Source organism: Medicago sativa, chromosome 4 (genome assembly GCF_051527215.1).
Source record: "Medicago sativa cultivar Bolivia chromosome 4, Bolivia_mono, whole genome shotgun sequence".
NCBI classification, from domain to species: Eukaryota; Viridiplantae; Streptophyta; class Magnoliopsida; order Fabales; family Fabaceae; genus Medicago; species Medicago sativa.
In genome coordinates this window covers 96028930-96091628 of record NC_140752.1, presented here as the reverse complement: position 1 = coordinate 96091628, position 62699 = coordinate 96028930, and the positions used below count along the sequence as shown (strand labels likewise).

Sequence of the window (62699 nt, the reverse complement as noted above, 5' to 3'; positions counted from 1 at the left end):
TTAATCCACATGTTATTTTATAATTGGCTATTTGTATTTAAAATTAAGGGTATTTTTGGAAAGAAAATTTCAACCCAAAAGTGTGCTGAAAGGGATAGTTTTCTTTATATATAGTATAGATATTCCTAACATAGAAAACGTGTTCACAAACTCATGAATAATTCACAACAAAAACATTTCAGAGTTAAACTAGTATTTTTTACAACACAATAGGGCAATAATTCAACCCAATACAAAGTATGCACATATCACACACACATAAATCAACCATAAATCACACAGAAATGTAATAACATTTTTATTTCTCTTTTAAAAAAAAAAATTCTCTCATTTTACGATCAGTTTATTAATAACATATTTAATTCATTTAAATCACTCATTAGGGCTCCACAATTGGCCAGCCCCGTATATGGTGAGAAATGACACACATTTGTCAGATGCTAGAACACACATGATAGAGTTTTACTAACAAGTGAGTTTTGATCAATGAACCTAAATTCTAAAGAAACAAATTGTATAACTTTGTCAAAGGACAAGAGTTACATTCCTAATGAATAGTTATGACATCAATTGACAAGAATCGAGATTAAAGTACTTATCCCATGAAAAGGGACTCAGTAGAGAACCCGGTTGGTTCGAAAAGATCCTTGACATCTAAGGACAACTTCACCGTTAAGGTGTTAACAAATTGGTAACATCGTGTTGAAATATCAAGTGTAAGTAATATGTCTCACATCGGAGAGGACACATAAACCTAATGCCTTAAATATTTGGGTTAAAGTATGGTGTCCCTCTCACTTGTATAATTGTACAAGGTTTGATGTGATGATCCTTAGACCCTCTCATGACGAACCAACAATATCCCTATGGCACAGGGTAATAACACTTTAATATTGGAGAAACTTGAACCAAACTCAAAATATAGGTTCAAACCTTAGCTAAGGTAGTAGCAATAATGATCCCAAAGGGTCTTGGCAAAAAGCTTGAGTTTCTTCTTCTTGGGCATGCTCTAAATCCCATACATGGTGAGATCCTCAACATAGATAACAAGGATTCAAACATAAGTGAGATTACTGCTCAAGAATTGACATTCAAAGGAACAAGTCTTACCAAGAAAAACAAAAATGATGGAATAGAGGTGACTAGTGAGGAATTTGACCTTCAAGGAGCTTTCCATCATCAAAGGTTCACAAGAGGCAGGGATCACCTCAAAAAGCTTCAATGTTGTAAAGATGAGAATGGAGGCAAGTGCTCAAAACATGATACTTTCACACACACAAACACTCCATGTCGTGCATGCGAAGTACAAATAACACAAGTTTGAAAACACACTAACTTCGCGTTCACAGTCCTCAACTTCGAATACACGAAGGGAACATAATGTGCTTTTTCTCACACATTAAGGTACTTTAACTTTGTTATAAATAGTTAATAGTAAGGCAGATGAATCTATACACTTAAGCACTTCCTTCACTAAAATCCTAAGGATACTCGGATAAATTTTGGAGTGTTACACTCTCAACCTAAGCAACTTACTGCTAGTCCCTCAAATTACCAAGATTTAATCCATGTAAGTAATTTTGTTCGAGATAACCACGTGTTTTTTGCATATCACCCTACCTTTTGCCTTGTTAAATGGTAGGCTTGTCTTGTAAATCAGAGGAGTTGTTGGAGATGATGGCCTCCACATCTGTGAAAATCCTTACTCCTTATCATCAAATTTGCTGTTGAATGAACTGTATCAAATCTAGCCTATTGTAATTCCGTTTCTGTGTAAACCTGCTCCTGCTCTAAATATTTCTACCACTTCAATAAATTGTGTGTCCCAAAATTCTAGTCACTAAATCTATTTCTTATACTAATTTATTGTTTACGTTTCGACCACCCACACCACGATGAACTCTTGAAGCTGTGTCAGATATCTGTGCCAGCTAAACTAAAGCCTCTGCTGAATTTTTTATTACACTCGACATAAATGAGTAACAAAAAAATTTAGATCCAAAAATAATGACGCTTGTATTTTAAAAGGTAATCGTGAAATAATAAAATACCTAAAAGTCTAAAACACAATTTGCACCATCATAACAATCTTTCTCTTGTACTGTATATTCGTGGTGCTACATGAAACTAAAATGTCTTATATCTTTGATATTACCAATAGAACTTGACTAAATATGAAAAAACAAAAAGAAATCAAACATCAACCCTGTGTGGTGAGGTCACCAGGATATATTTGAGTATAAGACTGATACAATCCATAAGTTAATGTAATTATGTAACTTATGTTGAGGTTGTGTAAGATTTTAATTTCAGTCCTGCATTCTTGATTATTGTCATACAGATACAGTGTATTATACAGACGCCACCGCATGGTTCCTTTTTAATCACACGAGGGTTTATGTTGAGCCAAATCGTTTTCTAAATAAGTGGTGTCTCTTTGCTGGATCTTTCGGCTTGCTCTTGATCTGTTGGCCTTTGTTACGCCCAGTACTGCATAGGGGAAGAAACCAATTAGCATCAAAGAATTTAATAGTTTGTATAGTTAACACATCAAGTTCTTCATTAAGAATTCAAAAAGGAAACCCAGCAACTTGAGATGTACCAGCACAAGGCAGGCGTGATCATATCAGGCAATAAAGAAGATATCACACCTGTACTCCACATAAACCATCCCTTTTGCACCTGACATTGCACTCATCGATCCTTGAGAACGACGAGCACTTTTAAGAGCTATTTCATCTGCATCATCTTCTAGTTGCTCTAATCCAACTGCATCATCACCAGCATTCAATACCTGATAGGTAAACGCCAGTTAGTTCTCAATCAACAACTCAATTCCAATTCAACAGGGATACAGATGGAAACCTTTCCGAGTAGTGCCAGTTGATCATCGAGATGATGATAGTGCAAGCGGGATCCTTCATCAGATGGAGGCAAGCTTGTAATTACCTGTTACATATAAAAAAACTATAAGCATGTATAGATTGAGACCTTGGCAAGATAGTTTTGGTGGCCAACAAAAATTTCAAATTCTCAAGCATGGCATCGGGACCACATTGAGCATAAAAAATAAGTTGTCTTCATGCAATATTTGGCACGGGATTGACACAGTAGCAATTAAAAGACAGAAGGATGAAGATTGAATGGCAAATTGTCCAGAGCTGAGCTCCTACAGAGAACAATGTTCTCTGCCCATAACCAACACCAAAATGATATTTCCAAGATACCCCCTCCCACTCTCCCTCAGTCTCAAATTCTCAATATAACAGAATTCAGTACACAGATAATCTGCCCCTTTCTCTCTCTGCCGCATCAGCATTCTTTCCATTCCTCTTCTTATTTTTTCCTAACATAAATTCCTCACAACATGGTCTTGGACAGAAGATATTATCTACCTATCCCTTTAAGCCTACAATCTCATTTGGCGAACATAAAATACATTCGCTAGCTTTCGTTCTTCCATTTCCTTCAACAAACCTAATGTCTTCCTAGAGTACTTCATTCGAACAAACAAGTAACTTGGTTATAGTAAACATCCACACCAAATAAAAGCTTTTACTCATTCACAGGTGCTTACAAGTTACAACTTGCTTTGTATATTTCAAGAAGGGAACTTCTTTTAAGTAGGTTATGGCATCACAGCAGAGCAATAACTAATTGAAATTGTTTCACTAGGATTAGTCCAACTTACTTTAAATTAGACAAAGGGTGCGTTTGTTTTAGCGTAAAAAAATAGATTTTGTGTTAGAAAAATCAAGAGATTTTTTTTAGCAATTTTTTTAAAAAAAAAAACCGAAGCTATTTGTGTTTGTTTACTACCCGAAAAAAGTATTTTTTTTTAAAATGACTTTAAACTAGTTCATGTGTATCCGAAGCTATTTTGTTTGTTTACTACCCAAAAAGTGTTATTTTTTTAAATGATTTTTAACTAGTTCATATGTTACCTCCTTGTAATTCAAAAAAATAGATTTTGGGAAAAGCTAATCCTAATAGTTTTCATTTGAGTCAAAATAGATTTTTTTTAATAAAATGATTTTTCTAAAAATCCTAAACAAACACTAAAAAAAAAATGACAAAAGTGCTTTTTTTCCCCTAAAAAAATTAAAACAAACGCACCCAAATAATCATTCTTGCCCCAAGATAACACATTGACAACTTCAGGTCCACAGTAAAGTAAATGTACAAATTCATGTGAATCTTGAGGCAAATTACCACAAGTGCAATAGGGAGTGAGCCGAAAATTGAAAGAAAATACCTTAAAGCTGTAACCCTGATCAATTAAAAATTGCTGCCTCTTAGTTGAGTAATACATCTCCTGTAAACGAAAGCAGCACAATAAATTACACCATAAACTCCTTGAATGATAGTTTAAGTATTATTTTCAAGTGACAACATGATCCAATAATCAATAATATATGGCCTGACATGAAATAAATGTGTACCTGGGTATCGGTCGACACAAGGGAATAAAAAAATGCATTGTACTCCTCTTTGCCACCAGCCATCCTATCCTGAAGCTTTCCCTGCCATTTAATTCATGAATTTGAATCAGCAAGAGAGCCCACTGGCAAAAGGCATTATTGACAGACAAGTAGACTACATAAATATCATGCAGCAGAACTTCCCACTTTCCACAGCAAACAAATGAAATTTAGTATTCAATATGTAGGATGGGTATGGTGAACACCAATAAATTCAGAATTAATAAAATAAAAACAAGTTACCATAACATACAACAGGGAAATAATAACAACACAGAGAAGACTTTAGAAACTGACCTTTGCCCTAAGAATACGACCCAGACGCTGTGCTTCTTGACGCCTTGAACCAGCATGTGAAGAGATCTGAATTATCACATTTGCTTCAGGAATATCGATTGAGTTGTCACCAACCTGAGAATAAAAGAAACGATGCAAAGAATCAGATATCAATTGTTACATTCTTTCATAAAAAAAAAAAGATGTTAACATGGAATAGCCCACAATATCAATAGTATTAACAAGAAGTACTAAGGCAAACAGCTATAAAAAATACTACACATTACAAAATATTAGCTAACCTAATGAAACTCGTAAGGATATACCCATTCTAACTTAAATAATCTATCCTCAACAAAATGCTAGACCAGTATGTGCTTTAACATATTCATGAAAAATTGACAAGTAAAGCAAATAAGCCTCAAAATAAAACTAAAGAAAACAGGAACAGATACCTTGGAAAGAAAAACAGTATTTACGTCTTTGCTGGTTTTGAATGCCTGTAGAATTTTTGTCCTCTCAACATGGCTGCAAATAAGGCATATCAGAACTTAACATGCAAACAGAAAACCCCAAAACACAGCTTCAAAAGACGTCAATTTATGTCCACAGCACCTTGTAGCACCATATATCATTGGTTTGCGGAGTTTCATGGCATACTCGGTGAGAGCAAAAAGATTATCAGCAAACACTATAATTTTATCACCACGTGCCCTTTCGTGGTAATTTATGAGAAACTCACATGCTCGGAATTTATTTGGATTCATCACATAAAGGGCCTGCACATGTAATGATCAACAATTAAGATGAGTGAAATCAAGCAAGTAAAGATCATCTCATCACATAAAGAGCCTTGCGCATGTGTGAAGATCATCAACGAAGATGAGTGAATTCAAGCAAGTGAACTAGGAATTTTTTTCAAGCAATTAATAATTTTCATAATGATATTTCAGTTCTTTTAATAATCAAGACAACCTAAACAGAAACTGCAATGTATCATATGGAAAATAATGACAAAATTCCACAATTGCTCCTTATAATTTTAACTAAAGATTTACATAGTTCCCAGAGGCTTCACCTGTCTCTTCTTGGAGTTCTCTTTCTTTAGATACTCAGCGAAAAATTCTTTTGTCATTGGACACCATACTTCAGCACACTGTACATTTGCAATAAATCCACCTTTTACAAGATCCAACCAATTTGCCTCATACAGTTTGGGACCAATTAGGAAGTTCAGATCTGTAATACGTTCATCCTCTCTCACAAGTGTAGCTGCAAATTTAACAATTATTTCACTCAGCAGAAGAGGCTTTGGTCATTGTCAAGATGTTATTAAACCAGTGCATAACAGCATACCTGTGAGCCCAAGTTTGCAGTGAGATTTAGTGATGCTAATGACTTTTCGAAACATATGGGCAGGAACCACGTGCACCTGTTTATCATGCCATGTACGATGGATAAGAACAGAAAGAAGATTTCAGGCAAGAAGGATATAAATATTACCGTAAATCTTAACAATTACCTCGTCCATAAGCAGCAATCCCCATTCTCTGTTTCTTATTTCTTCAATGATCTTCTCAGATTCTTCAGACCGTTTACCCCCAAAAGCAACCATATTATATGTTGTCACAACAACTCCAGCGTTACCACGGAATCTCTCTTTGCTGTCAGATGTGAAACGACATATTTGTTCATCTCGGATAGTTGACCATAGTTTAAACTGAAAAGCCCACTGATCTACAGAGACGGCATTTGTTGCCAAACAAAGACAGCTCTTTTTTATCCGGGAAGCTGCTGAAACACCAACTAGGGACTTTCCGGCACCACAAGGTAGAACTATGATACCGGATCTTGCTCTACCTGAAGGGGCAGATGATAAAAGTGCACTTAGAACAAGTAATATATGTTTCAATGTGCTTTTACATACACCACTGTTGTTTAAGTAATTAAGAAATGCTTAAAGCTTCACTATACCAGCACTAAGTTATGCTAATCCAAACCCCGTTAACATAATATTTTAGACATAACTTGCCGTACTAGCACATAAAGTTCTAAAGTTATAACAACAACAAATTAAGAGGATTTTTTTTTTGTTGGAACAATACTGACATGGGAGTTGAAACACAAGAAGTAAATTCAATCAATTTAAAATAAAATTTGCCGGGTTCTCCAAATTTAACAAGGTAAGAATGCAATGCCAGTGACACATGCCCTTGCAAAAGCTGCCAGCCATACCATTTCCAAACATTTTACTAAGGCTCTTCTCTTGATATGGCCGTGGTTGTGCTTGGGGCTTTAGTTCCATCTCGAGGTCTGGGTTCACCTGTAGGAAAAAGAAAAAAAAAAAGAGCAACAGAGAAATAGTTAAAACTTCATTACCATAAATTTGCAAGATAATAACATCCTTAAAATTGAAAATAGCTCTGTTACTCTTTTTGTCCTCATATGCCTATATATAATGTTATTTGATTGGGTAAATAAGAATAAAATTGAAAATAAAATAGTTAAATGAATACAATTGAAAGAAAAAAACTACACCAAAACTTGGTATCAACTTTATATATAGGTATATGAGGAATGCTAGCAACACTCACTTTTGAACACTCTCTCTAACACTCACTCTCTTATTGGTTTAAATCATTGTATGTCCCACCATTTTGTGTGGGTTCAATTTTCAAGGTGTAGACCCACAATGATTTTTTTTTTTCAGACCCACAATGATTTAAACCAATAAAAGAGTGAGTATTAGAGAGTGTTGCTAGCATTACTCATAGGTATATTTGCTTTTTCAAAAAAAAAAAAACTATAAATAGGTATAGATATTTTAAAACAAAAAATCAGTCATTTAATTGGATAAAGAATGATAAAATTGTAAATAAAATAATTGAAATGAATGGTAAAATTGCAAGAAAAAATCTACACAAAAAGTTAATATCCCCTTTATACATAGGTATAGATAATCCTCAAAGATTTCAACACCATGAGTATATAAAGTCATTACTTACTGTATCATTTCTGAAGTCATACTCCTCCAACATGGGATAATTTAAGGCATTTGGCAAACAACGTTGCTTTACATTTTCAACCTGTACACAAATCACAAATTTTAATAGAGAAGTTTGATATAAAACAATTCCAACTACTCTAGTGTGATTTCTGATAACAATCTGGTCTACTCTTTGAAACTCTTGTAAGATTTTCCCACAGCATAAATTTAATCTTCTTAGAAGTTTTTTGTCGTGAAACTCAAGGAATATTTTGGCCCTATATTATTAAGGCAAAACTACACCAGAAATCCTTTAACTTTATTTAAAGTTTCAAAAAGGTCGTTTATCCTTTTTGTCAAGTTGGTCCTTTGTGTTAAAAAATGTCAACAATGTTGGACCAAACTTCATTTTTCATCTAGGAATGTCACCAGAAGTCTTACTTAACCATTTAAGAAGATAAATTACATCTTCAATTCATCAAGATAACATCTAAATTACATCATAATGACCATTACAGTATGCAACTCATCAATATCAACATCATCATGTTTAGTTTTATATCTCATTGTTGCCAACAAGAGTCTAATTTTGGTGCTGAGTGATGAAACATTCTTCGTCGTATATTATTCAATGATCATGTTCACAAATTGGTAGCAAAAGTGGACTAAGAATGAAAGTAGGATCAAGCATAAACATTTTTAAAGATTACAAAGGACTAATTTGACGCGAAAAAAGTAAACAAAGGTCTTGTTTGAAACATTAAATTAAGTTAAAGAACCCCCCTGATGTAGTTTTTCCTATTACTCGGTAATTCTACAATACAATCCATGCACTGCTGAATTTGTTTTCTTAAAAAAGGGAAGAGGAATTGCTATCATTTTGGTGACATATCATAGATGACAGTTGAAACAGGGATGTATCCTAGAAGTGTTCTAAATAATCAAACTTGTCGATCTGCATTTAAAAAGCACATGGAATAACAATAGATCTTCATCCCAGACAAGAATGTTACATAGTCTATTTATTCAAATCTGTTTTCTAAAATGCAATACATTGGATTCTTCCATTTTCTTTTCCTGAGACATGAACGACCCAATCAAACATCATTTTTCTCATGACAAATGATGGATTGTTGATTTAATTTTGTGGTCTATGCCTTTATAATAATAATACGACTAAATGGAAAACAAAGAGATTATCGGCATTACAGTGAAATATCCTGCAAAAAAAAAAAAAAAAGCTCAAATCTAGATTACCTGAGCAGGATCAATTTCAAATGCATGAGCTTCTTTCTCTTCTGCAGCAGCCGCTACTTCTGCTTGATTTAGCAACTCGTCATGAGTGCCTTCAATCTCACCTAGTGCTTTGCTGATTGTAAATCCATCTCCATGAGTACCCTAAACAAAAACAGCAACAGGGATTCTAAACTGCAATTGTATAGGGGATGGAATCCCAAGAGGGTGTATAAACTGCAAGACCGACTACAATATTCATGGTAGTGTAAGCAAATGCTATTCACAACCACACTAAAAAAGTTAGCAGTAAAGGAAAAAACCTATGAGAAACCAGTCGAATACAACATGGAATCTCTTGGGTTTTTGGATTGGGTCTAACCCACTCTTACAGGCTGGTTTTGTAGGATTGAGTGACATCTAACACAAATTCAAAGATAGTACGAAAACCTATCCATCAGGTCACCCAACCATATTATACACAAAACAGGCCCAATAGTGATGGGTGTGGAGAGGTGTTTTGGAAAGAAAAAAATATCACAAATTACAGAGAGGTAGCACGGCAAACCCACCAAGAATAAATAAGGATCATACACTGAAGCCACTCATCACCATGGGTATAGAGACAGACAGTCGACCTAAGCTATTCAAACATGTTAAATAATTACCCCACAAACAATGGATGTGATCACTAACCTCAGAAGTGATCCTTGCTCGCGATATAGCATCATCCCTGAGCAATGTCTTCAATACCTGCAAAATTTGTTACAAAAACCACATGAAATCTTACCAGCAATGATTGGTAAAAGTAGTAAGAAGGATAATTATTCACATCATTTACACACCTCTGGAAATGGAGATTCCACATAGTAACGATTCTTCTTAAGAACGAGTTTAACTTTCCCATAATTTGCAGTAGAATCATGGATAAACCTAATCATCTCTTTAGGAAGCTTGGTCTTAGACAACTTATTCAAAACTGCAATAATTGTTTCAGTTTCTAGACCAACCGAAACCGCAGCATACAGCGAATGCGGTGTAAGATTGTATTCGTGCATCGACTCTGGCCTATCATTCATCACCAAACATTATAATTTCACAAATCATGATATATCTTTCTGACAAAATAAAAATAATCAAATTTTTGTACCTGCAAACGGGCTCGGCGATGGCAATGAGAAAATCATAAGCTTGTTTGTACAAAGGTGAGAAAGTCTCAAGGAAAATGCGGCCATTGTCACAAGCCCAAAGAGGACGATTTGTGTGATCCGGTTTCAACTCTAATTTGCTAAAATCCTTTGTTTTACCTTCTGATTAACATAACACAAAAACAGTTAATCCCCAAATAAAAAAACCCTAATGAGATAATAAATTGAAAATTAAGATTACCGTCGTCATCGTAAGCATCATCGGCGCCATAAGTATCATCATCATCATCGGCGAATCCTTTTTTGGAATCTTCCTGTGGAAAATAATATGAGAAACGCGAAAATGAATTAAGAAGTGAATAGAAATCGATTATAGATTATGAAGAAACTAACGAATTTAGCAGCGGCTTTGAGCTTTTTGAAGGGTCTTCCTTTTTCAGCACCTGCAAATATGAAATTGAAATTTTAGATTTTGTTTGTTAATCTTGATGAATTGATTGGGAATAGAATGAAAGATGAATGAATGAATGTACCGTGTCCCATGATTTCGATGTATAAGACTAGATTAGATTAGGGTATGTATGATGTTTGTGTTTAATTTTCGTTTTTATATATCTGAAGCACGCACTGTGAGAATGGAGAATGAATGATTAGGGAAAAGAGCGAGTGAATATGCTTTATTTATACATCATCCCGGTCGGTCACTGCTTTGTAACTTGTACATGTCACTACTATGGGCTGGGCCTGGACCAAAACCTTCCTTCTTCTTTTCTAGATTATTTTTTAGATTTACTTTTCCCACCCTATGGATGGCGCTCTCACTCACCCTGTAAAATTTCCAAAAATACCTTTTGCAATTAGGACTTCATAATCCAAACGAGTTCGGATTTCATAATTCAAACTATGCTTATGTATAATCAGCAATCATAATCTCTTCCATTTCAACAATTTTGAATTTTGCTTTTAAAAACAAAAAAAAAAAAGGGTTTATCCATGTCAAATAAAATCATAAAGACACAAGGATCAGAGTTAGGAAGATTAATATTGTCCTTAAAATGACTATACATGTTACAAACATGTTCAGAATTAATGTTAATGCAGTTTGGATTACGTAATCCGAACTACATTAGCACCATGAAAAAAGGGTCTAAACGATGGAATTTTGGATTTTGGGGGGTGGAGTCCCAAAAGAAGTCCCTTCTATGGGAGTTTTGATCATAAAAACACAAATAAGAGAGTTAGGAGGATTAATATTGTCCTTAAAATGACTATCTATGTTACAAACATGTTTAGAATTGGTGCTAGTGTAGTTTGGATTACGTAATCTGAACTGCATCAGCACCATAAAAAAATGTGTTTAGAGGGTATTCGGATTCTATAATCCGAAAAAATCAAATAGAACGCCCTATTTTTTGAGATTTTTGAATTTTTTCGGATTATAAAATCCGAATTGATGAAAAACTCATTTTTTCATCCTATAACAAAGGAAAAACCAGTTCGGATTTTAAAATTTGAAAATATCAAAGACATTTTTGGAAACAAATAGGACGCGTGAGAAATGGATAGAGTGGAAAAAGTAATAGTCATTTTTTTCCCTCCCCGTACTCATTTCTCACATGCCCTCCAAAATTCTTAAATTATCTCGGTTTAGATTATATAATATAATATAATATACTTTGAGTTATATAATTTGAATCCGTTAAAAATCATAAATAGGTGACCAAATGTCTTTATTAACTATTGTATCATCCTTACAAAAATCGCGAGTAAGGATCATCTCCATTTTAGAAAGAGATACACATAAAAAATAGGTCGTGGATCCTACCATCTTTAATTAATTTTTACATTTTTCAAAATTTTATGTATGTTTATCTCTCCAAATGGAAAAATAAAAAATTAATAAATGAAAATGATCTTAACTCAAAAACTAAACATGGGTTTTGGAAATAATATGAATGGTGAATAGTGATCACGACATCATAACCGCTCCTAAAAGAAAATATAAGAAGGAAAGAAGTTGTATCTATTGTCAATACAGCTAAATAAAACGTGTAGATTATATAATTTAACCATCCAAAATTATCTGACCGTCCAAAGACATGTTGAACAAGTCATCGTCCAAAATCTCGATTGTTTTGGATTATATAATATGAAAACATGTCCCATATTTGGTTCGAAGAGTAGTACTACTGACACTCTCTTTTGAACACTCTTTATACTACTCACTCTTTTATTGATTTAAATCATTGTGAGCCAACACTTTGGAAATAGAACCCGCACAAAATGGTGGAACATGCATGAATTTAATTCAATAAAAGAGTAAGTACTAGAAATAATGTTCAAAAGTGAGCGTTATTAGCATTCATCTTGATTCGAATTATATAATATGAAAGATGTTTAGACTATGTTAAAACTTATGCTTTGGAGGATTTGACGCGTTTCGGATTACATAATCTGAAGAGTGTTTAAAACATAGAAAATAGAAAAAGTTGTCATCAAATCAAATTCTACAACAACAGCAAATATTTTTCGCATGTATTTGTAGATGTAAGCATACACAAACCCAGTTTGTGTGAACATGTGCAAGCTAACATTGTGTAAATTTTAAGTTTTCAAACGTACGTAGACTTTAATAATGTAGACACGTGAATTCAATCCATGTGATGTGAGTATGAAATTAGAACCGCAAACAACATATGTACGTGAAGTTCTTGTCAACTTAACTCAGTTGGTAAGGATAATATATAATAATATATATGAAATGTTTGAGATTCGAATCCTGGACATCAATATATAAATATATATATATATATATATATATATGTATATATATGTATGTATGTATGTACGTGAACTCAGTTCACTTTAATTTACATACAAAAATAAGCAAAAAAGCACGAAAATTAATGTCTTAAAATGCATAAATTTACTAACAATACGTGATAGGGTATTAATGAAATACCCAGTGATTCAATCTTTAATTTTTCATCAAACTAGATCACATGTATAGGAATGTTTGTGAGAGAGATGTGAAGGATTTGATAAATTTATACGAATAAGGATAAATTTGATATTATTAAATACCCAGTGATTCAATCTTTAATTTTTCATCAAACTAGATCACATGTATAGGAATGTTTGTGAGAGAGATGTGAAGGATTTGATAAATTTATACGAATAAGGATAAATTTGATATTATTAAATTTTTATTAATCAAATGCTTTTTGGTGTGATTATCATTCTTTATTAAAGAGACTAGGGAAAAGTTAACTTTTTTTAGAGATAGAAAAAAGTTAACTTGAAACCACCTATGTGTGTGTACGCTTTTATTAATCAAATATTTTTTGGTGTGATTATCATTCTTTTTTAAAGAGACTAGGGAAAAGTTAACTATTTTTTGTAGAGATAGAAAAAAGTTAACTTGAAACCACCTCTGTGTGTGTACGCATTATCAATAACATTTTTTTTGAAGAACTTAGCCCACCTAAATTGACACCGGGAGAATTGATCGAACCTGAGACCTCGAGGAGAAGCACACTCTTAGATCCCAAGCCAATATCACCAAGCCAACCCAATTGGGTTGTGCATTATCTATAACATTAATAAGAGATGATGTTAAAAGTAAAAAAAGTAAGTCTCGTCTTAAATTTTAGCCATAAAAGAAAAGGTAAAACAAGTAAGACTGTGGCAAGGGCATTTCTATGAATGGGATAGAGTGGTAAACAAGGTCATGAGTTTGACAAAATTCCAGGAATATGTGACGAAGGCGATATGGTAGTTGAGAAGTGATTGCACAACAGCGAATTATAGGATAATGTTCTTGATCAAGTGGTACCCAAATACTTGTTGTGGCAATGCTGATGTATTTATCTTTTTTTTTTTTAAGGGATGACGTACTTATCTGTTGTTAGTCAACGTTTATTGAACATTTGTTGACGTGAATGAATAAAACACTTCACTTCAGCTTACAATAATAATATTGAGAAAATACTAGTCTATTTTTATTTTTTTGAAAGAAGAAAATACTAGTCTGTTGGAAAAACAAGGGTTATGAACTAAAACTAAAAACGCACTGATATATAATAAATAAAAGGGAAATGTTAACCAGTGTCCCGCCCCCGGGGCACTAGTTAAGGCCTAGTAACTTATCATAAAAATATGTGTAATCAATGCATCGGAAATCGAAATATTTGATTTTTTAATAAAATATTTTCTTCTTTTAGAATCCTTAAAGAGTGCCCCAGGGGCACTCGTTAACAAAACCATAAATAAAACTATATTCTAACCATTTAAGAATATTCCTTTTTGAATTATTTATTAATTTTATCTTCGTCGTATGATTAAAGAACGTGCATTATAATCCATCGTATGATTAAAGAACGTGCATTATTTTTTTTGAAGAAACTAAAATGGATTATATTAATAATAACAAAGGCGCCTCTGAAGCACAAGGTGTACTAAAGAGGACGCTCAAGAAATAGGATGTCTATCAGAATTTACAAAATGAGCATCATCCAATACCCAAACAAAACAAAGGGTCGGATCGCCATTGGTCGCAACCATAAACAAAAGAGGCATTATTCGCCTTTAACCACCAATAGGAGTGAAATTTATCTTTTTCCGTAAGCTCCGTAATGGAGGAGTAAACATTATTCAAAACTCTATTATTGTGTTCCTTCCATATGAGCCACACGCACAACAGCCACAAGAGTTGAAGAAAAGATCGACAACTTCTCCTGGCACCTAAGTAGTTCGTAAGTTGTGTGAAGTGCCCTCTTATAACATTATGATCAACACCTGTAATACCAATCCATAACCTGACATGCCGCCATAACGAACCAAAAAAATCACACGTAATGAACAAATGTTGGGCAGTTTCGATAAGACCGCATCCAGCCACGCAAGAAGATTCATTTGCTTGAATGATGCCGCGGTGCAAGAGGTTGAATTTTGTAACGCCCACTTTGATATTTAATTATTTTTATTAAGTTAGAGTCTATTTATGTGATTTATTTTAAATATGTGAGGTGTTGGTATTTTATTAAGTGGCTTTATTCTATTATTTATTAGAATATGAGAATTATTAGAGTAAGTAGATTTGGGGGTTAGAATAGAAAGAAGAAAGAGTTATTGGGCCTAGACAGATTTAGGAAGAGTATTTGGTATTATAAATAAGGAAGTTTAGGTTAGAAAGAGTTTTTACGTTAAACCGCTTTTTGGAAAAGAGGAGAACAAGGAGAGAAGAGAAGAGAAGAGAAGACAAAGAGAAGAGAGAAGAGGTTGCATCCATTGTTAAGGTAAGAGTGAGACTATCTTTCACTAATATTAGGTCTGTGAATCATTAGATTGCATCTAACATGCTTTAGGATGAGTTTGTAAGGGGGGAGTCTCTATTCACCGTAAGGGTTGCATGAACGTATGGGTAGTGAAGAGTTTCTGTTTTCTATTGATTTTCATGATTTTTGATGAATTGATGTTAAATTTGTGCTCTAATTTGTTGTTGTGAATTTTATTCTAATAATTGTGGTTGTGAATTTTCTTTTAATACATGCGATATATGTATAGACTAGTCTCTGCAATCTACTATTAATGTCATGCTTATGTATGCTCTAACCAATTTTGCTATAACCTCGACCTCCTTAATCCATGTCTTTATTTTCCGTTGTTCTGGTCTTCATTTAAAATTAGTTCATGATCCTCTGTAATGGATTTTAAGGGCCACTTTTTGGTTTCGGTGTATAGTTTCCATGAAAGATTATTATTAATAATAATGGCAATTGTCCTTGTTTTTAATAGGTTCACAATTAGTACTGTGTAGTTCATGTAGTTCTGTAGACAATGCGACATAATCAGGGAAAAGGATTTTATCACATTACTATCATTCTCTTGTAGTTGTTGCAACTTTGTACCTAAAGGTCACTGTTTTATAACTAAGGATAAATTTAAAATATGCTTTGAAAATAATATAATAATGTTTTATCAAAATCATCATTGGTTTTATTCTACGGATCGGCAACTACCATGATGATTTATTTTAATTTGAATTTGATTTATCCTCTTGTTCATGAAATGGCTAATTGCATATATGATGTTTCTAAATATGACCATGAATCGTATAATTTTGTTTTTATTAAATATAATTAAATAATTTGTATTGGCTTTATTTTATTTTAATAGAAGGTTTTCATATTTACTTCTATAACTAATGATGAGTTATTCAATGATAAGTACTTTTAGTTAATTCTTACTTGTTAAGATGTGTGATTTAAAGATGTGTTATATAAAAATATGATATTTGAAGATGTGTGATTTAAATATGTATTATTTAAAAACGTTTGATTTAAACATGGGTTATATAAAGATGTGATATTGTTATTTATGCACTATATGTGTTAATTATGATGTTTATGTTGATGCGATGTTTAAGATGTTGTTGATTATCATTTGATGTTGTTGTATTATGATGCTGATATGAGATGAATTATTTATATGCTGCATATACTGCTGAGTCTTATTTAAGATGTAAGTGTCAGTCTAAGTCAAGGAGTTATAAGATGTTCATGAAGTTTCTAAGACGTAAGATGTTGAGTCCATGCATACTCATTTAAAGATGAGGGCTCATGCCCTGGAGCTTTTGCTCAACGACGACGAGGGCTCATGCCCTAGGAGCTTTTGCTCAACGACGATGAGGGCTTATGCCCTAGAATGGTACCACATGCATTTGCATTTCATGATGATTCGAGATGGTTTAAGACGTTAAGAGTTGCATAGTCGAGTCTAGATGCATTGTCAAGTCAAGTTGTTAAGTTGTGATGTTTTACAAATTACCTTGTGATGTCTTTTGGTATGATGACATGTGACGATGATTGTGACTGCTATATGATGATATATTGCTAAGATGAAATGATGATGTCTATGTATCTGATTATAATTGTTAAATTATAAGATGTTTATATTGTTAAATGTAATTTATGATTTATGAGCTTAATATTATTGTTTGAGAAATCTCACCCCTTCTGCTTGAAAATGTTGCTCTTCGTATGAGTAATTTGCAGGTAATCAAGATTAGGCGTGGTCGTGAGTGGACTCCTCACAGTGTGTCTTTAGGTGCTCTGATACGTAACGGGATGGGAATTTTGTTATTGCTTTTCTATTCCTTACGTAATATTTTCAGAAGCTTTTCAAGAATTATTGTTGAACCAAGATTTTATGAGATTTTATGTTGAGACCCTTGTGCCAAATATTATTTAAGATGTTGAAATATTTCCGCTACGAAGTTTTAAATATTACGTTGTTGGATTTTTGAAAAATAAATATTTATTTATTCCGTTTACGATTTTAAGAAAAGAAATGTAACATTCCGTTTACGTTGAGAAACTCTGATTTATTTTTGAAATTTTTATGTTGGGAAAACGGGGTGTTACAAATTTTGTTGGCAACCTGTCTCGAAGTAACCTCCAAGCTAATATAGAGACCTTTGAGGGAACCTGATTGTGCCAGATAAGGTTGTCGGATTCATCTGGCAACAGGGTAGCCTGAACTGAGAGCATCTGGTACGCTGATCGCACGGTGTAACCGGCAACAATGTCTGGGTGCCAATGACGGAGCTCTGAAGGACGTGCATTATAATCCATTGAAGTTAGGTCATGAGTCACGACGTTACAAATCAATGTTTAAATTTAGATTGAGAGGTGTGTTGACATTTAGTCTATCAAAATAAAGGTAACATATATAAAAGAAAAAAAAAACACATGAATCATACTATTTTGTCCTACAATAAGTGACTCGTTAGTCAAAAAGATTGCCCTAAAATGAACAATCCTTTTAATTTTTTATACCTTATTGATTATTATTTCTACTAATTGTAGTTTCTAATTAATAACACTTATAGTACCCACTCTTTCCCATATTATATATATCTTTAGAACAAAATTTGTTTCAAATTATATGTTGTTTTACATGTCGCAAGTTTGCAATGTGCATTCACACAACTTACTTTGACAATATTTTTTAACTAATATATAAATACAAATGTTAGCAAGTAAGATGTTGTTTGATTGGTCTCAGTAGATATTTTTAAAATATCAAATTTTTATAATTTTTTATTATATTATATATATATATATATAATATAATATAAAGATATTAATGATCAAAGTTGCATATTGACATGTGTTTAGTGGTTGACTGCGACATGTATTTTAAAACAGATGGAATATTTACTATCCTCTCTCATTTTAATTCTTACATTATCTTTCCCATATCACTTATGAAGGACAACTTTATAAAACAACTCATAATATATTTTTTCAAACAAAATTAATTACATTTATATAATTGATTGCGGACACAAGTATAAAGTGAAGTGAGAGAAAAAGGAATTGAACACTTAAAAATGATAAAAGATCTTGATGGTTCCTTAAAAAAAGTTTTGCTAACAGGTGCATTTAAGACATTGATTAAGAAATATACAAATAGAAATTTTATCTTATAAATATAAGATGTTACTTTTGATCAAATAACGATTACACAACTTTTCCTTTAAAACTTACTTATTTTGGATGCTTAAACAATGTTTTTGGAGCACCGGTTAGCATTCTACCTAAAAAAAAAAAAGATCTTGATGATTTTTTTTAAGGCCAAGCCATATTTTTTTCAACGATATCATATTTTAATCTTTTTTAAAGGATATTGTAATTATATTTTAAATCTACTTCATAAAAGAAAATATTTATAAATCATATCAGTTAAAAAAAATCATATCTGATTACCTTAAATATATTTAAAATAAAAATTTCTTCACCATCTAAATATTTTACAACAACAACAACCAAGCCTTATCCTATTAAGTGGGATCAGCTTCATGGATTAAATGACGCCATAGTGTTCTATCAAAAACGATATTTGGATCCAACTCATTGACCTCTAAATCATTTCTAATGGTCTCTTTAATGGTTTTCTTAGGTCTTCCTCTACCTCTTTTAACTTGACTCTCCTTCATTTGATCTACTCTTCTAACAACGGCATCTACGGGTCTTCTCTCTACATGTTCAAACTATCTAAGCCTATTTTCTATCAACTTTTCTACTATAGGTGCTACCTCCACTCTCTCTAATAGTGTCATTCCTAATCCTATAATGTCTAGTTTTACGACTCATCCAGCGCAGCATCCTCATCTCCGCTACACTTACTTTATTCTCGTGTTGGCTCTTAACCGCCCAGTACTCCGTACCGTACAACATTGCCGGTCTGGCTGCTATCCGATAGAACTTTCCTTTCAGCTTAAAAAATATATATTTTAACTTGTCCGATAGTACCATCTAAATATTTTATTGGGAAAAAAAATAAAAAATGAAATTCTTTAAAGATATTTAGAAATGAACACTATTTTTTTTTGAAAGAAAGAAATGAATACTACTCCCTCCGTCTCTATATCTAAGCACTCATTTGACTTTATTTTTGTCCCTAAATCTAAATCTCTTTTCAAATTACTAGATGCATTTATTATTTTTTCCTAAACATACCCCTAATTAATACTACTAACTTATCTTGAAATTTGAAAAGTCAAATTTAATACATATACAAAGAAAGGACAATTTGATAATATTAACACACAAAATAGACATATTAATTACACTGACAATTTTTCTTATGAAACGTGAGAAAAGTAAAGGGAAGTTACACGAGGGGACGGAGTGAGTATTATTTTCCAAAGATAAGTTTGTTTAAGTGCTCGTTTGGTAACGCGTTTAAAAGCCTCAAACGCAGTTTACTTTTTGTAACGTGGTTTCGCCGTATTTTTTGATGTTTGGAAAACTACAAACGCGATTCTGTTGAACGTGGTTTAGGCCTCAAACGTGGTTTCACTCAAAGCTAGATATTGGAGCTTCTGCGGCAATGGTTCCACGTTTTGGAGATTTACTTTTTGGTGACAGATTTTTATTCCAAAACTACCCATGGCATCTTTATCATTTTCCTACAAGGTTGTAAACAAGTTTGTAATCAACGGTCACAGTGAAGATTTTCATTCCTCAATATATATTTGTTTACTTGACCTTGCTTTAGCCTTGAGTTGCAGCGCTAAAACCTGCAAATGCTTCAATAATCTTTCTCTTTCTCTAGGTTAGGGAAGAAGATGGAATTGGGCTTTTTTTTTTTGGTTACAGATGAAATTGGGCTTAAAAGCCCATTAAGTTCCCATTGAATTTTGACAGGTTCTTTTAAAAAAAATAGTGTTTGGAATAATAATTTTCAATCAAAAAAAAATATAATATATTTAAATCAAATTAAACTATCTATGCAAAAACGTTTTTAATACAGTATTCATTTTTTTAATTTATTTACTAAAATACAGTTTTCATTTTGTTTTAAAAGTTTTATTAATCTACAAATAATTGACTTAATAATGCAACATAAATTTGAACCATTATATAAAATAATAATGAAGTTTATTAAAGAAAAAATGAAATCTAATTTTAAATAGCTATTTATACCCCTTTTGGTAATTTTGCATTCAAAATCAATTTTGATTCAAACTATCCAAACAACATCAACTCATAAGAATCAATTTTAGTAAATGTATCCAAACATAAATCAATTCACATCCAACTCACTTTTAACCAAAATCAATTCTCTCAAACTCAATTCTATTAAAATCAATTCTCCCCACCGCTATACCAAACACACACTAAATAAAAGATCCCCGCAATTGAGCTGGGGCTTTGGTACTGACCGACTGAAAAGCGGGCGGGCCCATGAGAGAAAATAAACGGTGGAGATATATAGATATAAATAAAAAAAGAAAGAAAGATGAAAGGAAAGGGGTTTGTGCTGTGAAGCTGAAAGTGGAACAAGAATTTTCAATATTTCCGTGCCATTACACGTAAACCCACCCGCACTTCCAACACCAACTCCGTCTCTATCGCACACACACTTCTTCTTCTTCTTCTTCTTCTTCCTCACCATCTAACTGAATTTCACTTTCAATCCTCAATCTCAAGGTATGTACAAACAATCCTCTATCGCCGCAAATTCTTTCTTATTCTTCTTCTTTTGCACCTCAATTATTCAATACTATGTCTCTCTCCTTCTTTTCTTTTCTTTTCTTTTAGTTTTCTATTTACTTTCTTGTTACTTGCTCAGACTCTGTTGTATACGATTATTCGCTTATCATAGTTTTTTCACTTTTCAATCATACCTTATTCTTCTCTCTGATTCTTTTATTCCTAGTTTCTTTTTCTCCAATTCTAATTACCTGATTTAGTTTTCCAGATTCACTTATTGTTACTCTCTTTCAGTTTCAGTGGAGTAATTTCCACGCATGCGATCTTTCTGCTATTTTTTCCTTATTTCTTTTTTTGCTCAATATTATTTTTTATTTCATCAAATAATTTGTCCAATTCTTTCCACAAATGAAAAATTAATATCATCAAATAATTTGCGTTTTAATTTGTATGAGGTTTATCAATTTGAATGAATATATATATATTTCAGTCAAAAAAAAAAAATTAGATATTTTTTATTTAATTTATTTCTCTCTCTTTCGTGTGTGTAGGGCAAAGAAATTATATATATAGATGTTGATGAAGGTGAAAAGATGCGTGCAATTCCAATAGTTATTATAGGCTGCTGGAGATAAGGCACGATGGGCGGTTGTTGCTGTTGTGCTTCCAAAGAGACTGTATTGAGCGCTGCACCTGCTTACTATTATGTAACTATCCTTTCCTTTTTATCATGCTTTTTCATTTCTTTTTTTAGCAGCAATTTATAATTTTGATGGTATGATACTGACACACCGCGAAGAACGGACACCGAAAACAAACATAGTTGAGTGTACTTATATATGCCGGTGTGGTGTCCTAGGACACGGACACGTGTCGGACACTGCCCACGTCTTCGTTTAGAAGTGTCTGTGCTACATAAGTCACACATTCATAGCTTTCAATAGATAGATAATTAGATATAGGCTCCGAAGATGGTTTAACTTTGGTTAGCTTGTCTGTGCCTTCTACTGAGGGAAGGTTTAAGAATATTCTCAATGAAATTTATTAATTTGTGTGGCGATAGAAACTGATCTTAAAAGAAAGGGTTTAGTTTTTTGTTTTTTTGTAAACCGGGTATGTCCGTGTGCAACCGGGGAAAATCGCTGAGCCCCGTGGGACTCAAATTGGCGACAAACTATCCCTAAGAGTTTGAAAGAGTTGAGTTTATTTTTCATCTGGTTGAGTTTATGGTCCACATTTGTTAGAATCGTCCAGTTGACCATCCATTGGTACTTGATAATGGAATTATTGATGATGAAGGAATGATTTCATTTGATTCAACTCAAGGTCTAATGGTTATATATACAGTAAGGAAAGAAATAACTATCAACTAAGTCTAGTTGACAAGATATATAGGATAACACATTATTAACCATCACAAACTAACTATAGTTAAGTCACCAACTAACTTCTAACATATTAGATCTTATCCTCCAATAAAAGAAATTGATGCAAGCAAACAGAGGTTGGTCCGGCCAGTAAGGATACAACTCTTCCTATATTGACGTGAGTTTGAATCTGTTTGATGTGAGAGCCTTAGTGATGAATAATTGTAAGCTTCTTTTAAGTGCTCTGTGAGCCGTGAGATCTGTCATGACATTGGTCGGCATATGAGAATCAACTTATCTAAAAGAACGAAATTTATGTCACAATGAGTCACTAGATTTTATGTTTACTTTTTGTTTATTCTCTGATAGTTGTGTAATCAGCCTGTGATAGTATAATTTCATTTGCCGCATTTTCTCAGCAGTACCCTAGAGCATCAGAGGAGCATGTTCCACTATCTTCTCAACCGGGTGCTCCCTCTGGTGGAAGGCTCTTGGTTGATACTAATCTAGATACTTCAAGTCCTGATACTTATAGACCACCTCCTGCTCCTCTCCCTTTCAATTTGACATCAGGAGTCACTCAGACTGCACCTGTGACTCAAGAAATTTCCTGTGACAAGAACAACACATCCTCGCTTTCTACAAATTCTAATTCAGTTCAAGAACCATCTGGAGACAATCACGGAACCTCACCTAAGTCGGAAGAACTGAAGGAATCAGAATGCAAAGGTCAGACTGATATAGAACAGGACACAGCAAAGGATTCTGAAATTGAACTTTCAAAGTTGGGAGAACCTATAAATTTAGTAGAAGAGGATACATGCCCGATATGTTTAGAAGGTGATGTAGCCACAACTTCTTTATTTAATTTCGAAAACTAACTATTTTTATAGTCATTTATCATCTGAATTTATCCTGTTTTTGGTTGAAATGGAGGGTTGTTGATGGATACATATCTTTATATCTAAGCAGAATATGATGCTGAAAATCCAAAACTCACCACACAATGTGGCCATGACTTTCACCTTGCTTGTATTCTGGAATGGATGGAAAGAAGTGAAACTTGCCCTGTTTGTGATCAGGTTTCTCCCACTCATTCCCTATTTCCCATTTTATCTTTAGATATTTGTAAAGATATCATCACGAATCAGATATTTATAAATCCGTCTTTCTTCGGTGCAGGTTACGGTTTTCAGCACTCCCATTGAATAGTACATATCATTGATATTAACGAGAGCTTAAATATACTGTGCGATAGTTTTTGAGGCCAGGTTACAAATTTTGTCTTTTCCAACTAGTCTGGAAAACCGAGCGTATGGCTGTTTCGATTGTTTGGTTTTCTGCATTTTACCGGGGTTTATTCCATTTTCCATGCAGATCTAGAGTCTCTTGTGTTGGTTTCAGAAAATTAAATGAGTAGAATTTTCACACTGTATAGTTTTTCGATTGCTTAAACTGATATACATAAGATACATTGCCTAGACTTAATTAGAAACGTTTTCTTGCAAAACAGAATGGTCAATATGATTTTTCGGTCTTCCCTTGTTCTGATCGACTTTATAGATATTTTTCGAAGAATGGTGACATGCTCTCACTTTTGTTGTTTGGCTTTAATCGTTTATATTGAAATGTCGTGGTTTGATTATAATCATTGGACATAATATGATCATATGAATGATAGATACAGTGTGTTTGGTCGAAAACGAATAATAACAGCTTTTTCCCAATACCGATTTTCACAAGGTGACATTTGGATTTGGATTCTGTAAATTCAGATAAACCCGCCTTCTCTACAGTTCACAGCCTTCATATGAGATATAATTTGCCACGCCAAGTTTTAATTATTCTCCCAAAAAACTGAGTCACGTATGCAATGTGATCCCTAATTATTCCAGAAATCGATAGAGAAGAGGCAAACCTCTAACGGGACGGGGGAAGCTCAGTGACCCGACGGTGATGGAGGTGTGCTGGTGTTGCGCACAGCAAGGTTAATTATGGTACTCGGTGATCCAAAGGTGCGGCTTATTATCCGACAGCAATGGAAAACATGACTCCTTGTCACGCAACAGGGCTGACAGTAGGACATCACAGGATAATCTCCATCCTTATGCTGGTGCAAGCATCAGGATTTCTTTTTCTGCTACCAATGCAGTGGAAAGCCATATAGTGATGTTGCATTGTGTTATACCCTTTACCTTCTACTCCACATGGCTCATTGTTGCTCTGTTTTTAATTGTGCATACTGATATTCATTCATAAGGTAGAGCTTATTAGAAAGCATATTGATTAACTAACTTCCAACTTATTCCTCCCCTCAAAAAAAGAAACTCCAACTTATTTCTTATTGACCAACTAGTAACAAATTCTAACTATCTTAACACGCATCTTGATAGTGAGAGTGATATTCTCATTGGTTAAGGTACATCATCTTTACATGTATCTCTATTTCAACTAGCTGAATCAGGACTTTCAACAATCCAATTTTTTTTAGCACTTTCTCTTATTTCTTTCTTCACATCCTTTAATGCTTCAGAAACCTGTGGAAAAAAGAAATGATTTTAAACTGATTGATTCCTCCTTTGACAATTCAACTGCCGCTTGTTTCATCCCACTGCCTTAAATCATCTGACACGCTCATAGCGTTCAATAACCTAAAAAAATCCTCCTCTATAAATACCCATGATTAGTGTTAGCAACACTCTCTTTTGAATACTATTTTTAACACCTAATCTCTTGTTGGTTTAAATCATTGTGGATTTTCATTTTGGAAATATAACTCACACAAAGTGATGAGTCATACATTGAACCCATCAAATAAAAGAGTGAGTGTTAAAGAGTGTTCAAAAGTAAATGTTGCTAACATTCCTCAAACACCCACATTATTCCCACCTCCACTGAGCTGGTATTTTTTCCTTCTCCCCACATAATTTGACTATAAGTATGTGTTATTATGTGTTTGATGCATACTCCATCCGTTTTAAAATGAGTGTCGTTTAAGGTTTTACACGTATATTAAGAAATGCATTAATTAAAAGAAAGAGAGACGTTATTTTATCAAATTATCCTAATCAATCATTGGTTTGTTTTTCATTAAAGAAAAAATAATAATTTGGAAGTAATGCATATAATATTAATTGAAGGGTAGAATTGAAAAGAAAAAGTTATTATTGCATTGGAAATTGAAAGTTACATTCATTTTAAAACATTTTTTTGGCTAAAACGTCACTTATTTTGAAACGGAGAGAGTACATTATATCATTATTATTTTTTTTTTTAAAAAAACATGATAACATTATTCAATCATATATGTTTTTGATACAGATTACATACCTCATGATCACATGAAAGAGCTGGATATATGTCGTATTTGAATGAAAAGATTACCATTCCAAAACAGATACACATTTTATATATTATCTTTAATAGTGATACACATTTTTTAAATTAATTTTTCATATATATGAATTCTATAAATTAACAAAAAAAATAATCGTAGTTTTTTATACAAATTACAGACCTCATGATCACATGAAAGAGTTGGATATATATATATATATATATATATATATATATATATATATATATATATATGTCATATTCAAATGAAAAGATTACCCTTCAGAAACAGGTACACATTTTTTATTTTATTTTTGACCGTGATACACATTTTTTAAATTAATTTTTCATATATTGAATTCCATAAATTAACAAAAAAAATACAAGCAGTTCTTGATACAGATTACAGGCAGTGGCGTATCCAGGACCCTGAGTCAGGGGGTGCAAAATTTTAACTCTGATATATATGTATATTGAAATAATACAATTTTGAGTGCAAACACAAATTAGTCGGTCTCAAATAGGTTCCTTGAATTATAAATGTTTTAAAATGGTCTCCAATTCAATTAAAATGTAAGTTGGTTCGTACATTTAACAACTTACTATCAATTAAGTTCCTATATCTTGACAATATACTATGATTTATTCCTTATATATAAAAAAAAATTACTATCAATTTAATTTCTAACATACCAGGAAGATTAATATAAGTGAGATTTGACCAAAAAATGAATCTTTCTAAAATACTTACAGTCTTCGAGATCTACTTAAAAATGTTCTACAAAGTCGAAGACGAGTAAAGAGATGAGTAGTTGAACTCGTTTGACTTAAAAGAAAAAGAATTAAAGGTCTTACAAAGAAGTAGATATTAATTAATCAAACTAATTAATAATATTTGTCATTTAAAAGAAGGAAAAATGTCTAGATTAGTTTTGTGGTTTTACTGAAAAAATAATATTTACGTGCCACTATATGAGTTATTAAGTTTACTTATGCCCGACTTTAGATTTATATGATTCAAGCATTAAATAAAGAGGTTGCTATATTAAATTAATAACCAAAAGACAAAAGCTATTATAAAAAGTAAACAGTAAAAGGCAAGTTGATCCGAAAGTCCTGCTGCTCCATGCCTCAAGCTCCCGTAAAAACAAGAAGTTACTTTGAAACACTGAGTTTGAAGTGCAGAAAGTGGGAGAGCCGGTTGATTGGTGCAAATTAAATAATTGAGGGTGTGCAAAGTAGTAGTAAAGCTGAATAATAGAGGGTAATATAGACAATTTCAGGGTGTGCAGGTGCACACCCTCACCAAGGGGTAGCTCCGCCCCTGATTACAGGCCTCATGATAACACGAAAGAGTTAGATATATGTCATATTTAAATGAAAAGATTACCCCTCTGAAACATATATCCATTTTTTATGTTATTTTTTACAGTGATACACATTTTTTAAATTAAATTTTCAAATATTTGAATTCTATAAATTAACAAAAAAAATGCAAGTAACTTAATGAAAAAATTGTTGAAAGGAAACCATTAAACGATTTTTTTTAAGGCAAATCAGTAAACGATTTTTAAAAATATTAAAAATACTGGTGGTTTATTGTTCTGATTATTTTTTTGCTCGTATTTCTTGCAGCGGTAAGTATTTTCTTTTTCTCTATTTGGTAGCGGATTACTGCTAGAATTTAGGTTTGGAGATTCAGTTATTTTTACTCTATTTCTGCTGAAGTGGAGTAATCTCCACGCATGCGATTTTTGTGCTATTTTTTCATTCCTTTCTTTTTGGTTGAATTTAATTTCTGATATCCTTTTTTATTTGATCAACAAAAAAAAATAATTTGTGATATTCTTTCAAGAAATAAAATATCAAATAAAAGATAGATATGATTAAATGTTTGTTATAATTCTCTAAGTTGCCGTAGGTAAAAAGATTTAAATTTAGATTTGTAACTATCCCCTCTCTCTCTCCCGTGTTTGTAGGGCAAAGAAATTACTATATATATATATATATATATATATATATATAGATGTTGATGAAGGTGAAGAGATGCGTCCAATTCTAATAGTTTTTTTTTTTTTTTTGAAGGATGTCCAATTCTAATAGTTAATTTTGGTTGCTGAGATAACCAAGGAAAATGCTATTTATCTAGAAAAATAGCATCAAAAATTTTTCAAGACACATGTTGCAAGTTTTAATTGCATGATTTATTTGTCCACTTCCTATTTTTCAGCCACACCTCCTTGAATTGTGGCAAATAGTGCATTGTGATTGGTTGCTTTTTATTCTTGAAGAATTCTTGATGTTTTTTTTCTACATATATAACATTGCTCGATAACCAATAAGATATGGGCGGTTGTTGCTGTTGTGCTTTTCGGGAGACTGAATTGAACCACCTGCTCACTACTATGTAACTATCCCCTTTCCTTTTTATAACAATTTTAATTTCATCATGCTTTTTCCTTTGTTTTTTAGAACTATTTTATACTTTTAATGATAAACTAACACACTAACAAATCATTGACAAACCAACAATGATAATACTTTTAACAAAAATTTAATAGTGGAACGTAATCGCATGAGTCGATGTCAAGCATTGCCATACATTGGACATAAGCCATATTTTTTATTGTAAGTGTTCGAGCATGCATAACTTTCAATAGATAGATAGATAATTAAATATAAGGTTTGGAAGATGTTTTAACTTTGGTTGAGTTATTGGAAAAATCTCAAGTATCATATATAGAATAAAGACGTAATTCAGTGTTAGTCCCACATTTTTACTATTTTGCGTATTTGACCTCCATAATTTTAACATAGTTTTGATCTCTTTATCATATTTTTGATCTAAAAAATTGATGATGTAATATGTTTAAGTTTATGGTCATATTTGTTTGTTTGATGAAAGAAACTGATCTTAAGAGATGAAATGTTTGAGTTTATGGCCCATATTTGTTAGAAACATCGAGTTGATCGTCCATTGGTATCTATAATGGGATTTTTGAAGTTGAAGGAAGGATTTTAATTATTCAACTTAAGGTACAATGGTAACATGCCAACATGGAAGGCAATAACCGTTAAGTGGACATCAAAAACTTGGATATATTATTTGGTCACATATTCAGAAATACTAATTGTTTAATTATTAATTTTTCTTCATTTTTCTGTTGTGTTTGTTTAAAAGATGTGTCTAAATGTTTGTGTTTTGTAAAAAAAAAAAAAAATGTTTGTGTTCACGATCAATTATTCCCTCTAACATGATTACTCTTTTGTTAAAGAAATTGATTTAAGCAAACAAAGATTAGTTTATTAAGTAGGGATACCTATATTGACACTAAGTGTTCTGTAAGCCGTGAAACTTGTAGTGACCTTGGTGAACTTACGAGAATTAACTCCCTTAAATTTTTATTAATAAAAAAGAAAGAAATTGATGTCAAATTGTCAATGCTTAGGATTAATTTGTTCTACTTGTAATAATGTGTTCAAGGCTACTTTATGTTTCTTCTCTCTCACCAGGATGTTCCCTCTGCTTTCTCCGAAAGGGGCTTGATTGATACTAATCTAGATACTTATAAACCACCTCCTGTTCCTCTCCCTTTCAATGGGACAATAGGCGTGGCTCAAAAAATTTGCTGTAACAAGAACAATAAATCCTTGCTTTCTATAAATTAAATTTAATTGAAGAAGAGGATACATATGAAGTTTATCCTGTTTTTGGTTGAAATGGAGGGTTGTTGATAGATACATATCTTTATATATATCTAAGCAGAATATGATGCTGAAAATCCAAAACTCACCACGCAATGTGGCCATGACTTTCACCTTGCTTGCATTCTGGAATGGATGGAAAGAAGTGAAACTTGCCCTGTTTGTGATATTTATAAATCTGGATTTCTTCGATGCAGGTTACTGTTTTCAGCACTCCCATTGATTAGTAAATATCATGATATCAACATAAGAGTTTTAAATATACTGCCTGATAGTTTTTGAGGCCAGGTTACAAATTAGTATGTTTTTCCTACTAGTCTGGAAAAGTGAGTATATGGTTGTTTTTGATTGTTTGGTTTTCTGCATTTTATGGAGTTTATTCCATTTTCCATGCAGAGTCTCTTGTCTTGGTTTCAGGAAATTAAATGAGTAATTGAGTAGAATTTTCATATTGTATAGTTTTCCGATTGCAACGTTACTAGGAGTACATAAGATGCATTGCATAGATTTAACTAGAGACATGTTTTTGAAATACAGAACGGTCAATATGATTTTTCTTTCTTCCCTTATTATTCTGATCGATTTCGATTTTGATTTTATAGACATTTGTCGAAGAACGATTGCATGCCCTCTCTTTCGTTGTTTTACGTACTTTCATCACTTATATTGAAATGACGTGCTATGATTATAAACACTCGAGCATATGAATGTCTTTCAAAAGTAGACTAATTATATGGCATACAAGTCATATAGGGCTTATAGTACCCAACTTTTATCAAGCGTGGGGTTGAGAGACTCCATGTTTTTTATCCGTCAGTGCATCGGTTAGTCTTGACATGTCTCCACATTCGACTGTGATGGTAATATAGCATCCACACGATTTTTACCCTAAAGGCTTGTTTAGTGGTCAAGATAGAGAGATATGGCAGAGTTGAATAAAGATGTGGGATGATATGAGCTCGATAACACTTTTTCCATCATGCTTTTGATGCACACAAGATGGTATATACGATAACATTATTTTACGGTATCATATTTTTTTTATATACATTTTATAAATATATAACGGTTAACTTATTCCACCTTAAAATATGAAGGAGAAAGTGAGCAAATATATTCTCTCATGCTTTTAACAAAAAAACTCAAGTTTTTCTTTTTAACTACTTAAATATGAGGGTATTAGTGTAATTTGGTGGTGTGAGTAAATATGCCCTTTTTTCTTCTCGATAAATTATAATGCAAATTACTCATAATGTCCTCAATTATAAAACCATTTACAAAAAAAAAATGTCTATCCCTAGATATAAGATCTTCTACAAATTTTTAGATGTATTCATTACAAATTTTCCAACTATACCCCTTATCAATACTATCAATTGTCTTGAAATTGAAATATCAACATCAAATGTATTTATACATAAGGAACAATTTAGTACTAGTTACATACTTTTAGACAACTTTATTACTCAATAACTTTTCTTAATATCATGATTTTTGTAAACTACTTCTATGTTGAGGGACGAAGAGATTATAATTTTCAAACTGGTAAAGAAACATCGACGTTTGTAAAAAAAAAAAGGTAAATTAACATTGACTTGAAATTACATTGAACCACTATGAAGTCGATGCTAGCTTTACACAAGTAAACAGAATCACTTCATAATAGTTTATGTAATCACAATAAGCACAAGAGCATTAATACATTATGTGATGATGTATTTAATCCCAAAGCTAACCCGATTGTAAGAGAAGAAGATCACAAATTCAAAGTGATTGAAGCTTACAGCGCATGGAAGCGTGAAAAGGGAAGAAATAACGAACCAAAGTTATTAAATAAGAGAAATCAGTAAAAGATGAAAGTTTGGGGATTGAGCAAGAAAATGAGAAATTGCTAAGGAGGGGATTGAGATATTACGGTAAAAAAAAATACTATTTCTGTAATGTCATTATGTCATGTAGATTCTTTAAAGAAATGTTTATTAAATACACGATAGAGTTTTTAATAAAAAAAATAAATTAGTGAGGGTAAACTTACTAATTTACTGTCCTCGCGAGCTTAGCTCAGTTGGTATGGACAATACATAAAATATGCAAGGTCCGGGGTTCGAACCTCAGCCACCACAAAAAAATTTTTTTACTAGTTTACTCTTTCATATTTTTAGGTAAGAGCATGTTAAAATCTCTCTAAGGAGTATAAACGTCCTCTCATCGAACTATTTCATTTGAATTTGATTTAAGACAATTCTTAAAACATATCCATTTTAAAGGAAACATTGTATGTCAAAATCCAACTTAAAAACTAATCTTATAGGCATTTCACTCTTACAAGCTTCAAGCTTGGGAGGTTGTGAACCATTACGTGAAACTCATCCAATTTCCTTAAGCATTTCAAATTTCAACCTTACATGTTTCATGCTTGTGAGGCTATGACATCCTGAAAACATCTCAACCCTTAACATAGTAGACCCAGGCCCATGGTTCAAATAGACTATGTCATATATGAGATACACATTTGCTTAGGGAGGGAGGGAGGGAGGGAGGGAGGGAGAGAGAGAGAGAGAGAGAGAGAGAGAGAGAGAGAGAGAGAGAGAGAGAGAGAGAGAGAGAGAGAGAGAGAGAGAGACGCACAAGAGGGGACAGTAACAATCCTCCATGTGTAGGTGACCATGATAAGACCCAAGTCGAGGATGATCGTTGGTACCTCATCTCTACATATATGGACTAAAGGATGAAACCATAAACTATTCACTTTTTACCACAATAATACTAAACACTTAGACTTTGATCACGACATATTGTCAACAAGGTCTCCCTATAATCCTTACCAAGAACACTATGTTTGATTTATATATGACTTGACCTAGATCTATTTAGAGTCAATTTGAAATTACAATTTTTTTTTTATGTCATAACAATCTTTTAAGACATGATCAAATACATCTTTTTATGTTTGATTTTTTTTTTTTTGCAGTTCTAAATTGACATACATCTACTCAAATCCATATTGAAATTATAAAATCTAATAAGTCATTTTTTAAAAATCTTTTATTCTAGAACATATAAGAATTTATTTGTCAAAATAATCATTTAACACGTGACCAAAAATATTCTCTTAAGTTTGACTTATCGCAACTCTGACTTGATCTAGATCTAAATATATATGATATGAAATTACAAAATATTATCGGTCATTACACTTTTATATCATGCTTTTAATATAAAAACTTTTTCTTATGGCATATGTTAAACAACCTAAATGTAGAATTTTTTTCTTAAATTTTGTGCATTCAATTAATTAAAAGTAGAAAGTAGAAAAGTTAAATTCAAATGCATTAATTAAAACAAAATATTTCTACTTTTGACTCATTAACTTGTGCCTTAAGGGTACATGTTAACATTTCCCTTTAATATATATCAGACTTTGCCAATGAATATTGGTTTAATTGGTAAGGAGATTAGTCATACTACGCATGGGCGTTTGCTCAAGTCTTTCTGCCATCGTGATGACCTCTTTAGCGAGTGATCTATAAATATCTCTGCCAACGCCCTTTGAACTTCGAGACTCATGCATACCCTGAGTCTACGAGACCAAGCTTTGAGTCTTTTAAAATACGTAAGAGTTTATGTAAAATGATTTTTTGAGACCCGACCAAGTACATTCTCTTGTCTTGGTTTATTGTAGTCCTGATTAACCTAGATGTAAGAAAACCCTATTTAAAATTACAAAATCTTAAAATTTTTATTTTTATTTTGTATTTTAACCTAAGTTTGATTTAGGAAATGAATTTGCAGTAATTGTGTGAAGTAGTTATTCATCTTGACTATTTGATTTAAAATCGATGTATGACATGATTTATATTTGATTTAATGATTCTATAATCTCAACCGTCAGATCTCAAAATCTGACAGAGAATAACCATAGCTACATAATTCCGTGGTTTCTCAATTGTAGCGCATCCAGATCTATTTTGACCTAATCGATTCGGGCTTTATCGGATCGGACCAAAACGGGTCTGGCCCACCCAAACACAAACCCTAGTATTTAGCACACGATAAAGGAACAATAACAACAATTGGTTTTGATGTTTTGATGTCATAAAAATTTTTGTTGGGAGGAGTTCTAAGAAATAGAATGAAGGTAAGAGAAGCAGCCCGAGAGAAGATAGGGATTTTATTCTCACAATCTCTCAAACCTTTTAGTCATTTATTTTCGCGCTGTGTTAGGTTTTTTCATCTTTTGTATGAAAACTCAAATTCAACTATTTTATTTTTCTTCCATTTGCAGCATTGAAATTCAGCACCAGCTAGTACCAACACCGTCACAATCAATTATCAATAATTTTCAGGTTTCAGCTTCGATCTTGTAACTGTATCTGTCATGAAACCCTTCATTTCATTGTTGTCACCGCCATTTTTGTAATTGTATTAGTTTTCAGCTATAGGTCTTGATTATCAGGTAAATCTGCCAAATGGTCATAACCCTTCATACCCTTTTATCAATTTTGTGTATACTCATTCATCAGTGTATGTAAATGTTATTTCTTTATCAGATTTCACTGTAAATTGTTGTATTGTGTCTGTACCATCAACATATACAAAAGGGCTAGCTAGGTTTTTTTTTAGCCTTATTTATTTGTGATCAAATTCAAAAATTTTAAGCATAGAAACAGAGAGTCAGACGTTCATGGCAAACGGGTCTTTCCTTGATCGTCTAGACGCTGAATTTCATGGAAACGGCGGTTGTATTGTTGAGTATCGGGCTGATCGTGACAAAGCTAAACAGAAATCTTTGTTTTGTCAAATTTTTTCGGTTTACCTAAAGGAGAATTGTAGTAGAGGCATTGTGAGGCCAATGCCGGTGATGCTCGGAGATGGTCCGTTGCTTGATTTATATCAACTGTTCTTCCTTGTGAAGGAAAAAGGTGGGTATGATGCGGTATCGAGAAAAGGGTTGTGGGATTCTGTGATAATTGAAATGGGTTTTAACCTTCATGTTTTGGCATCCGTGAAATTAGTTTATGAAAAATATCTGAGTGATTTTGAAGGTTGGCTCAGCAAAACATTCGAAGAGAGGAGTTTGAAAAATGGGAATCATGGGTATTTGAATTCATTGCCGATAGATCTAGAAAAAGAATTTCGAAGCCTTTTATGCTCAAATCTAAAGGACAACGATGATGATTTTGTCCCGTTAGAATCAAGTAACATCATAAAGCGCATTGAATTTGTTAACCACAAGAGTGATGGTTATTTATTGGACACTAATTACCAAAATAACAAATGGGAGGGTGTCCAAAATGTTGACGGTGATGATATTGATGATGACGAAAAATTCGGCAATGGTGTTGAGGATTATCTAGCTGCCTCTTGTGTGGAAATCTCTGAGAAGGAATATAATTCTCGCAAACGTAAACGGGAATCGATATCAGGAATGGTGAACTGGACACGGCATATCGCAAAACATCCGTTTGATCCTGTAGCTCCACCATTACCAGAACCATCAAGGTGGAAGGAGTATAAAGGAGGCGAGGATTTTTTTGTTCAGTTGCTGAGGGCAAGGGATGTTCTGTCTGTGAGAAAGCAGGCTGAACCAAATGGTGGATCATCTTCCCAGGTATACTCCCGATGCCATAATTATTTTATACAGGATTTTACACATTGGATTTTTTGTGTTGTTCCATATCCTGAACCTGAATGGCTAGTTATCTTTTTATTGTATTTATGATTACCATTACAATGCACTTAATTCTGCATGTGTAATAAATATGTACTCACAAGCCATTGGTTTCTTTCCAAAATCTCAGCTTGCTAACTGCTAAAGGTTAACACAATAATAACATACTCCATCCGGTCTCATATATAAGACAAGATTCCTTTTTTAGGTTCATCGATTAATTAATGTATCTAGCCTGCATTATAAACCAGATACGTTAATTATTCAATGAATCTAAAAAAAGAAACTTTTCTTATATATGAGACCGGAGGGACTACAGGAATTGGATAGCTTTGGCCCAGTCTACAAAATGACCGCTCTCATAGTTACAACTCTAGCCTAGGCACTTCAACAAAAGAAAGATATCATGGTCAAACATTAAATAAAAATCCATCTTTATCAACAAGTGAGAAAAAAATTATTTGCATTATGAAATTTCCATTCAGAACTGTAACTGCACTATTGAGCCTGGTTTTCAGTAGAATACATGCGAGTTGTATATCGATTAGAAACAAAGCAAAGAACCCAATCAATACCAATTAATGTGCCTATCTATGTTGGATAGGGATCGCAATATGAATCTCGATTCATTGGGATGAATTATGAATCACAACTTGCCCCGAAGTTGCATGATTCAGATTCTGCTGCGGGCGCAACCTTGAAATGGACAGGGTCGCCCAACTAAAACGGCTGTCAGGGTTATTTCCCCCCTAAATCACACGATTCACATTATGCTCCAGCATGCAAACTGGTTTGTAAAAAGCTTGTCAGTGTTTTTTTTTTTTTTTTTTTAATGTGACAAAATCAACAAAAATCACGTATTCCAAATAATCCAGGTTTGAATCACATTGAAGAGCTCTAGCACACTATGTTTTTGCGCCGTCTCCCCATTTTTTTCTTCTTCTTGGCTTATGTCATTTGTTTTTACTTAAAAATACCATATTTTTGTTTGGTTACATATCCGATGATTCATAATCAGATTCAATTCACAATCTGGGAAATAGGTCTTCCGAATTCACAGTTTAAATCTTGATTCGATAACCATGTTATTGAGTTTACTCCAAAGAGAGTGTGCCTTTACATAATGGCGAGTTTGCTCCCTTGTTAACTTGTGGTCACGGGATCAAGTCTTTGAAGTAGCCTTTACACTCATAAGGTAAAGCTGCATACTCTGATCCTATCCTAATCCTGCAATGGTGTGAACCTTTTGCATTAGAACTTAACTTAGAGTCAGGGGAATGGAAGGGAATTTCACATACTACCTATAAATAACTTATAATCAAGTATGTATCACAAGGTGTGGGTTTTCCTGTACAAGTTCAAGTGAAAACGAGGGCTGATTTGGCAAATGAAAATAATAAATTAGTAATGTCCAGGTTCTACCTAACTTTTGTAACCCTAAATTGAACTGCAGTTGACCTGTTTATTTGTTAACATGTTCAACTTGAATTGGGTAACTCAAATTTGAACTGCAAGATTTACTATTCACACGCACACACCCTCAGAGAGAGATAAACTTTTAACATTCACATAAAAAATACTATTTTCTTAACGAATTACAAAATTTAATGAATATATAAGTTAATTCGTTAATTTTACTCTTGATACAGACTTCCTTTTGAACTTGTCTTTAAGTTTTATGCCTTTGCTTCTCTGGTTATGTTACTTTCTAAACTTCTGGACTGACTATGACTGTTATTTTCTCATTTTTTGTAACTTGAACTTGCTGTGCCGTAATGCCATGTGTACCCACCAATACCACCCTTATGATATGATTGACTACATGGAAAACAATGGCATAATGTCCTATCATTAATAATGTCTAATGATAGGTTATTTAAACTCAAATCCTTCTAATAATTTAGGTTATAGTTTTCCATGGTCTCCCTTTACCTCTAACTATTCAATTACCGTCTATATGGGTCTAACCTTCTTACTAATGCTTTTGCTGGTCTTTTCTACACATGAAAAAACCACCTAAGGAAAGATTGTACCAATTTCTGCATGATAGATGTTTACCCCAATTTTCTCCCTAATGCTTTCATTTCTAAGGGTATTTGTGAAAATCAATTTTGCTATGCTTTGTGGAAAATATGGTAATTCAATATTTAGAAATAATTGAGACAGTGAAATCTGTTGTTTCAAAGTGGTGCAGCATAGTCAACTTAAAATTCTGGATCGTAGCTCTATCATTGCCTGTGATGATAATGTCGTTGTCATCTGCTATACCAATCTAGTAAATGCAACGTCTAGGGGAAGAGTGGTAGAAGAATACAAAATGATTTGCCTCACAGAGTCAAGTTGCTTGATGACTTATATTATAGCTATTTTTTTTGCTGCACTATTAACTCAATTTAATTCCATTAGTCACTTTTATGGATTTGTATAAAGCACAGGAAAGGTGAGTGACCATTCTGATATGCACTGGGTCAAACTGTATTTAATCCTTGTAATTCCCTATCCTCAATAGGTTCTTCATTGAATCACTGTAATATTTATTACTTTGATATCAAAACATTGAGAAAGGCTTTTTTTAGTAGACAATGTCTAAAAGATGAAATTTTATTTATCAAGTGTTATGTGGTAAAAATCTACTGAATTTTCTGCATATGTATGCTTTGCAGAAGGTGAAGATGCATCCTGCCATGTATGAGGATCATGTTGCTCTTAGTCACCAAGGTACAGTGAAATTGAGATATAGTGAAAGGCTTCCTGTCTCTGTTAAATCTCGCTGTCTTTGCTGCAATTCATGTTCTGGTAAGGGAAATAAATTGCACGGTTCAGTCAATATGGAGTCAGAAATATGTCCTCTGGAGAAAACAACAGCCAAACCAGACGTCGTCACTGAAAAGAAAAAATCAACTGCCAAACCAGATGCAACTGAGAAGAGAAAATCAACTGCCAACCCAGATATTACTGAAAAGAGAAAATCTGAGCCATCTATGGATGATGATTTTCGTGAAAAGCTTGTTTCTGTAGGTCACCTTTTCCAAGCGGAAGTTCCAGAATGGACTGGTGTAGTTTCTGAGAGTGACTCTAAATGGTTAGGCACACAAGTATGGCCTGTTAAAGATGATTCAAAACCTACTACCGAAACAGATCTTGTTGGGAGAGGAAGACGAGGAAAGTGTAGCTGCAACGTTCAAGGTTCTGTTGACTGTGTCAGATTTCATATTGCTGAGAACAGGATGAAGCTGAAGCTTGAATTGCATTCCGTGTTTTATCATTGGGGATTTGATAAAATGGGTGAGGAAGTTTCACTTCGATGGACAGCTGATGAAGAAAAGAGATTTAAGGATGCAATGAGGTTAAAATTCCCCTCCCAAAACAAGTCTTTTTGGAACAATCCATCCAGATACTTTCGAAACAAGGCAAGAAAAGACATGGTGAGCTATTACTTCAATGTATATCTTATTCAACTAAGAAGCTATCAGAATCGAGTGACTCCGAAGACTGTTGACAGCGATGATGACGAAGTTGAATTTGGATCTTTTGGTGATGGTTTTGGGAGGGAAGCTATCAAGCATCCATATATGGATTGCTTGGAGTGTTCAGAGAACAAGCAATGCTTTGACTTTGAGTAGACAAAGAAGTGCGATAAGCCATTTTGAGGTTTGAGAAAATGTCTTCTTGGATCAGACTTTTATACGATTCTCTTTCTACTTTCTCCTTGTGCAGGAATGCATCCCTTTCACTAGGAAATTTTGGTGTAATATAGATGGAGATAGAAGAAAGAACCAGCTAGAAGAGGAGTGGTTGATGCGTTGGAACTTGGAAAGCCACTATGGACATGTTCTAAATCTTGACTAGAACTTGTAGAAGCTGCTGTTAATTTTGTTTGACATGATTATGTTGTAAAATGGCAGTCTATTGGGTGCTCCTTGAAGGGTGCACAGTTAGCGCTGCAAGACTCCCCCCCTTAAACTTTTTTCCCTTTTGGTTTTCATTAGTGCTGTAAAACTCGTTTTTTCCTTCACCTTTTGGACAGCATTTGTGCTGTAAAACTATCGTTCAGTCGGAGCACTTTCAAGTTTATGGTTTTAGTAGGTAAGTTGTAAATTAAATTTACAAATTTTATTTGTGGCAGGTCTTTGACTTTGAAATAGAACAAATTTTTTCTCTTCATGAAGTATTTTATACTAGAAAAAAATTACCATTTTTTGTTGTTGTTTTCCATAGATCTCCAATGAAGGTAATCCTATTTGAGTCTGAGACCCTAAATGTGTGTTTATTTCCCAACTGAGTTAGCACATTGTGGGAACCTAGCCTCTTTGGCATTACCACGTGGAACCCTCTTGATAGCAACTTTCCTTTCCTTATCTTTGGGGGATTTCCTCCCTTCTCCAGTCCTATCCCTACTGCCTCTCACCTTCTACCATTAGTCACCACCAACATCTGCATTTTAACTTTCCATTGACCAGTTGTTTGTATTTCTATGACCGTGAGAAACGAGTTACAACTGCTCATAAAAGGAAAATTGTGAATATACCTAATAAAGCAACCAGGATCTTTTTTATCTTTTTCTTAACCCTTAGTTATTGGAGAGGGGAAGGGTAAAAAAGCTTAGTTTGTCCCTTGTATGGCATGTAATTCTGTGGTCAATTTGGAAGGCAAGAAACAACTATTTCAATAATAAGGTTCTATCGGCGGCGGATGTGGTAGAGAACATTAAGGTGTTGTCGTGGCATTGTGCCCTTGGTAGAGGTACTTCGTCTACGTGTGTGTTCTACGAGTGGGAGTGGAACCCAGTAAATTGTATGGTGAGGTAGTTGGGTTTAATCGGTCTAGTTGTTTTATACTTCCACTGTTTCAAAATGAATGTCGTTTAAGGTTGTTACACACGTATTAAGAAATGCAATAATGTTGTTCAAAGATATGACACAAACGCAAAGTGTTAAGCTGCAAACAATAAAACACAAACACAAAGTGTTAAGCTGCAACTTGGTTGGTTTTACTTGTGTGTTGTTAGCTTTGACTCGTGTCATCACAATAATAGGTTTGATCATTAATAGTCTAAAGTGATGATGTAACATGTTGAAGATGTTTTTGAGTTAAGTTATGTAATGTATTGATCATTAATGTGTTGCGATTTGTCTATTATTTTATCACTTGGGTTTATGTAATGTGTTGAAGTTTATGTAATCGGTGATGTTAAAGTTAATGAAATTAGATGTTGAAGTTAATGATTTGTTCTTTATTTTACTAATACAAATTTTGGTCTTAATTGTGTTACTCATACAAATGAGATGTTTAAACCTTTTGAAATCAAATGAGATGTTGAATCAACCAAATATAGGCATTCAAAATAACAAATATAGATAACCAAACCAAATATCACCATTCATAGATACCAACAAAAGGTAAGATTACAACCATAGTTAATACCACAAAATCATCAAACATAAAAGAAATATCAGACATCTAGAGTTGATTACCAAAAGCATTCAAAGTAAAATTACATCCATTGAGAGTTAATCATATTAAGGTACTCAAAATAATGCTAAATCTAAGATTTTGGTTTCCTTGTCTGTATCTTTGTCCTTGCTGATATTGTAGAAGTTTGAACTTCCTTGAACAAAGACAATGTTTTTGTTTGATTTTGTTGCATTTTGTGTGGGCTGGGATGAAGTGCCAACTTTCCTAATTTTTGTAGGTTATTGTTGCTTTTCACTTCCACCTGGATTGAGCTAGAATGCGGATTGGAGGATTGCAAATTTAGCAGTTGCAACACATGTTGTTTTGGCCTTCTTAGTAGTTTTAGCAGATGAATATTTAACATTTGCAGCAGTTGAAGTAGATGCATTATGGATATATGTTGCAGGTTGGGCTAGTGATACATTTTGGGTCTGTGTTGCAGGTTGGGCATGTTATCCTTGTCATTGGCTTTGGCCAAATATACCAGAGTGTTACTTTTCTCACCCTACTGTGTTCTCATGCGCCCTGTAAAAATTCCAAAATTACCCCTGGTCCGGAAAATAAAATCCAAACCAGATTATTAGCGTTTCCGGAAACTAAAATCCGGACAAAAACGATATGCAATTTTGTGTCTTTCTTTGATGTCAAGGGTCTCTGTTGATCGTTATATAACCCCCACATAAGCTGCAATGCAATTGCAGGGGTCATATGAACGGTCAACAATGACCACGAGACCACAGACACACCTAAAAAACTAATTTTTTTTAAAGAAAATGTAAGAAAGGATGTGAAGTGAAGAATGAAGGAAATTGTTGAAGATCCGAGTCTTTTTATAGCCTTAAACAAGTCCAAGGTCATAAGTTCATTCAATAAAGACGTTTTTTAAATGTTAACCTCCAAAAATGCATTAATGGCTCCACTAACCGGCCAAATCTTTGGTGAAACGGCACCGGCCAAAATAAACTGAGGGGTTACGAATTTTATATTCCGGACTACATGAACGTTGTCCGGATTATAAAATCCCGAATGTCCCTCACCCCACAGAAGGTGCGCAACTTCCTTCAGTTTGCCCCAATATTGTAAAAATTTGGATTACATAATCCGGAAACCATTAGATTTGTCCGGATTATGAAATCTAAACTGCACCAGTTTGTTTTGGTCGGTGGTCTGCACCACAAGAAACACGTTTTCAAAGGTTTTTACCAGCATTAATGGCTGGTAAAACTCCTCTGAACACGTTTTTGACCAAAATTAATGGCTAGGCAATTTGTTTTCCTATAAATAACATCCAAACTTTCACATTTCTTCACACCATCACACTTTATCCTCCTCTTCCTTCTTCACAATGTGTTTTCATCGTTGGATTTTCATAAAACGAGGCTACTTTGAAAACTCAGGGGTTATATGACCAGTCAACGGGGAAGGCAACGCGTTAAAACGAAGCACAGTTTGTCTGGGTGTCAGGTTGACCATCAAGGTCTCTTTCACCCTGAAAACAAACCTTACCTAAGTAGACCCCCCCCCCCCCCCCCCCCCCCCAATTTGACAAACCTTCTTGGAGTAAAGTTAGATTTAGCATTACTCCAGGGAGACAGGTTTTCTGGTGGTTTTTTTTATTTTTATATATATTAATAAAATGAGCTTGTTTTAAGATCTTAGGAGATTAGAAATAGTTTTAGGTTCTTATGTAATAAGTTTAAAATGCTTCAACATTATTGTAATTATTATTCATATATTAATAAAATGATTTCTTTTTATCTTTGTGTTCTTTTTAATTCTTTTTTTTTTTTTATGTTTATTTGCATTTTATTTTACGAATTTGAAAGGCTAAAATAAAAAAGTTATGGAAAAGGAGCATTTCGGATTTTAAAATCCGGAAAATCCTAACAATGTAATTCGGAAAACAAAATCCGGACAGGTGTATTTTTGGAGAAAAAAATAGGGCGCGCGAGAAATCTATAGGGTGGAAAAAGTAATACTCAATATACCATTTCAACTATTCCTCCGTCATCACTTAGAACCTTCAAGTCTTCACCCATTTTGCACCACATTTCTTTAACTTCATCGTATTTCATCTCCTTTTTTAATTCACAACTTCAAAATATCTTCAAAAGCTAAACAAAAATATATTATATGGTCAAAATCTAAACCCTAACCAAGACAAGAGAGGGATCACAATATAACATTTAATTAAATAGTTAAATGCACTTTTGCCCCTTACCATTTGACTGAATTTCGATTTACCCCTTGCAATTTTTTATTTATTTTAACCTTGTAATTTAAAGATTATTCTCTTTTAGACCTTTGTGACATCAATTTACAGAATTAAAGGTACCTTTGCCCTCATGTGACTGAAAGTTGTTGTCATGAGGGGTAACCTTGGCGCAACTGGTAAAGTTGTTGTCATGTGACTGAAAGGTCACGGGTTCAAGTCCTGGAAACATCCTCTTGTGTAAAACAGGGTAAGGCTGCGTACAATACACCGAATGGCGGGACCCCTTCCCGGACCCTGCATATGCGGGAGCTCTAGTGCACCGGGTTGCCCTTAAAGGTACCTTTGCCCTCAGTCATTTGGGCGAATTTCAGTTTATCCAATAGGTACGAAATACGGTCGAGGTAAAAATAAAGTTCGAATTAAAAGTACTATTGCCCTATGTTATTGCACAATAATCAACAGGTCAACAATTGCAAGATCAGAATCTACCTTCTTGTCTAGGGTTTTCAAAATTTCCCCATTTTCTCCCTCTATTCTTGCCAAACCTTTATTTTTTTTTTGTTTACCGTCAATTAGCTTAATGACTAGAAATTCACCTTTTTAAGTTGAATAATTGGTAAAATCTGGAGTTCGAATCCTGACCCCAGTATATATAATGTAATGCTCATATCAACAGAGTTATGCCCACGGGGATAGTCTAGCCTTGATTTCTAACTGATGAAGATGAAAATAACAATGTTATAACACGCTCGAATAACAAAATATTGTTTTTAGTGTCATGTCACATGTAACACCCAAGGCTGACGAGGATGGTGAATGGTCGTCGGTGCACAAGACACGACAATGAGCGGCTCCCGACAACTTTTAGACGAACCGAATCACACCAGAATGAGATGGATCCCGAGGCCGTGCAGGTATGTGACTACATGGTTGAAGGAAAGCTTATAAGAATTATTTGGTACTATCTATATCAACCAGATGCATCTTCTTTTTGGTAGCCCATTCCACAAGAACTCTACAGTTAAGCGTGTTTGACTTGGAGTAATTTTTGGATAGGTGACCTATCGGTAAGCGTGTGAGTGAGGACAAAACACGCTAAAAAGACTCGTGTTTGTCTGAAATGTTACAAGTTTAACAAACATATTAGCTTTTTTACAACGAATAGTCAAACTAAAGGAAACAAGACTTTCATAGAAAAAAATGAGCAATTTAAAAATGTAAAATTCATGTATATATCGCCGAAACAACATTGTTAAATTTTAAAGAATATCTGTTAAATTTAAAAAAGGAAACAACATATCTGTTAAATTTTAAAGAATACATGTAAATCGCCGAAAAGAAAAGTTTTTCATTTGATCTAGTTATATTCCATGTTTACTAATAACAAAGGACAAAACAAACACCAACGAAAGAGAAGAGCAAGAATGTCTTCCCCAAGGTAAACGCCGTGACATGGATTTGATGAAGATATCTGAAACTAAAATTGATTTTTTTTCCTTTCTTTATGAATTTGTAATCTTTTTGTGATTGGGTTGCTGTGAATCAGGATGATGATTGATTACAAAGTCGAGATGATCAATGATGGCATGCAACAATTCTTTCTTGAATTCCATTGCCCAAAACACAGTAAGTTTCTATCAATTTTCCCCCCCTTTTGTTTCATCATTGATTATAATTGATACAACTTTTTCTTTGTGCCAATTGAAATGTCTTCCTTTAGTACTATAGATTGTATATGTCTGAATTAAACGTGTGATGTTGTCTGTTTGGATTATGTCTTGTAACTGTGTAGCTTACTTGTTTGCTCATTTTCCTCAATGAGGATGAATTGCATTAGGATCTATGACTGTTTACTCCAAGAGAAATTATTTTTATACATCAAAATTTTGATGTCGAATAAGCGTACTTTCATTTGTGTTTATTTATGACATGTGCGTAAGTTGCAGAAGGTAAAAAGTTAAGAGAGTGATAGAGTTGAGCATATAAAGCGTCGCATACCGTGTTTGTATTTTGATGCTCAAATAACACAATTGTGACTTTAGAGGGCGAACTGAAGTGGTTTTATCTTCTTCTCTTTGTTATCACTCACTTTTATTACAACTCATTGCAGGTCCATATCAAGAAGGTGTATGGAAGATAAGAGTGGAGCTACCTGATGTTTATCCTTATAAGTCTCCTTCTATGGGTTCTGTTAATAAAGTTTACCATCCTAATGTTGATGAAATGTGAGTTTTTCATTGTATTCTAAGGGACACCAAAAGATTTTTAAGAAGTAAGTTTAGGGTTCAAACCCTGGAAACAAACATGACTACTAACTTAATAACATTTTCCTATCAAAAAAAATGATTCCTTGTTTATTGTCATTTTAAATCTTTTAAACTTTTACGAGTTAGATCTTTTAAAGTCCAGTTTAAAATTACAATCTTACAAGTCATTATATTTTTATATTGTCTTTTAAAATATACACGGTTTTCATGTCAAAATCATCTTTCAAGATTTGACCCAATACATTCGCCTCAGTTTGATTATTGCATACCTGACTTAACCAGGTCAGACTTTATTTGTATTTATTTTTTTTATGAGAAAAAAGTTTAAAGAGAGTTAGAGCTCCGAGGGCTCACTAGGGTCAGGGCAGGCCTCAATGCTCGCTAACTAAGTTGTTTGCAGATCACCAACCAAAGAGGTCCTCACATTGGCGGTGGGAGTTGAACTGATGACCTTGCGGATGTGTCAATTCTTTACCAACTGAACTGAGCCAATCTTCATTGGCACTAGGTCAGACTTTATCATAATTGAAAATTTTTAGCGACAGCATAACAATGACTAGTATATATATAAGGAAAAAATTGTGTTGATTATACTTTTCTCTATCCACACATTATTTTATTATTATAGTTTCATTTACTTTTGTAACTTTTAATATAGTCTTTTAAATTCAATTTTAAAATTACAAAGTCTTGTAATGCATTATATTTTTATAGTCTTCAAAATATATATGACTCTTATATGTCAAAATAATCTTTTAAGATCTGACCTAATACACCCCCCCTAAGTTTGATTAGGGAATGGATTCAGCGCAGTAACTGCGTGACAAAGTTACTCACCTCAACCATCTGATTTAAAATTGATGGATGAGATAATTTGTAAACGATTCAGTGAATCTGTAATCTTAACCGTCTGATCTCAAGTAAATGGTCAAATTTACCTACATTGTGTATCTGTATGGTTTCTCAAATGCAGTGAATTCAAGTCCATTTTTTTATCGTAGGTTTGACTTTACCTAATCGATGTGGGATTTATCGGGCCGTATTAAAATGGGTCCAGCCCACCCAATTAACAACCCTATTATAAAGGGACAACAACAACTAATGTTTGATGTTTTTTAGGTCAAATTTTTTTTGTTGGGAGGGAGTTCAAAGAAGGAGAATGAAATGAAGGTAAGAGATGTAACCTTAGAGAAGAGGAGGGTTATATTCTCATAATCTCTCAATCTTTGTCGTTTATTTTCGTGCTGTACTTTTCATCCTTTTGAATTTTTCCTAATATTCAGCTCAATTCTTTCATTTGCAGCTTTAATTCTCGCAAACGTAAACGGGAATCGTTATCTGGAACGGTAAACTGGACGAGCGCTATTGCAATACATCCGTTTGATCCTGTTGCTCAAACATTACCAGAACCGTCATAGTGAAAGGAGTATAAAGGAGGCCATAACTTTTTTGTTCAGATGCTGAGGGCAAGAGACGTTCTGTCGATGAGGAAGCACGCCGAACCAAACAGTGGATCATCTTCAAAGGTATAATTTCAATGCACATAATGATTTTATACATGATTTTGCACATTGGATATTTTGTGTCGATTCATATCCTGAACCAGATTGTTTTCACATGAATGACTACTTAACTTTTGATTGTAATTTATGATTAGCATTTCAGTGTTTAATAAATAAATGTATAATCGCAATCTATCGGTTTCTTTCCTAAAATAATATATGTAAATTCCAAAATCTCAGCTTGCTAACTGCTATAGGTCAACAAGAGTTAATACAATTATAATAATATAGGGGAGATTGGATAGCTTTGGCCCAGTCTATAAAATGACCACTCTCAAAATTACAGCTCTAACCTAGGCACTTCACAATAAGAAAGATATCATGGTCAAACATTAAAAGAAAATTCCATCTTTATGAACAAGTGAGCAAAAGATCAGTTGCATTATGAAATTTCCAGTAAGAACTGTAACTGCACTATTGAGCCTGGTTATCAGTAGAATACATGTGAGTTGTATATCGATTAGAAACAAATCAAAGAATCCAATCAATACCAATTGATGTGTGTATCTATTTTGGATAGGGATCACAAAAAAACCTAAACTTAGTGTTGTAAACATGAGACTGTTGCGATAAATGGGTGGTTACAGAAGACTAGTTTGGATTAGAAACACAGTTTAGAGAAAAAAATTGGGGTAACTCCCTTGCAGAAAAGATAGTAGAGTCTCCCGTCTTAGTAGTTCGAACGTACATATAGAATAATGGGTTAGTAACTTGAAATAACATCATTGGTCATCTTTGTTCTGTTTTTTTATTTTTTATTGCCACTCTGTTGATTCACATGATCCCATTAGTCACTTTTATGGATTTTTATAAAATCTGCTGAATTTTCCAAAACTGTATGCTTTACAGAAGGTGAAGATGCATCCTGCCATGTATAATAATCCTGTTCCCCTTGGTCACCAAGGTAGAGTGACATTGAGACGTAGTGAAAGGAGGCCTATCTCAGTCAAACCAGATGTCTTCATCCAAAAGAAAAAATCAACTGCCAAAGCAGATGTGACCAAAAAGAAAAAATCTGAGCCATCTTGGGATGATTCTCGTGAAAAGCTTGTTCATGTAGGTCGTCTTTTCCAAGCAGAAGTCCCGCAATGGACCGGTGTAGTTTATGAGAGTGACTCTAAATGGTTAGGCACACGGGTATGGCCTGTTAAAGATGATTCAAAACCTACTACAGAAACAGATCTTGTTGGGAGAGGAAGACGAGGAAAGTGTAGCTGCAATGCTCAAGGTTCTGTTGACTGTGTCAGACTTCATATTGCTGCAAACAGGACCAAACTGAAGCTTGAATTGGGTTCTGCATTTTACCATTTGGGATTTGATAAAATGGGCGAAGAAGTTTCACTTCGATGGACAGCTGATGAAGAAAAGAGATTTAAGGATGTGATGAGGTTAAAAATCCCTTCCCAAAACAAGTCTTTTTGGAACAATCCATCCATATACTTCTTTCAAAGGAAGACAAGAAAAGACATGGTGAGCTATTGCTTCAATGTATATCTTATTCAACTAAGAAGCTATCAGAATCGAGTGACTCCGAAGACTGTTGACTGCAACAATGAGGAAGTTGAATTTGGATCGTTTGGTTATGGTTTCGGGATGAAAGCTATCAAGCATCCATCTATGGAATTCATGGAGTGTTCAGAGAACACACAATGCTTTGATTTTGAGGAGACAAGACAGTGTGATAAGCCATTTTGAGGAAGAACTTGTAGATTAATTTTGTTTGACATGGTTAGTGCTGCAAGACTTTTATTCCCCTCGTTTGGACGGCATTTGTGCTGTTAAACTTTGTTTTTCCTTTTCAACAGCATTCGTTTAGTCGAAGCGCTTTCAAGTTTATGGTTTTATTTAGATATTTGCAAGTTAAATTTACAAATTTTATTTGTGGCAGGTCTTTGACTTAGGAACAAAATAACTTTTTTTTTTTTTTTTGCTTTTCATGATCATTGTTCTACTACAGAGCATTCATCAGCTTGTTATCGTTGTGCTCAACCTTGGAGACCGTTGTTTTATCATTTGATACTTCCTTACCTTTCATATCTAGTTCTTTTGTGACTTCTACTAAAGTCACCATATCTAGGTAAAATTTTTAGTTTTGACAGCGTTGATGGCTGGGCCCTGTTTTCTATGAGGTGTTTTTTGTGGAAAGATAAGTTTTGATGAAGATCCAAAACATAAGCATCTTACAAGCTCGGATATGTAAAATTGTAGTACGAGTATGATCCTGATAATTTTTTTTTTTTTTTTTAATTCATGATATGTTACATTAACAAAAAATTTGTTATAAAATACTTCAAAGAAATATGCATTGATCATTCTTCATTAATGAATAAAGACACTAATTTACAAAAAATAATATTTGTGAATTGTGATCATAAATTATTTTCATCCCTGTGTTAGGATAACGACAAAAGCATTATTAAAAGAGTTCAAAACAAGTTTTATCTAATGTTGATTGATTGAGTCACTACTCTCTTATTATTACCACTCATAAAATAACACGACTTTTAAGTTGATTAATCAAGAGACAACTCTAGCTTAAATTGAATTATGTTTATCTCTGTTGAATTTTCACAATTTTATGTCACATTTTTTATACCATTCATTTTTTATAGGATTCATATCCGCAAAGTATTATATAAGTATCTGGTAAAAAAAAAAATTATACTTCTTGGATGCATATCTAGAAGTATCCACATAATATCAATATCTTTTTTTTTCGATCCACACATAATATCAATATCTGATATGTATTCCCTACATAAACATCCCTATTTTTGGAGTATTCAATCTTGATAGCTAAGCATCATCTTTGCTTATCATTTTGGACAAACACGAGACTGCCTATAATTAAAATGAGTAATGAAAGTCAAAGAAATGAGCTATATCTAGATCGTGACTTCTAAGTTCTTCTTTGTTGAATTATCAGTTTGGAAAAAAATTTATGTTGTTTATTGGGGCCGTTTGATTTGTAAAAGGTAAGTACACAACATAATAGACAAAGAATTCTGCTCTTTACCTAAATGGATTCGCTCATTCCCAAAGTAAATAACCAAAATGCCCCTGCGCATGTTAACTACGCAGGGGCATTTTGGTCATTTACTTTAGGAATGAGCGAAACCATTTGGGTAAAGAGCAGAATTCATAGACAAACCTTTAAGGTAATAGACAACTTTTTATCTTAAAAAGATGTTTATTGGACAATGGACAATATAAAAAAAATGTAATGTTTACTACAATACTAGAGAGAGCAAATATTTTTTGAGTAGAAAATAAAATGGTATTTTAGTATTTTAAATAGTTATTACTTAAGACAAAATTTGTCTTGTGGATCAGTGTGGGACACAAATTTCACCTTTTGTCTAGTTACTTACCTTCCATTTTGTTGAGTTTCATGAACAAATCAAACACAATACAACCGAAGTTGTGTTGTCAATTCCCTTATTTTTTAGGAGATAAAACTCGCCCATTAGATTTTGGGTTCTAGTTTAATTATGCCGGTTTGAATAGCGTGCAAGTTTCAATGAACATTTAGTTGCCTTGTGAGGATACAACACATGCCACAAAGGCATGTGGACAAATCATGTCGTTGATGTGGGACCATATTGGTGGTTGGTCGACAAATTATTATTCCCTCCGTTTCAAAATGAGTGTCGCTTTAGCCAAAAAAAATTGTTTCAAAATGAATGTCACTTTCAGTTTCCAATGCAATAATAACTTTTCTTTTTCAATTGTACCTTCCAATTAATACTCTGCACACTACTTCCAAAGTATTACTTTTAAAACTAACCAATAGTTAATAAGGATAATTTGGTAAAATAACCATTCTCTTTCTTTTAATCATTGCATTTCTTAATATGTGTGTAAACATCTAAAACGACACTCATTTTGAAACGGATGGAGTATATTATAGGAAAAAACAAATGATTTAATAAAAATGATAAAATGATATGATCATAAAAGACCCAGGTCAGTCATCTTATCGATAGTTGATAAAGAAGCCCACTTTGAAATGAGAAAATAGCCCTAACAGCGAGGTCTAGTGGCAAGTACCTCGGCATAAAGAATGATGCAACACGAACCTCTATCCCATGCACCACTCCAGGAGACCATCTCGTTTCCACATCAGGAATTCAGCTGCAACGACGTGCTCCACCACCTTCAACGCAGACAAACTATAAGATAAACACCAAGTTGTTACTAGAATCAAGGAACACATTCAAATAAGAAAAACTTCAGCACCAATCTCGAATTTACTTTCTTTAACAAATTGAAATACATCCAAAAAAATCAAAAGCGAAAACTAAGAGGAGTACGCCATCAGAGAATCAAATTATCCATAGCGGGTCTTCCCCTCAAGTATGATCTCCATGCTCACTTTATCGCTACGTGCTCGCACAATACTTGACTTTTGCAACATAGTACCTTTTGCATGTACTCTCGTCGGAAAAGAAGCGTATAAAATAGTTTGCAAGAGATCCAAAAATTGTCGTTAAGAATACACCCCTTGTTAAATTGGTAAAGTTTGTTTCATCAAATAAGAACATTAATGCCTACCATGGACTTGGTAAAACAATTACCTAGACATGAAGAATCAAAACGATGGCGAGAACCATAAGCCAACTTCCATTAGAAGGTTCTCAAAATCAACAAGCCATCACAATCACATTTAAGTCATCAACAATGGAGAAACTTGAAGTCTTATTGACAATAATGGAGAACCAAGATGTCTAAATTCACTCACAAGGAGAGACACAACAAACTCTCATACGTCACGGTGTAACCATGTTGAAGGGTCACAATGACATGATGTTACACATTCATGATGTTATATCAGTCACAATCGCACACTGTCCATTGTGAATAACCTAGAATCTCATATCAAAAAACTTTAGAGGAGAGTAGCTGAGACATGAAAGAACAAAAACATGAGACCTTACACGTCTCTTAGAGAAAACAATTATTATAGTTGCACCGACACTACACGCTTAGAAGAAGAAATCGAAGTCTCGTCTCGAGGTACATTGCAGAGGGAAAGACCAAAGGAAGGCGTGACATAACTCCCTTTTTCAAACGAAATTAATAAAGAATAATACCAAAGCAGACTCCAAATCATGGATGAATATGACGGAAAGACATATCCACATAAGCACACGATCAACTTCAACGCATGAATGAAAATGTAACTAACCTCGAATGCTATCAACTACATCGACTTACCTTGCACCCTAAAGCGAGTTTCCCTAATGTCACTCTCATATCTTTTGAGGAGGTTCGTAAAGTCTTGGAAAAAAGAGGTTAAATTTTGGATTTTAAAAATGAGAAATGATAAGGACACTCTTTCCAACACTCACTCTCGTATTGGATGAAAATCATCGTATGTCTCATCACTTTAAGTTGAACCCATTTTTAAAGTGTGAGACCCACCATGATTCAAACATATATAAAAAAGTGAGTGTTAGATAGAGTGTTGTCGACACAACTCTTTTAAAAATATATCATCCAAAGTGAAAATTTTCTCGAGTAAACCACAAAAATTAGTCTCTTAATTTATAGAACTCTCTCAAATAGGTCCATGAATTTGTTAATATTTCAAAAAGGTATTGTCAAATTTTTCTCATAATAATCTTTCAAACAATATGCTAGAGACTAAATTAATAATAAGCTTAGAAACTTTTTTTTTTAAAGAAGTTAGTAAGTTAATAAACTTAATTAGAGACCAAATCTATATATATAAGAAAGGGTTATGTTACAAGACACCTTCATAAAAAGTAGTGTGGTGTCTTTTATCAAGTCACACCTCAAGGTGTGATTTTCACTTTTTTAGTTATAACTTTGATAAAAGACACCTTCATAAAAAGTAGTTGGTGTCTTTTAACAAATGCTCATAGAGTAACTTGATAAAAGACACCTTCACAAAAGGTGTCTTCTATCATAACCCTATAAGAAAATGCTAACTGGTGTCCCCGGTGTACTGATTAAGGTTACTAAAAAAGAAATTTATATAGTAATTATTGCATAGAAACTTGTGTAATTAATCCATAAATAAGTCAACAAAGTTTCCTTTCTTTTTATGGTAATAATTTTTTCTTTTTAATGTTTAACCAGTGCCCCAGGACACCGGTTAACGACCCTTTGTATAATTTGTTAAAATCCTGTAAAAGAAACTTGTTATAATTGGGTTTTTTTTTTTTTTAAAAGAAAGTTTTAATCTTTTAGAACGAGAATCCTTTTAAAAGAAGCTATAATCTTTAGGACTGTTTGAGAGTGTCCTACAAATAGTATGGTTTGGAATTGATATTGTTCGAGGACTATGAACTAACGAAAGACAAGACAGCTAAGAAAGACAAACGAGAGAGAAAGAATGTCTTCCCTAAGGTAAACGCAGTGACATGCACTTGATGATGAAGCTGTCTGTCATTTTTGTTTTTGGAATTTTTTTTCTTTTGATTTCAAAACAGAGTTTTTTGTTTGAATTTGTAATCTTTTTGTAATTGGGTTGTTGTGAATCAGGTTGATGACTGATTACAAGGTGGAGATGATCAATGATTGCATGCAAGAGTTCTTTGTTGAATTCCATGTCCCTAAACACAGTAAATTTCTTGCGTCCCTTCTATCAATTTGTTTTTACCCTTTTTGTTTCATCATTGAATGATTCATGCAACTTTTTCTTTGTGCCAATTGAAATGTTCTTCCTCTATTACTGTAGATTGTATGTGTTTTGAATTCAATGTGCTACAGCTGCTATTGAGTGTAGCTGACCTATGAATTATGTTTGTCTTGTAATTGTGTGGCTTAATTGTTTGCCCATTTACCTCAATGAGGATGAATTGCATTAGGATCTGTGACCGCGTAACTCCAACAGAAATTATTTTTTGACATCAAAATTATGTATAAGTTGTAAAAGTAAAAGCTAAATACAGAGAAACACATACGGCGTCTGTATTTTGATGTTCAAATAACACAACTGACAACTGTAACTTTAAAGGTGGAACTGAAGTGGGTTTTTCTTCTTCTCGTTGATTTCATTCACTTTTATTGGGACTCATTGCAGGTCCTTATCAATATGGTGTATGGAAGATAAGAGTGGAGCTACCCGATGCTTATCCTTAAAAGTCTCCTTCTATTGGATTTGTCCACAACATTTACCATTCTTATGTTGATGCAATGTGAGTTTTTTTTTCTTTTCTAAGGGACACTGAAAGAGTTTTAAGAAGGAAGTTAAGGGTTCAAAACCTAGAAACAAACATGAATATTAACTTAATAACATTTTCTTAAAAAAAATGCTTCCTTGTTTATTGTCATAATGTCATTTTAAATCTTATAAATTTTTACGAGTCGTATCTTTTTAAAATAAAAAAAGGGCAACACGGTGAACTAAAGCTCCTGCATACTCATGGTCCGGGAAGGGGTTCCCCCTAGTGGCGGACCCAGGACCCTGGGACAGGGGGTGCAGAGTTTTTAGAGTAAATAATTTAAACGACAAAGTTAATATAATTTCATAATTTTTTACTTAACCACAAACTATTTTTTCCAAATATAAATAAAAGTAAGCACATAAATATTCATGTCTTTCATGATTCAAAAGCATGTAGACAATATTAATTTAGAAGTATAATTAGATAAATAATTAATATAAAATTAGCAAAGCAAAATGATATTTATTTTAGACATTTTTATATGTCAAACTGATGCCCCACAATAATTTTAGAATGGGTATAGTGAAAAAAGAGAATGAGTGAAGTAAACAAAAATGATTTGTTGAGTATTATATGAACTAGTTTTGGATGGACACAATATAAGGGTACACTCACATATTTGAGAAAAGATAAAAAATAAGAAAAAATTAAATAATATGTATTTTAAAATAATTAAATGATATTTTTTAAAGAAAAATGATATATATTTTGTTATGTGTATGCTGAAATATTGTGCCCAAATATTTATAACATATAAGTATTTTCCGTATTAAATATGCAAAACTGTGAACTTGGCCATGTGCTATAGTCCTGATCGTGACTCGAAGAACATGTATGCATCTGTTCTACATTTACTTTTATTTTAATTCTGAGAACTTAATTTGAAGTGGTACAATATAATAAAAAAAATGAGGAAAAGTAATCTAAACACTTTTAAGAAAGTAGAAGCTCGAGTGTTGACCGAAGACAAGTGGAAAAATTTGTCATAGCACCTCTTTATGCGTTAGAAGGTGAGAGAAGAATAATTGGATAAGTGCAAAATCCCTAAGTGAAACAGCATGCTGGTGCATAATAAATTTTCTAGGGTGTGCAGGTGCAAATAAACTGAGGTGCAAATAAACTGAGATAGGTGGTTGAAATTTTACAATCTTTGGGGGTGCAGGTGCACACCCTCACTAAGAGGTGGCTCCGCCCCTGGTTCCACCATTTTTTGTGTATTGTACGCAACCTTACCTGTTTTTGTACAAGAGGTTGTTTCTAGGACTTGAACCCGTGACCTTTCAGTCACGTGACAACAACTTTACCGTTGCGCCAAGGTTCCCCCTTATATTTTTTAAAATCCAGTTTAAAATTACAAATTCTTATAGCAACAACAACAACCAAGCCTTATCCCACTAAGTGGGGTCGACTACATGGATCAAATTACGCCATAATGTTCTATCATAAACCATAGTTGGATCCAACTTATTAATCTCTAAATATTTTCTAATAGTTTTTCTAAGTCTTGCTCTACCTCTTGTAATTTGAGTATCCTCCATCTGATCTACTCTCCTTACAACATAATCTACTTATCTTCTCTCTACATGCCCAAGCCACCTAAGCCTATTTTCCACCATCTTTTCTACAATAGTTGCTACCCCAACTCTCTCTCTAATGTTGTCATTTGTAATCCTATTTTTATATTGTCTTCTGAAATATATTAGGTATTTTTAAAAGAAAAAGTTTAAGTGAGTTTGGCTCCGGGAGCTCAATAGAGTCAGGGGAGGCCTAAAGGTTCAAAGAGCGCTATCAAAGGTACTTAGAGATCACTCACCAAATAGGTCTTCATGTTGGCAGTGGAAGTTGAACCCACGACATTGCGGGCGAGTCAACTCTTTATCAACCGAGTCAACCTTCATTAGCACCAGGTCAGACTTTATCATCATTGAAAAATATTATCACAATATATATATAAGCCATTTTTCAAAGCTTATAATTTCATAGCAGTTATATGTATTAATTTCCATTTTAAAATCTGACCCAATACATCCCCTCAAGTTTAGTTTAGGAAATGAATTTGGTGACGTAACTGCTTGACACCGTTACTCACCTTGGCCGTCCGATTTTAAATTGATGGATGAGATGATTTGCAAATGATTCAATGAATCTGTAATCTTAATGGTCTAGTTTCAAATAAAAGGCCGAGATTACATACATCGTGTAACTGTATGGTTTCTCAACTGCAGTGGATTCAGGTCCTTTTTTTTTATCGTAGGTTTGACTTGACCTAATCAATTTGGGCTTTACTGGACCGTATTAAAATAGGTCCAGCCCACCCAATTAACAACCCTAGTATAAAGGGACGACAACAACGAATGTTTGATGTTTTTAAGGTCTAAATTTTTTTTTGTTGGGAGGGAGTTCAAAGAAGGGAAATGAAATGAAGGTGAGAGAAATACCCGGACAGAAGGGGAGCGTTTTATTCTCATATGCTCTCAACCTTGGTCATTTATTTTCGTGTTGTATTCTTATCCTTTTGAATTTTACCTAATATTCAGCTCACTTTTTTCATTTGCAGCATTGAAATTCAACAGCAGCACCAGTTCGTACAACCACCACCACAATCAACTATCAATAATTTTCAGGTTTCAACTTCGATTGTGTAATATAACTGTATCTATCTCGCCGCACCTTCATGAAACCCTTCATTTCCTTGTTGTCACCACTATTTTTCTGATGTATTAGTTTCCAGCTAGAGGTTTTGATCATTAAGTAAATCTGCTAATAAAATACCAAATGGTCACTGCCCTTCACACCCTTTTGTCAATTTTGATGATGCTTGTTACATTACTCTTTCATCAGTATATGTAAACGTTGTATCTTGATCAGTTTTCACTGTAAATTGTTGTTGTGTTTGTACTATCAAAATATACAGAAGGGCAAGCTAGTTTTTAATTTCCTTCCCTTCTTTGTTATTGTGATCAATTTCAAAATATATTACACAAGAAGTAGGGAGTCGAAAGATCATGGCAGATGGGTTTTCCCTTAATTGCCTTGATGCTGAAGTGTGTACTGATTTGGTTAACCACAAGAGTGATGGTTATTCTTTGGACGCTGAAAACCAAAATATCAAATGCGAGGGTGTTCAAAATGCTAACGGTAATGGTAATGACAATGACGATGAAATTTTCTGCACTGGTGTTAAGGATGATCTGACCACCTCTTGTGTAGAAACTTCTGAGAAGGAATTTAATTCTCGCAAACGTAAACGGGAATCGTTATCTGGAATGGTAAACTGGATGAGGACTATTGCAAAACATCCGTTTGATCCCCTAGCTCAACCATTACCAGAACCATCAAAGTGGAAGGAATATAAAGGAGGCCAGGACTTTTTTGTTCAGATGCTGAGGGCAAGAGATGTTCTGTCGGTCAGAAAGCATGCAGAACCAAATTTTGGATCATCATCCAAGGTATAATTTCAATGCGCATAATGATTTTATACATTAGGTTTTTGTGTCGATTCATATCCTGAACAAGATTTAGATTGTTTCACATGATTGGCTAGTCAACTTTTTGTTGGTGATTTCCAAAATAATGGAATCACTTTAGAACCAAAAGTTGTAACTCTTCATGGGAGTCATTCATATACATTGGAACCTTTGGCAAAGGGATGCTTAATGAACATTTGCATTCATTCAAATGTATATGATTATAACATTTGGCAAAGGGGTGCTTAATGAACCTTTGCATTGATTCAAGTGTATATGATTATAAACTTTGACAAAGGGATGTTTAATGAACCATAACATTGTTTCAAATCAAAGGGGTGTTTTCTCTCATATGAAGGGTCATATAATGCATTATAAATGCTTGACATTTGGGCATTAGTTTGACAGAGAAAAAAACACTACAACACACAATTTTGGACAGAATTTTGTTACATTAACAACATAATTCTTCATCATTCTCTTACTCTAAATCATCCATCAATTCTCTAATGCATGAGTGAATTGCTGGAACCATAAATCTGTAAAATACTGTTAGGAGATACGCTTGGTGTGGTTGTGCAATACACGTCAAGGAACTCATAGTATCCTGAAGGGGATTCGTCGGTCATTCCTTATTGCATCCAATATACAGTTATTGGTGGGGCGAATCGAACCTAAAGGTTAGTATGGCAACCCCATACGCTTTGAGTTTACATGCATAACAATTAAACTTTTCAGGTTTCAAGTGCAGCAGCCTCTTCCCAAACAATCAAGATATACAACAATCTTTGGAATTTATGTGCACACTTCATCGTATTCATCTTCATCATCTTCTTGATCAAGTTATTGCAGCAGACCCCCCAACACAAGATCCAACACTTTTTGTTGTATTTATGATTAGTATTACAACTTGAGGGGTAACCTTGGCGCAACTGGTAAAGTTGTTGTCATGTGACTGAAAGGTCACGGGTTCAAGTCCTGGAAACAACCTCTTGTGTAAAACAGGGTAAAGGCTGCGTACAATACACCAAATGGTGGGACCCCTTCCCGGACCCTGCATATGCGAGAGCTCTAGTGCACTGGGTTGCCCCTTTTTTTTTTTTTTTTTATGATTAGTATTACAACTTACTTAATTCTGCCTACGTGATAAATATATATTAGCAATCCATCGGTTTCTTTCCTAAAATAATTTACTTAAATTCCAAAATCTCAGCTCGTTATTTGCTATTGGCCCACAAGGATTAATACAATTCCTTCAAAAAAGGATTAATACAATTATTATATACGGGATATATGATTGCTTTGGCCCAGTCTACAAAATGACCTCTCTCAATTTCAGCTATGCCCTAGGCACTTCACCTCATGGTCAAATATCAAAAGAAGATTATATCTTTATGAACAAGTGATAAAAATATTATTTGCATTATGAAATTTCCATTAAGAACTGTAACTGCACAATTGAGCCTGGTTATCAGTATCCTACAGTACATGCGAGTTGTATATCGATTAGAAGCAAAACAAAGAATCCAGTCACTACCAATTGATGTGCGTATCTATGATGAAAAGGATCACGATAGGAATCTTGATATAAAATACAAGAGAGGAAAGTAATAATTCATACATGCTCTAGATCAAACTGTATTTAATCCTTATACTAGTAATTCTTCACAAAATCCACAATAGATCCTTCATTGAATCACTGTAGATTTAATTTATTTGATCTCTAAACATTGAGAAATGCTTCTACTAGTCGACAAGATCAAAAAGATGAAATTTTAATCAAGTGCTATGTGGAAAATATCTACTGATTTTTTTTTTTTTTTTGAAACTTTATGCTTTGCAGAAGGTGAAGATGCATCCTGCCATGTATGTGGATCCTGTTTCTCTTGCTCACCAAGGTACAGTGAATTTGAGACGTAGTGAAGAGGCTTTACAGAAGATGAAGATGCTTTACAGTGTGATAAGCCATTTTGAGGAAGAACTTGCAGAAGCTGCTAATTTTGTTTGACATGGTTAGTGCTGCAAGACTTTTATTCCCCTCTCTTGGACAGCATTTGTGCTGTTAAACTTTGTTTTATTTTCCTTTTGGACAGCATTAGTGCTGTAAAACTTTTTTTTTTATTTCTCTTTTGGACAGAATTTGTGCTGTAAAACTCGTCGTTTAGTCGGAGCGCTTTCAAGTTTATGGTTATGTTTAGACATTTGTAATTTAAATTTACAAATTTTATTTTTGGCAGGTATTTGACTTTGGAACATTTATTTATTTATTTTAGGCTTTTTATTATGAAAGCAAGAATGAATGAATAATGTTCTCATTGAAACTGTGAAAGAGTGTTTGTTACATCTTATATAGCCTCTAAGAGGAGCACTATATTACAATGGGACATGGCATAGAGTATAGAAACTCATGTAACTAACTGAAAACTAACTAAAGCTAATTGACTAAGATAACTTGCTACGCAAGTTATTGTCTAAACTATCTGCATGCTGTGTTAGCCCCCCACAAGTTGAAGGATGGTAAATGTCTACCATGTTCAACTTGGACAATAAAATGCTGAAAGGCTGAGGCAGAAGAGCTTTAGTGAAAAAATCTGCTATTTGGGCCTTGGAGGAAACTGGAAGCAACTTCATCATGCCAGCTTGAAGCTTGTCCCGAACAATATGACAGTCAATTTCTAGATGCTTTGTGCGTTCATGAAATACAGGATTGGCAGCAATATGTAAAGCACTGTGGTTATCACAATAGAGAACAGGCAGTTTAGTGGTTGGAACTTGCAAATCCTGAAGCAGATAAAGGAGCCATTGGAGTTCACAAGTAGCAGCTGCAAGTGCCCTATACTCAGCTTCTGAGGATGACCTTGAGACAGTCAATTGTTTCTTGGTGCGCCAAGAAATCAGAGATTGACCAAGAAAGAAGCATTGACCAGAGATGGATCTTCTTGAGTCCAAGCAACCAGCCCAGTCAGCGTCAGAGAAACCAAAAAGCTGCAGAGCTGAATCTCTAGGAAAAAATAAGCCTTTGCCTGGACAGGATTTGAGATACCTGAGTACTCTCATAGCAGCAGAATGATGTGTTTGAGTAGGCTTAGTGAGAAACTGGCTCAACTGCTGAGTAACAAAGGTAATGTCAGGTCTTGTTGTGTTTAGATACAAAAGTCTGCCAACCAATCTTCTATAAGCAGAGACATCAGTATAGAGAGGACTGGAATCATGATGGAGTTTGACTGAAGCATCAGAAGGAGTGGATACAGGCTTGGAGTGAGTGAGACCTGAATCAGCAAGCAAGTCCAAACAATATTTTCTCTGACAAAGTGAGATACCTTGCTGAGAATGAGCCACTTCCAAGCCTAAAAAAATATTTAAGCTGACCCAAATCTTTGATTTTAAAAGCAGCATGAAGAGTGGACTTGATGTTTTGAAACTCAGACAAAGAGTTTCCTGCTAAAATAATGTCATCTACATACACCAGGAGAAGAGTGAATGTAGTAGCAGAGGTCTTTGTAAAAAGAGAATGGTCTGAACTAGCATGTTTGTACCCTTGAGCTAGTAACAAAGATGTGAGCTTCTCATACCATTTTCTAGAAGCTTGCTTTAAACCATAAAGGGATTTAACCAGTTTGCAGACTTGATTAGGCTTAGAGACTGTGAGACCAGGTGGTAATTGCATGTACACATCTTCTTGCAATTCACCATGTAAGAAGGCATTGTTAACATCTAGCTGGTGTATGAACCAATGATGAATAGATGCTAAGGCAATGACAAGTCTCACTGTGGTGAGTTTAGCAACAGGGGAGAAAGTATCAAAGTAATCTAAACCTTCAATTTGATTGAAACCCTTTGCAACTAAACGTGCCTTGAATCTCTCAATAGATCCATCTGCATGATGTTTAATCTTATAAACCCATCTGCATCCAATTGGTTTAATGTTGGGAGGTAAATCCACAATCTTCCAGGTTTTAGTTTGATCAAGAGCAGTAAGTTCAGTCTCCATGGCTTTCTTCCAACAGTCAAATTTACTAGCTTCAGCATATGACTTTGGCTCAGTGTGGGTTTGAAGGGACAAAACAAAATGAAGATGTTGATTAGACAAGTTATTATATGAAAGAGAGTCAGTAATAGGGTAACTAAGTAAATCAGAAAAGAGAGGAGAAGAAGATGATTGATTGGTGGTATGGCAGACAAAGTCTTTAAGATGTGATGGTGGATGCCTGGATCTAGAAGATCTGAGAATAGGAGGCAACTCAGGAGGAGGGAGGGTGGGAGAGGAAGTAACAGGAGAATCAGTATCAAAGGAAGAAGGGTGGATGGCAGGAGAAGTGTTAGACTGATCAGGAGAAATGGATGAAGGTTTGGAAGGAAAATACTCCCAATGAGTGACTTTGGAGTTGATATAAGGTAAAATATGATCATGAAAAATAACATGCCTAGAGATGAAAATTTCTCTAGTATGCAAATCATAGAGAACAAAGCCCTTATAGCCTGACTTGTATCCCAAGAAAACACATTTTCTAGCTCTAGAATCAAGTTTTGATCTATGAGCTTGAAGAGTAGAAGCATAACAAAGAGAACCAAAAACTTTAAAGGTATTGATATCAGGTAAAGAATCATATAAAACTTGATATGGGGAAAGGCCAGAGAGCAAAGGAGTAGAAACTCTATTAATCAGAAAAGTAGCATGATTGACAGCATAAGACCAAAACTGTTTGGGAAGTTTGGACTGAAATAATAAGGCTCTAGCAACATTCAAGATATGTTGGTGTTTTCTCTCTACCCTACCATTTTGTTGAGGGGTTTCAACACAAGATCTTTGATGGGTGATCCCTTTAGAAGCATAAAATTCAGGAATGAGAAATTCAGGACCATTATCTGACCTAACAGTTTTAGGGGTGATATGATGTTGTGTTTCAATGGAAACAATGAAGTTTTGAACATATTGAGAAACTTCAGATTTTGATTTAAGTAAAATAGTCCAAACAAATCTGCTAAAATCATCCACAATAGTTAAAAAATATCTATGATTATGCACAGAAGAAATGGCAAGAGGACCCCAAATGTCAAAATGTAAAAGTTCAAATTTAGATGAAGCTTTAGAATGACTAGGAACAAAAGACAATTTTTTATGTCTAGCAAAATGGCATATATCACATGTGGCTTTATTATCACACGTAATAGAGGGATACAATTGATTCAACTGAGACAATCTCTGATTAGAGAGATGTCCAAATCTAAAATGCCAAATAGCTGAAGATGGAATAACAGTGAAAGTGTCTTTATTGGAAACAGAAACATTACAAAGGGTGGGGGAAAAGTTATTGGGAGGAGAAGAAGGACT

At 33.8% G+C, this 62699-nt stretch overlaps 5 protein-coding genes across 13 annotated transcripts; 4 read left to right on the top strand and 1 right to left on the bottom strand.

Annotated features, from left to right (window-relative positions):
* Nucleotides 1–2070: 2070 nt before the first annotated feature.
* On the bottom strand, nt 2071–10776 carry LOC146934207 (general transcription and DNA repair factor IIH helicase/translocase subunit XPB1-like). Of its 2 annotated transcripts, none has more exons than XM_085706089.1 (20): nt 10658–10776; nt 10518–10567; nt 10366–10438; nt 10127–10286; nt 9822–10044; nt 9673–9729; nt 9001–9141; nt 7763–7843; nt 6993–7080; nt 6280–6617; nt 6114–6189; nt 5836–6029; nt 5373–5536; nt 5213–5285; nt 4779–4892; nt 4443–4523; nt 4256–4315; nt 2866–2949; nt 2603–2794; nt 2071–2490 (listed from the first exon to the last, which is right to left on the bottom strand). In XM_085706089.1, the coding sequence occupies exons 1-19, from the start codon at nt 10665–10667 to the stop codon at nt 2627–2629; spliced, it is 2235 nt and encodes a 744-aa protein (XP_085562215.1). In that variant the 5' UTR covers nt 10668–10776; the 3' UTR covers nt 2071–2490; nt 2603–2626. The 2 variants fall into 2 exon arrangements, with proteins under 2 accessions (XP_085562215.1, XP_085562214.1); XM_085706088.1 differs by having other exon boundaries at nt 2652–2794.
* Nucleotides 10777–21018: 10242 nt separating this feature from the next.
* LOC146934206 (RING/U-box superfamily protein) lies at nt 21019–24072 on the top strand. 2 transcript variants are annotated; one of them, XM_085706087.1, is made up of 5 exons: nt 21019–21124; nt 21679–21834; nt 22917–23334; nt 23467–23576; nt 23677–24072. In XM_085706087.1, the coding sequence occupies exons 2-5, from the start codon at nt 21769–21771 to the stop codon at nt 23704–23706; spliced, it is 624 nt and encodes a 207-aa protein (XP_085562213.1). In that variant the 5' UTR covers nt 21019–21124; nt 21679–21768; the 3' UTR covers nt 23707–24072. The 2 variants fall into 2 exon arrangements, with proteins under 2 accessions (XP_085562213.1, XP_085562212.1); XM_085706086.1 differs by having other exon boundaries at nt 22914–23334.
* Nucleotides 24073–33606: 9534 nt separating this feature from the next.
* On the top strand, nt 33607–39370 carry LOC146934205 (AT-rich interactive domain-containing protein 2-like). Of its 2 annotated transcripts, XM_085706085.1 has the most exons (4): nt 33607–33673; nt 33821–35146; nt 37870–38857; nt 38964–39370. In XM_085706085.1, exons 2-3 carry the CDS (start codon nt 34220–34222, stop codon nt 38827–38829), a joined length of 1887 nt encoding a protein of 628 aa, XP_085562211.1. In that variant the 5' UTR covers nt 33607–33673; nt 33821–34219; the 3' UTR covers nt 38830–38857; nt 38964–39370. The 2 variants fall into 2 exon arrangements, with proteins under 2 accessions (XP_085562211.1, XP_085562210.1); XM_085706084.1 differs by having other exon boundaries at nt 37870–39370.
* A 5736-nt stretch (nt 39371–45106) lies between these two features.
* Nucleotides 45107–48767, top strand: LOC146934204 (AT-rich interactive domain-containing protein 2-like). Of its 2 annotated transcripts, XM_085706068.1 has the most exons (5): nt 45107–45650; nt 46262–46312; nt 46446–46668; nt 47554–48432; nt 48662–48767. In XM_085706068.1, exons 3-4 carry the CDS (start codon nt 46600–46602, stop codon nt 48397–48399), a joined length of 915 nt encoding a protein of 304 aa, XP_085562194.1. In that variant the 5' UTR covers nt 45107–45650; nt 46262–46312; nt 46446–46599; the 3' UTR covers nt 48400–48432; nt 48662–48767. The 2 variants fall into 2 exon arrangements, with proteins under 2 accessions (XP_085562194.1, XP_085562193.1); XM_085706067.1 differs by lacking the exon at nt 48662–48767 and having other exon boundaries at nt 45110–45650; nt 47554–48591.
* Nucleotides 48768–52929: 4162 nt separating this feature from the next.
* LOC146934203 (uncharacterized) lies at nt 52930–59646 on the top strand. Of its 5 annotated transcripts, XM_085706071.1 has the most exons (7): nt 52936–53079; nt 53215–53294; nt 53756–53870; nt 55604–55807; nt 56458–56524; nt 56871–57349; nt 59211–59646. In XM_085706071.1, the coding sequence occupies exons 6-7, from the start codon at nt 56906–56908 to the stop codon at nt 59373–59375; spliced, it is 609 nt and encodes a 202-aa protein (XP_085562197.1). In that variant the 5' UTR covers nt 52936–53079; nt 53215–53294; nt 53756–53870; nt 55604–55807; nt 56458–56524; nt 56871–56905; the 3' UTR covers nt 59376–59646. The 5 variants fall into 5 exon arrangements, with proteins under 5 accessions (XP_085562195.1, XP_085562197.1, XP_085562198.1 ...); XM_085706069.1 differs by having other exon boundaries at nt 52930–53079; nt 56458–57349; XM_085706072.1 differs by lacking the exon at nt 55604–55807 and having other exon boundaries at nt 56458–57349.
* Nucleotides 59647–62699: the final 3053 nt, after the last annotated feature.

What these genes read in the sequence shown, in the direction of transcription:
- LOC146934204 (XM_085706068.1), top strand. Translation starts at nt 46,600, where the DNA reads ATGCTGAGGGCAAGAGACGTTCTGTCGATGAGGAAGCACGCCGAACCA. An exon ending in ACAGTGGATCATCTTCAAAG is followed by an intron (nt 46,669 to 47,553) that starts GTATAATTTCAA and finishes TATGCTTTACAG; the next exon opens with AAGGTGAAGATGCATCCTGC.
- LOC146934207 (XM_085706088.1), bottom strand. An exon ending in CTGCAAACTTGGGCTCACAG is followed by an intron (nt 6,030 to 6,113) that starts GTATGCTGTTAT and finishes TTAAATTTGCAG; the next exon opens with CTACACTTGTGAGAGAGGAT. An exon ending in ATGATATATGGTGCTACAAG is followed by an intron (nt 5,286 to 5,372) that starts GTGCTGTGGACA and finishes CCTTATTTGCAG; the next exon opens with CCATGTTGAGAGGACAAAAA.
- LOC146934205 (XM_085706085.1), top strand. Translation starts at nt 34,220, where the DNA reads ATGGCAAACGGGTCTTTCCTTGATCGTCTAGACGCTGAATTTCATGGA. An exon ending in ATGGTGGATCATCTTCCCAG is followed by an intron (nt 35,147 to 37,869) that starts GTATACTCCCGA and finishes TATGCTTTGCAG; the next exon opens with AAGGTGAAGATGCATCCTGC.
- LOC146934203 (XM_085706069.1), top strand. Translation starts at nt 56,906, where the DNA reads ATGGCAGATGGGTTTTCCCTTAATTGCCTTGATGCTGAAGTGTGTACT. An exon ending in ATTTTGGATCATCATCCAAG is followed by an intron (nt 57,350 to 59,210) that starts GTATAATTTCAA and finishes TATGCTTTGCAG; the next exon opens with AAGGTGAAGATGCATCCTGC.
- LOC146934206 (XM_085706086.1), top strand. Translation starts at nt 21,769, where the DNA reads ATGGGCGGTTGTTGCTGTTGTGCTTCCAAAGAGACTGTATTGAGCGCT. An exon ending in CTGCACCTGCTTACTATTAT is followed by an intron (nt 21,835 to 22,913) that starts GTAACTATCCTT and finishes GCATTTTCTCAG; the next exon opens with CAGTACCCTAGAGCATCAGA. An exon ending in ATGCCCGATATGTTTAGAAG is followed by an intron (nt 23,335 to 23,466) that starts GTGATGTAGCCA and finishes ATATCTAAGCAG; the next exon opens with AATATGATGCTGAAAATCCA.